Source organism: Sorex araneus, chromosome 5 (genome assembly GCF_027595985.1).
Source record: "Sorex araneus isolate mSorAra2 chromosome 5, mSorAra2.pri, whole genome shotgun sequence".
Lineage (NCBI taxonomy): Eukaryota > Metazoa > Chordata > Mammalia > Eulipotyphla > Soricidae > Sorex > Sorex araneus.
In genome coordinates this window covers 101,501,411-101,573,499 of record NC_073306.1, presented here as the reverse complement: position 1 = coordinate 101,573,499, position 72,089 = coordinate 101,501,411, and the positions used below count along the sequence as shown (strand labels likewise).

The following is a 72,089-nucleotide window of genomic DNA, read 5'->3' as shown; positions in this document are numbered from 1 at the left end:
TTTCCTAGAATTCAACTACCTTCCTCTTTCTACGGAGGAAGTGGACAATTTAGAACCCAGGCCATCCCATATGGGATCTTAATTATTAACATACTCTTGCCCTTGAGTATAAATAACAAATTACCTTCTGTTTTGCTTTTGGTATGTCATATTTCTGTCTGGACCTTTTACTCAGGTCATGTTTCTGAACTTTATTTATACAACTTGGCTTTCCTTGGCCTCACAGAGTTTTCAAACTAATTTTGAGGGCTAGAGAGATAGTACAACAGGTAAGGCGTTTGCCTAGCATTCAGCTAACCCGGATTTGATCCCTGTCACCCCTTGTCATCCCCCAAGTCTGCCAGGAATTATACTGAGTATAAAGTCAGGAGTAATCCTTAAGCACCACTGGGTGTGGCCCCCCCAATTTTTTTTAAATCAAAAAATTTATCTTCAGGAGACAAGATGGTATATTGGTTAAAGGTATGTCTATGGTTGGTATGCTACATTTGACTCTGTTGAAACAGGTACTTTGACCCATAGTTGGTGGGGACATGAGAGGGACAAGTCCCTTGAAAAGCAACTTGACATCATCTTTTTACTAAAAATGCACAGATCCTTTCACTCAGTAATTTTTTTGGTCTGGAAATTTATCGCCGAGATGGACCCACGCACAAAGAAAATGAGCATGATTTGATATTAGTGGTGCAATATTTACATTATTGCACTGTTTACTATAATTATATTTGATATTTGATATACTTTATAATACAGAAAAAATTTTGGAAATGACCAAAATAATTCATCAGTAGAAGATTGGTTAAATCACCTACACAATGAAATGATCCACAGGCATTTAAAAGTGAAAAAAAAAAACATCCCACTATGTACTCATAACAGTATTTAAAACAGTATTTAATAGTACACATAAAAGATGAATAATTACATAAACAGAATATATTTGTATAGTATATTATTTATAATATATCATCATGATCATCATCTTAATGTGTAAAATGACAAATGTAGCTTAGAAGTTTAAGCCCAAACTCTGGAGCCAGATAAATAAAGCTGACTCCACTTCCTCTTAGCCGTGTGATCTTGGACAGTTACTTAACCTCTCTAAATCTTAACATAAGCACCTATAAAATGGAGATAATAATGGTATTTACTTCATAGGATTAAGAGTTAGCTACTTTTATAGTTCATGAAAAGAGAAGAATTTGGCAGCACAGAACATGCTGTCTTTGTATAAAAGATGGAAGGAAAGACCATATTTGTATTTGCTTTTTTTTTTTTTTGCATAGAGTAGCATTGGGAAGGATATGACCGTCTAACAAGAGTGATTACTTACAGGAAGTAGAGGCATGGTGCTAGATGCAGATAAGAGCAATTTTTTTAAAATTGCAAATTAATATCCTGACTTTTGGAGCCATATGGATTTAATATCTCACCCCCCCAGGTTTAAAAATATTTTAAAAAATGAGCATGAACCACAGATCTATGAGACTCTGAACTATGAGGAAAAAACATATGCGTCCCCGGATATTAGGCCCTAGGTTAGCTTCCCCAGCACCCAAAACAAATGCTGAGAGCAAAGTTTTAAGTTATTATCAAGGAATTACCAGCAGAAATTTTGGGGGATAGGTTTTCAGTTGAGAAGGACACTATTGGAAGTTGGGAAACAGTGAGTGAGCTAGATCACCAGAACAGGAACCTCACTGGATTCCAGATGTTGTCCAGCACAAAGCAGATAATTGAGGGCTGGTTTTCATCTCTTACACTTCAGGGGACCTTAAGCAAATAAAAAAAATTATTAGAACCATTGTTTGCAAAGTGGGGAAAAAAAGAAGCAACCATTGTTTGCAAAGTACTACCTAAGTGAGATGATTAGGAAGGGAAATGGTGAGGCTGGTAGTCGGGTTAGGATTTCCATACACTCTTTATATACTTAAGATGTTCTAGGAGCTGGAGCCATAGTGCAGCAGGTAGGGCATTTACCTTACATGCAGCCGACCCAGGTTCGATTCCCAGCATCCCATATGGTCCCACGAGCACTTCCAGGAGTGATTCCTGAGTGGAAAGCCAGGAGTAACCCCTGTGCATCACCAGGTGTGACCCAAAGAAGAAAAAAATTGTCTACTGTTTGTTTTAAAGACTGAGGACTTCGGCCAAAAGGCACATGAAAAAGTGCTCTACATCACTAATCATCAGAGAGATGCAGATCAAAACAACCATGAGATACCACCTCACACCACAGACGCTAGCACACATCCAAAAAAACAAAAGCAACCGCTGTTGGAGAGGATGTGGGGAGAAAGGGACCCTTCTACACTGCTGGTGGGAATGTCGGCTAGTTCAGCCCTTTTGGAAAACAATATGGACGATTCTCAAAAAACTAGAGGTTGAGCTCCCATTTGACCCAGCAATACCACTGCTGGGAATATATCCCAGAAAATCCAAAAAGTATAGTCGAAATGACATCTGCACTTATATGTTCATCGCAGCACTGTTTACAATAGCCAGAATCTGGAAAAAACCCGAGTACCCTAGAACAGATGACTGGTTGAAGAAACTCTGGTACATCTATACAATGGAATACTATGCAACTGTTAGAAAGAATGAGGTCATGACGTTTGCATATAAGTGGACTAGCATGGAAAGTATTATGCTAAGTGAAATGAGTCAGAAAGAGAGAGACAGACATAGAAAGATTGCACTCATCTGTGGAATATAGAATAATAGACTATAAGACGAACACCCAAGAATAGTAGAAATAAGTACCAGGAGGTTGTCTCCATGGCTTGGAGGCTGGTCTCTCATTCTGGGCAACTCAGAGAAGGGAACACCAAGTAAAATGTGGTTGGAGGTCATGTGGGGGAAAGATGATGCGGGCCGAATATAGACTAGAGACTGAACACAATGGCCCTCAACACCTTTATTGCAAACCACAACACCTAATCAGAGAGAGAGAACAAAAGGGAATACCCTGCCATAGTGGCAGTGTGGGGTGGGGGGAGACGGGACTGGGGAGGGGCGGAGGGATGTTGGGTTTACTGGTGGTGGAGAATGGGCACTGGTGAAGGGATGGGTTATCAAACTTTGTAAGGGAGAAACATGAGCACAAAAATGTATAAATCTGTAACTGTACCCTCACGTTGACTCACTAATTAAAAATAAATTATTAATTAAAAAAAATAAAAAATAAATAAATAAACAAAAAAAAAGACTGAGGACTTCAGACATATTTTTTAAGTCTGAGGAAGCATAAGATCAAGTAATATGTCTATTTACCAGTTTAAACTCCCCCATTCGTGTGGACCTGTTCTCCCAATTGACACGCTAGTAATTGGCCTATTAGCAGTAATATCAAGTAATAATCAAAATAGTGTTTTTCGAGTTCCTGGCACTCTGAATTTGCAATACTCAATTGGACATTAACCATAATTCTGATGTGATGTCATTGCAGAGTATACTACAATATGATTTTTATGTCTTTGCAGACTTTATTTTTTACTTTCTCTCTTGCTGTATAGCAGTTTTACTTATTATGAATTCAGATTTTTACTATCTTAGATGAGAAAGGTCACAGTTTTGGCAAGATGTGGATAGCAAAGTCCCATGTGTGTCTATAAAACTAAATAGTGATTCCAAAGTATCTTTTACTATGAGCGCAGGATGTTTCCCAGATTTTAAAATATATCATTTTAAATTCATGGATCTTTGAGAAATGCAGGGAAGTAAAATAAATCTTCCCTTTTATACACAAGCGACTGCAGGAAAAAAAGAATTTTATGTAAATAACTGCAGGTGGTGATGTTACAATATTACAACAAGCCTCTGTAAATTTTGGTGTTCACCAAGTGGACTCTGGGCAAAGGCTCTGTTTCTTTGCAAACTCTGTCCCATCTCCTTGGAGTAGATTTTTTTCTCCCTCCCAACTTGCACCCAATTCAATCGATAAAATTTTCTCATTTTCTTTTAATATCAACTGAGACACCCTTCACTGAGAGGCTTTCTGTGACCTCCCCAAGTCTAAGTCAGTTGCCCATCCTTTACACACTCATATATAACACCAGGCTTTATCAAGTGATTTAAATACTCCTTATTTTTGTTTTGTTTTGTTTTGTTTTTTCAATTTTTATTTTATTGAATCACCATGAAAAAAGTTACAAAGATTTCAGATTTTTTTTTTTTTTTTGCTTTTTGGGTCACACCCAGATATGCTCAGGGGTTACTCCTGGCTTTGCACTCAGGAATTACTCCTGGCGGTGCTTGGGGGACCATATAGGATGCCGGGGATCGAACCCGGGTCGGCCACATGCAAGGCAAACGCCCTACCCGCTGTGCTGTCACTCCGGCCCAGATTTCAGATTTTAAATCTCAGTCATACAATGATCAAACTCTCATCCCTTCACCAGTGCACATGTTCCACCACCAAGAATCCCAATATACTCCCCTTCCTCACGCCCCCCTCCACCAGAGTGGCTAGTGATCTTCACTTTATTCTCTCTATACTTTGAATACATTCAATATTTCAACAGAGAACTCACTATTATTATTTGGAATTTTCCCCCAACAATCAAACCTGCTGAAAAGGCATCATTTGATAATTTGTTTTCCATTGCTGAGAATGAAGATTATATGAGCTCGTGCGGCCACAACAGCGGCCACGCGGTTTTGAATTTCTGATATTTTAGCTCAGTTTACAGTCTAGGTGCATTTCTGTAAGAAGCCACTGGGTGCCAAAATGGGTTAGTAGACCTCCCGGATCATAGTCTTTAAGGAGCAGAGCTTAAATACTCCTTTAAATACAATAAGTAATCCAATAAGTCACAGTATTAAATAAAGTACTCTGGGCCCTTTTGGATATCCTATGAGTGAATTGGCTAAATTGTGATGCATTATCATAAGTGGTTCTCTGCTTGGCTCTGTTTTGCAATCAGTATTTTATTTGTGTATTTATTCATAAAAACACTTCCTAACAGAAATATAATAGATATCACACATGTGACTATAAATTTTTTTAGTAGTATCAAATACAGATGAAAATAATTTTAATAGGGGCCAAAGAAGAGTAAATGCGCTTGCCTTGCATGAGGCTGACACTGTTTCAATGCCTGGCACCACATAAATCCCCTGAAAAGCATCAGGAGCAACCCCCAAGCACAGAACCAGAAATAGCCCCTGAGTGCTGCTGAGTATGATCCAAACTCTCCCCAAAAGAAAATAACATGAACATCTTAACCGAATATATCCAAAAGATTATCACTCAACATATGGCCAGAATAAAAAGTATTAAGCTATTTACATACATTCTCTCATGTGAAAACTTCTAAATCTACTATGTATTTTTACATTTAGACAAATATTTATTAGATATAGTCACATTTTTAAACAATATATATTCATATGTGACCAGTGGTTGACATTTAAGACTGAACAAATGTATAGTAGAATCAGCCTCCATGAACTGAAAACAAGAGCTAAAATAAAATATTAGCCATAAATCATGCCTACATATAGATATTTCCCTCATTCCACCCCTTGTCATCGGTCTTCCTGCTTCACTAAACGTTAAGTTCCTAAAGGACAGAACATGTATATTTATGTACACAGATCTGCACATAAATGTTTATATCTTACTGTCATCTCAAAGTGCAAGACTCAGATCACGGCGGTGAGATAGATATTTTTAGATCAGATGTATTTTTATGATTATTAAGATGTTATTTGCCTATATCATTCTTTTTATGCATGCACAAATTGTAAAAGTAATGATATATAAAACTGTCGGCATCTTCACACAGATCAATACGGTAGAACACTGTGTTAGACATCATTGTAATCTTCAATATGCTGCGTTTAAAACTTTGAGGATCGTTCAGTGACTTACAGTGCCTATCTTCAAGCATAAGGGCTTGAGTTCCATCCTCAATATTGCCTCATGTGCCTAGTACACCCTTGCCTGCTCTGTAGTTTGAGCTTAGCAGCTCTACTGTCTGTGATCTCTGGCACCACAAGTTACACACAGCCATTTGAGTGTAAGCTCTACAAAACAGGTGTAAGTACCTGTTTAGGAAGTGTGTTTTTTTAATAGTCACACTTCCAACAGCCAGGAAGTGTGACCCCTGGTAAAGAGAGCCTGCGAGTACTGTGATAACCCTAATAGATACTATACTCAGAATGTACTCAAGTACCGTAACTCAAGTGTGACACTCGGTGAGTATATGTGCAAACCCTTCCATTAAAGAAGTGCAATTCTCGGGCTGGAGTGATAGCACAGTGGGTAGGGCGCATGCCTTGAATGTGGCCTACCCGGGTTTGATTCCCAGCATCCCACATGGCATCTCCCCTGAGCACCACCAGGTGTTATTCCTGAGTGCAGAGCCAGGAGTTAACCCCTGTGCATTGCCAGGTGTGACCCAAAAAAAAGGGGGAAAAAATGTGCAATTCTCAGTGAGCACTGTAATCTGGTGTGTGAACACCGAGACATGATATGTAACTCTTCACAACACTGCCACAAAACGTGCAAGCAACTGTGTCTGGTGTGGGTGTGTAATCCCCACCACTACAACAGGAACAGAAACAAAGGGAAGGAGGAAACTTGTTTAACTGTCAATTTCTAAGTTCTTGATTAAGTGATATAACTTATATGTTTTCTTAAACTCTGGCTCTTGAAGGCTCATTGTTTTAATACTGGTTGAGTAAACAAGCCAAGCTCTTCCCAAATCAAGGTGCCGTGGTTGTCTAGGGAAAGCACAGGTGCAAATGCTTGAGTTGTGAGATGAATTAGTGGTTGTGTCTTCACAGCTGTTCCTTCATGTCCTTACCTGAAAGACAAACTGACAAACTATGGCAATTCAAAGCAAGGGATTGCATAGATATTTTCTCGGAGTAAATGAAGTAAGCCTGTAATTTCAAAGAAAATGACAATATAGAGTGGCCAAAAATAAAAACACAAAAATTTTTTTAATTTTATTGAATCACCATGTGGAGGGTTACATAGTTCTCAGGATTATGTCAGTTATACAATACCAGTGCCCTTATTCCATCACCAACCACCCCAGTATACCTCCCGCCCCTCCTCTGTCCCCGCCATTGTAAGTGATAAGTTTCACTTCGTTTGCGCTTTATCTTGGTTACATTCTATGTTTCAACACATAACTCACTATTGTTGCTGGGGTTTCCCCCAAAAAATAAAAAGACAGTCCTACTGTCAAGGAAGCATTTGGTAGTTCTCCATTGCTGAGAATGTAGAGATATTAAGTCCCGTTGTTTGTTACATAACTTTTCTATTTTTTTCCCCCTCGTCCCGCACCACCGAGTTCACGCCTGTTTAGTAATCACCACGCTGCCTGACAAAGGGAAAAAAAAAACGAAAAAGATGGTTATTTTCCGTCATCAGCTGGCGTGGAGCTCTGGCTTAGTTGATGGTCTGGTAGAATGTCTGCAAGCAGTTTCTGGAACCAAAAGTAGTGCGCTGGTATTGGCCCCGGCTCGAGATTCCACCAGCGTCCCGCTGTTCCATGTACATAATCATTTATTCCCTTGTATCCCATTCCCACGCCACCAGGTCCATGTCAACTTAATGGACATCATATTATGGTTAACGCCACGCCGCGTTTCTTCCCGAGAAAGAAGGATATTTCTTCTCAGCCGGCGTGGGGATATGGCTTAGTTCAGTCTAGAGAGATGGCTACCACTTTGATTGCCTTCAATATTTCAACAAAAGACTTACTATTCTTGTTAGGATTTCCCACCAAAGTCCGACCCATTAAAAAGGAACCATTTCGGGGCTGGAGAGATAGCACAGCGGGTAGGGCGTTTGCCTTGCACACGGCCGACCCGGGTTCAAATCCCAGCATCCCATATGGTCCCCTGAGCACGGCCAGGGGTGATTCCTGAGTGCAGAGCCAGGAGTAACCCCTGTGCATCGCCAGGTGTGACCCAAAAAGCAAAAAAAAAAAAAAAAAAAAAAAGGAACCATTTCATATTTGCTGATGATTAGATGATATTAGGTCGCGTGGCCACAGCAGCGGCCACGCGGTTTTTGGTTTCTGTATAAAGCCCAGGGAAAGTACAGCCAGAAATTACACGTCACTACAAACTTTTACCCTTTTTTGGTCCCCCCAAAGTCCAACCTGTTACTAAGGAACCATTTCATATTGCTGATGATTAGATGACATTAGGCCGCTGCCGCGGCCGCACGGTTTTGGGTTTCTGTATAAAGTCCAGGGAAAATTCCGCCTGAAATTCTATCGCTACAATCTTTTACCCTTCTATGGTGCTCATAAGATGGGAAAACTAGAGAAATACCGGGCCCCCACAGGGGCAGCCTGGCGGAAACGCTCAGTTAACATACTGCAAGTTTTTCAGTGGGCTGCTGGTGTCCAAAGTAGCTCTTTTGGCCTCCTCGGTCATACTGGAGCGGCGGCAGCGGCGAGTGGGAAGCCCACGTGGCCCCACTGTCCTTAAGTGTCGGCGGTAGGCGGAGACCGGTACTTCTCCGCCCCGCGATCTCCCGCAAGCCGCACCGCGCATTTGGGTCCGAAAAACACATATTTTTGTTTCAGTAAAAATTCAAATTTTGGAAAACTTGTGTCTACCGCTTTAAATTCTACAGCTTTTGAAGAAGTTGAAGGTGATATGAACAAATGTGATGATAAAGTTATTACATAAAGAAGCAGAATCATTTGGAAGATATGTCATATACTCAGGGAACCAACAGCTTTCAAATGAAATATGCAATATGCAACATCTGTATACAACCAATATACAAAAAACATCTCCATATAAGGTTTTCCATATAAGGTTCAACCAGTTTGTGATTAATCATTGTATTTGTATTTTAGTGTACAGAGATGAAAATGTTCAATGATGTTTTATATTTTACGTTGCCATTAAACTTTAAGACAATATCACTTATTTTAAATTAAAACTGTAGGAACCAAAGAGATAGTACAGCAGATAGGGCACTTGCTTTGCACATGGATTATCCTGTGTTCAGTCCCCAGAATTCATGTGGTTCCTTGAGCCAGCCAGAGGTGATCCAGAGTGCAGAATGAAGGGTAAACCCTCAACACTGCCAGATGTGGTGAAAAAGCAACCACCAAACAAAAAACAATAAATTACATGTAAAGTGGGGACCAGAAAGGTAGCAGAGAGACTAAGGCATTTGATTCACATGCAGTCACCATGCTTCACCAAGCACCAATGGTGTGGCCCCAAAATAAAAGAAGTAAATAAATTTTAATAATGACAATGGCATCAAATATTATCCATAGTCATCTGAAAAAAATACCATTACCCCTTCTTTTCCAATTGCATATGTTTTCAACCAAATAATATCATATTTCAACAGACTGAATCAGGAGTAGACATGAGAAACTAAATAGTCTCTAAGTGGAAAATAAAAAGGTTTACAAAAAAAGTACAGCTGTGGCATTTATTCATTATTTGGGGGAGAATATTCTATTTCATAAAATAATAAAGATTTCATCTTGCTATGTCATATTTTAATTACTGCGACTTTAAAATAAAGTGATGAATCAATAGTCTTAATTTCTTATATAACAATTGTTAATGTGACTAAAAGCTCTTTGATATATTTAATAATTGGTTTCTTAAAAGATTTTAAGAGTATAAAATATTTTTGGACCAAAAGTTCAAGAACCTGACACTTTTTTTTTTTAATTTTTAGGTTTGGGGACCACACCCAGTGATGTTCAGGGGCTACTCCTGGTTCCGTGCTCAGGGACGGCTCCTGGTGGTGCTCAGAGAACCATAAGGGATGCCACAGATCAAAATCGGGTTGGCCAAAAGGAGAGAGTAAAAGGGAATATGCCTGCCAGGGAGGCAGGTGTGTGTGGGGCAGGGGGAGTAGGGTGGGAGGGATACTGGGAACATAGGTGGTGGAGAATGGGCACTGGTGGAGGAATGGGTACTCAATTATTTTATGACCGAAATGAAAGCATGAAAGTTTATAATTCTGTAACTATACCTCACGGTGACTCACTAAAAAAAATTTTTAAATATTAAAAAAAAGAAAGAGAAGAAAAGAAATGGTCCCTGAACAGAGAAGCAGGAAGAAGCCCTGAGCACCCCAAGTGTGGCCCTCAAGCCAAAAAAAAATTTTTTTTTCATTAAAATGAAGTGACACAGTAGAAAAAAAAAATCGGGTTTGCTGTGTTCAAGGCAAATGCCTACTCACTGTACTATCACTCCGGCCCCTAGCCTAGCACATTCCCTAAAGTAAAAAACTTTCATAAGATGTTTATTACAACCTTAACAAATGAAAAGAGTTGATAGCACCATTGAGAGAACAAACCCACACCAGGATCTTCCAATATGATGTGCTAAGAGAGATACATTATTTGTGATATTCTTTCTTCAGGGCATGACAGATCCAACCCACAGCCTCACATTCCCAGTCCCTCTGTGGTATTTTTACCCCCAAAAGTACATCCTAAATCTAATTGTGAAGGAATAGATGACAACTCAAATTAACAAACAATCCACCACACGTCATGCTTTTAGTTTTCCAAAATATCAAGAAAAGTAAAACCAAGCAAGTTTCCAATTAAAGCCTGACAGAACATAACTGAACACCACAGGTTACTCAGAAGTCTCATTTACTTTTGAAAATAGTGATGGAAACTGTAAAAAGCTAAATTCAATCCAGAGATTAAAAAACAATACTATCTTTTTTTTTGGGGGGGGGGGTCACAACCAGGGATGCACAGGGATTACTCCTGGCTTTGTACTCAGGAATTTACTCCTGGTGGTGCTCAGGGGACAATATGGGATGCTGGGAACCGAACCCAGGTAGGCCACGTGCAAGGCAAACCCCCTACTCGCTGTGTTATCACTCCAGCCCCAACAATTCTGTCTTAAAGTTAATTTTGTATTTAGATCATTGTATGGCCTTGGAGTATAAGAAAGTGGTTTAACTTTTAGGAACTAATGAAGAGGGGTAAATTTAGTGTTAGTTTTGCATTTGATCCTCCAAATGTTTCAGGGAACAATAAGGAAGGACAGAGCAAACATAAGGTTAATATTTATAATCTGGGAAAAATTCTTTGCACTACTTGTGCAACTTTTCTGCTACAAAGTATGTCAAAATAAGAAAAAGAAAAAAATAGTTACCAAGTGAATACAAGAGTGAATCTTTTTCCAGCCACTTCCGTTTTCTTCAATTTCTGGATTTAGACCTTAGGTCTTAGAAGAGTAAAAGGGAGCAAAAAATTTAAAGTCTCAATGGTTAGTATATTCCTATACCTAACATTAGCAATATATATATAAGCAAAGTGCCTCCAAAATTTCTTCCTCCTCTTGTTATGCTTCTTAAAAAAGCCTTTCCAGCCCTGAAAGAGGTTTTCATAGACTCCTTTTTTATTTGTTTTGTTTTGTTCCTACTTTGATGTGTGTGACTGTGGGGAGGGTGAGAAGGGGGGGAGGAAGGGAGATGCAGAAAGAATTGTTTACCAGTATTTAACCCTTAACATAAAACACACCACCCAAAGACCAAAGCCACAATAAGTAGGACATTACTACTCTTGGAAAGGTTTAAAAGAGGGCCTTATGTCCTGTAACTCTGAGGAACTGAAACCGTTGGTAAGGAAACCTTGGCTGTTCTCCTAAACGGTCGCAGTTCGTGGGCGTCTTGCTGACAGGACGGGACCTGGTATCAGTGATTCTTCGTTCCACTTCTCTGGTCTGAAAGTGCACCGCTTGTGGCTTGACGCCTTTGAAGTGAAATGGGAGCTGGGCCTTCTAGGACTGACTGAAATGTGTGTGGTTTAGAGACCAGCCCTGTTGTTTAATTCGAAGCAGACCATGGGTGTGAAGGACGGAAGGATGGTTTCCTTTTTCTTTTCTTTTTTTTTTTTCCGTGTGTTTGCTTTAAAAGAGAATTAAGAAAAAAAAAAATGCCCCGTGCGTGAACGGTTCACCTCTGCAAACGTAGCCCGTCCTGTCTTTAGTAGGATCAGCCTGTGTTTCTGAGTCAAGCTCCCTAGTTCTGTAAAAGCTTGCGAGCACTGATTTGATTTAAGACCCAAGGACCTTATAAATTAGCCACTTTAAACTGGGTTAAGGACATTACATTGAAAGATTAAAGAACTCCCCAGGGACACAGCAAATGAAGGGCAAAAGCAGGATGGAAATATCAGCCCTGTGACCCCGGTTCAGAGGGTTCCTAGACGAATTCCCCCAATGGCTTCCCAAAGATGCTGAAAATTCCCAAAGCCATACTTAGAAGAATATATAAGGCCCTTCTCTTGCAGAGGTACCAACCTGCAGGGCCTGAAGGTTCTGTTCAGTCTGTTTCCGTCACTCACAGGCCCCAGTTCAGGCTCCATTGTCTTCCCCCACCCTGTTTTATTTTTAGTATAGTCTGCATCTTTATCCCACACTACACTACAATGTATGTCATCTATATTCTTCATATTAAAATATTAGCTTCAGGAAGCCTTCATAGTCATTGTTTTTTAATAGCTGGCATATTGGAATTGACTGGACTGATTCCCTGGGCTGTTTTTAACAAATTACCATGAATTTGGTCACTTAAAATGATAGAAATATTTTCTTATACAGCTCTGGAGGTCAGAGTCTGAAGTCAGTTTCCATGGGCCAAAATCAAGATGTTGTTGGCAGGGCTATCACCTCCTTAACAGAGCGCTAGAGAAGAATTTGTTCTTGCCTTTTGCAGTTTCTGGTGGCTGCCAGCATTCCTTAGCTTGTAGCTGTATCATTCCAATCAAGGTCAGCGTCATCTAGCGTCTGCTTCAGTCTTCATGTTATCTTCTCATGTGTCAGGAGGTTAAAAACATTCTCTGCCCCTGTCTTACAAGGATAGCTTTAGGACCCATGCAGACAATCCTGGTTAAGTTTCTTGCAAATAAGGAAACTGAGGCATCTGAAAATTAAACAGCTGCGGGGCTGGAGCAATAGCACAGCGGGTAGGGCATTTGCCTTACACGCGGCTGACCCAGATTTGGTTCCCAGCATTCCATATGGTCCCCTGAGCACCACTAGGAGTAATTCCTGAGTTCATGAGTGCATGAGCCAGGAGTAAACCCTGAGTGCATGAGCCAGGAGTAAACCCTGTGCATTGCCAGGTGTGACCCAAAAAGCAAAAAAATAAATAAAATTAAATGACTGCTCCTAATCTACCCAGTTGACATTGTCAGGGAACGGCTAAACCCAGGCAATCTGATTTAAGGGCCCTTACACCTCTCTTCATAAGCATCTTGCTGAATATTTGTGCTCTCATGGTTCTTGTTTATACCTGAAGAATGATTCCTATTTATGGATTACCCCAGTTGACTAGTCTTCACGAAATCCTGTAACAGATATTGCAGGGATACAAGAGATTGGGAATTAACCTCTTGTCTGCATGGTTCCATTTATTTGGAAAGAAAAGGTGCTATGTGGAATAACTGAGCCTTATGCTGGAAAGTGAAAGAGCCTGAAGGTACCTCTGAAAGCTATAATTTCCTGATCTCATGCTAGTTATATGCATGTGGGGTAGGTGGTAAAAAACCATTGCTATACAATAATGTATTGTGTACTTTTCCTTGTGTGTGTTAAATCTGGGGAATTCATGAGAAGGAGACATAAAGTTACAACTGTGAGAAATGTAGAGATTGAAAGAGAGGCCACGAAGCAGTCCGTCCAAAGCACCAGTTATGTGAGCCATTCCCTAGCCTTTTGATTAATTGCCTGACTAATGAAGGGCTAAGGGTGAGGAATTTAGATTTTTCCTGGGCCTTTCATATTAACATTCCCAAAATAAACCCACCTCAAACTCAACATAGCTATAATTCTGAGTTAAACAAATATTTAAAGTATGATTCCAAATGTTGCAAATAAGCACTATCCCTCCCAAAAGAAATTTATGTTATCACATAAATTTGGAAAATCCCAGGCAAAATAAATTTAGATCCATTCTTTACTGCAGAACATGTTAGAGTGTTAAATACATTAACGTGAACTCTAAAGTTCCAGGAATGTGCTATATTTTGCATTTTCCCTAAAATGTTTTACTATGGAAAACTTAAGATTTTTTTTGCCACCTTTAGGATTAATGTTCTGAGTAATACATTAGAAAAGTGCTTTTGTAGACCCTAATTTACAGATACAGTTCCACAAAAGATTGTGCAGATTAGAAATCATCTTTCAAAGCATTTCTTGAGGTCTTTCTAGGTTACTCTCACTATCCTCCAACAAGTTGGAGAATTGGTTCAAAAGATAAAATAAAATATCCCATAACTTATGTTTATAAATTGGGATCACAGAGAATATTTGAACAGGGGAGGGTTGGGGTACAAAGAGAAAAAAATATCACTTGAACTCCAGATTATTCTGAATAGTTTGAAGACTTTTTGTTGCAGTGAATTGCTACTATCAGAGAGGTTTGTTGAACAAAATTATTATATACTGTGATTACAGGGGTTTGTTTTGTTTTGTTTTGGGTTTTGGGTCACACCCAGTGATGCACAAGGGTTACTCCTAGCTCTGCACTCAGGAATTACCCTGGGCAGTGCTCAGGGGACCATATGGGATGCTGGGAATTGAACCCGGTCAGCTGCGTGCAAGGCAAACACCCTACCTGCTCTGCTTTTGCTCCAACCCCTTGTTTTGTTTTTGGACTTGTTGTTGTGCTTGTTTTGTGTCCACAAATGGTAGTGCTCATATGTTACTCCTGCCTTTGTGCTCAGGGCTCATTCCTGGCAATGCTTAGGGATTATAGTGGTACCATATGCCTTAACCCTAAAGGGTTTTCTTCTGGAACCAAATAGTGAGTGATTCTGGGCCTCAAGGGTAAATTTGAACTGGACACCCAAGTACCACCGATGCTCCTTCTCTCAGTGCTCTCTTTAGTACTCCTTCCCCTTCCATTTTTTTGCTGCTGTTTTGATGACCTGAGGTCACACACACTTGCACACATGCTTACCAGGGGTCACACTGGTTTGACTGTGTTGCTCTTCCGTATTCTGGCTAGAGTACTCACCAGGGTTCACTGTGATGCTCTCAGAGATGTTCACTGGGGCCTGTATTCCTAACCACAGTCCTCACACATCCTTATTAGCTGGGGTGTTCATCAGGTCCACTCTGCACCAGAGACATGTTCAGTGCATGGAGGCAGCCTCAGGGAACAAACTCATGGCCTCTTGCTTGCAAGGCAGACAGTTTTAACTGCAGAGAGATCCCTCTGGGCCTAACCCCTTCATTCTTATCTCTTCCTGCAAACCAATGATTTTACTTACAAAAATATGGTGATTAATAGTCCCAGTGTTTTTATGTCCCTGTTCATCTTGAAATTCTAACTGAAGCCAAATGCCCAAGGAAAGGATTTTAGTCTGTCTCCCAGAAACTTTTGAGAACCTGGGTGGGTCACATCACATGTAGACACACTAGGATCATCTGAGTAGAGAGATGCATGATGGACCCTGAAACAAGGGCCAAGGGAATTTTGTAGGACTCAGATTTAAAACCAGCAAACTCCTCTGGGCTTGGAATGTTGAGAATATAAAGAATATTGCTCTTATCTTATCCTTCTTCCAAAAGCCAACCTGAGGAAGATAGCATGTGGGCTAAACCATTCTGAGAATTGTCTCAGGGGACCAGTAGAGAAGAGACTTGACTAAGCTCTCTAGCGCCCACAGGTCTGCAGCCTGCCTTTCTCAAAGCACGTCTCCCAGTTCTTTTCCTAAGTACTCTGCTGTTTAGGAGGACCCAAGGGAGATGGCTCTCTATCTAAGATGTGAGTTCAACATCCTCCAACCAGATACCAAAGTTCTTTTTTTTGTCTCACTGTCTCTCAGTGGACTGACTCCCTCCAGTGGCAGTAGGACCTGAGTTTCAGTTCCACCCACACCCACATTTAGAGGACAGTGAGAACCTGCAGAGAGGGCTCTTCAAACCTAAGAATGTGTTGTACATGTGGGTGCTTGTTTAAAGCACTGGTTCGCCTACCATGCAAAGAGATTTTTGTTTGTTTGTTTGCTTGCTTGCTGGTTTGTTAGTTTGTTTGTTAATGAGCTAGGGTTTTTAGTTCTTCAGAACTATGATGCAGAATACCCTCTGGTCTATTGCTAACCTGTAGCTGTTTGTTAGTTGTATCATGGAGGGAGCCCTGAAATATTTGAAAACTTGATATCTGAAATACTAGATTCCAACAAATCAAGAGGAACAAGCACTTAAAATTAAAAGAAAAAAATTTGTTTCTTTCCTCTAGAATTTCATTCTGGGAAGGAAAATTTAGTTAGTTAACAATATCTGTTTGGGGAAATGTTATTTGAAGCTTCACTGGGCAGGATTTCAGTTGTTTTCAGCTATTACCTCCCCCATATTTAATGTCATCGTTTTGAAAATGAATTGACTTCAGAAATATATTTCTCTTGCTATGGAGATTTTGCACATTGGCCCAAATGGGTTTTTATTTTCCATTTTAATTTATACAGTATAAATACAATGTTGGACTTCTTTTGGAGTTAACAGTTTCACTGTGCAGATGTTTCTTGAAAGCTTTTTCAATTCATAGTGTTCGTTTAAAAAAATGTTTTTATTAGCCTGGCTGCTTGCCAGGAAAAAAAATACTATTTTATTTCATTTTGTATAAAACTGTAAATTTTTCTTTCCCTTTTCTTTCCCCACCCCCAGTCAAGTACATGATTTTTATGTTTAAAATGCCATAGTGACATCTTGTGGTCACCCACCAGAGATACAGCAAAATGTGATGAGATGTCAGATATGATCCTTCATCCCCAAGGATTTCTTGGTTTACTTTATTTGCTTTTTACTTACCATTTGTCGCAAATCGCTCTAGATTTCTTCTATCTTGCTTTTCTCTAGATTTCCTTTTACTTTATTTGCTTTAAAAAAATATTCAGCTTTGAGTCTCAGACAGGATAAGCATGCTATGTTCTAGAGAGGACGGGCATAATTCTCATGTTTGACTTTTTGACATCCCTCATAGAAGTATTTCATAAGTTAGTAACAACTCTGAGAAATACTGAAATATTTTCTCTTAAATAGGAGACAGGAGGGCCGTAGCGATAGTACAGCGGGGAGGGTGTTTGCCTTGCCTCGGCCGACCCAGGTTCTATCCCCGGCATCCCATATGGTGCCCCGAGCACTGCCAGGAATAATTTCTGAGTGCAGAGTCAGGAGTAGCCCCTGAGCATTGCCAGGTGTGACCCAAAAAGAAAAAAAAAGAGGAGACAGGAAACAGTTATTCTATATGAGCTTTCATTCTCAGAATTCTGAAATTAATTGGTTTGTCTACTTGCTTAGCATTTGAATGAAAATATACAAATAATAATTACCTCCAGTTTTTACTTCCTGCCTTTAATTAATGTCTATGGAGATAAAGTTTACTTGATTCATTCTTGAATGCTTTAAGGGGGTGCAAAATATTCTTCCGCAACAACAAAAATAATGTTTACCAGAAATTCTACATAATGTACACGAGATATGATATATTATTAACAGAGCTAGATTCTGAGTTATATGTAAGGAGTGATCCTAAATACATATGAATGTGAGTATCTCTGTGGGGTAGATGTCTGCATAAATATAGCTATAAATGTCAATTTTAAGGTTTATGTGGAGGAGGGTATAAACACAGAAATAAACCCAGGAAAAAATGTACTAACTATTTTCTGTTCCATGACATTATAACTCATTTTTATTTTCTGCTTTTCTCTACGTTTTTTCTTAAATGGAGAAGAATACTCAGCATTTTAAAAATGTGATTAAGATTCCATTTATTTTTATGTAAAATATTTATATTTCAGGATGAAATGGAAATGTGGAAATAAAATTCCTGCAAAAGCAAAATAAAAATTCCCGAAATCAAGAAACCCTGAAATTAACCACTGAGCAAAGTAGCTCAGGAAAAATCAAAATGCCTGGGATTCCAGAGACAAAGCTCTGTGCTCTCTTCCCTGCGAAACTAATGGACCTGTGTCACTTTGTCTAGATTTGTCAAGGCCTTCAGGAAAGTAGTAAGGCAGTTCAAATGTGTCTTGGTAGAAGACGTGCATGTAATCACTTATTCAGTAACCAATATAGCTCAGGTGCTGTGACTGAACCTTGGTAATGTTAATTTAAATACTAACAATTATATAAGGTATTGAGAGAGAGAGAGAGAGACAGAGACAGAGACAGAGAGAGAGGGGGGGGAATCAATAGCATAGCGGGTAGGGCGTTTGCCTTGCACACAGTCAACCCAGGTTTGATTCCTCTGTCCCTCTTGGAGAACCCGGCAAGCTACCGAGAGTATCCCACCCACTCAGCAGAGCCTGGCAAACTACCCGTGGCGTATTTACTATGCCAAAAACAGTAACAACAAGTCTCACAATGGAGATGTTACTGGTGCCCACTTGAGTAAACCGATGAAAAACGGAAGACAGTGCTACAGTGTTACTTATAAAAAAGAACAAAACTGAGTTCAGCGTCAGAACTCTCATATCCTTTTTCTAAGACCAATTTCCTTTAAGAGTTATTATTATATTGAAATATGCCCTAAGGAGGGATACCTCAGATTCCTTCCTGTGGGGAGCCCTTTTATCTACTGTGATTTGTAGTCCCATGGAAGGGAGAAATTTTCTTTTCCCTTTTCCCAAGAAAATGTGATAAATAACTCTGGTTGTCTCTGTGCACCTCATGCCCCCACTCAGTTCAGTAAGCAGAATGGGTTGATTGGTGCTGTTTTTGAAGAGGTTAATGGGCTCACACTAATGGAAGGAAAGGACTATTTACTGTGAAGAAACAACATAGACCCTCTCTTTTCTCTATGTCAATCAATATGAACTATATAAGGCCAGTATAATATCGACTTTTTACTGATGTTGATCTAAAGTTCAAGTGGAAAAAAATAAGCCAGCAAAATTGGCTAAAAAATTTCTGGAAATAGATGATTACCAGGCTTTCCCATACCAACAATGAAAGCATATTATAAAGCCATAACAATTAAAATATGTAGTGCTGAAACATCAACAGAGACCAATACAGATAACAGAAAGTCCAGAAATAGACCTGAAATTTAAGTTGTGATAAAGGTTTTATATAGTTTAGCATCTTAAGCCAGTGGAGAAGACCTTGATTATTCAATTGAAGGACATTTAGGATATCTGAATAGCCCCTAAAGATAAATAACGTAAGATCCCATCATATCTTACAACTTATATCAGGAAAAAATTTAAAGGATATAGAAATTTAAGTGAAAAAAATAGTATAATATAAATCACATAAGAAATGGGGGGGATATACATAATAACCTTTCAGTGCCTGTATTGCAAAACATAATGGCTTGAATAAGAGTGGGGGAGAGGGAGGGAGAGGGAGAGAGGGAGAGAGGGAGGAGAGAGAAGGAAAGCACCTGACATAGAGGCAGGCTGGGGGTGGGATGTAGAATGAGGAAAACTGGGGACATTGGTGGTGGGAAATGTACACTGGTGAAGGGACGTATGTTGGAACATTGTATGACTGAAACCCAATCATGAGCAATTTTCTGTGTATCTCACAGTGATTCAATTAAAAAGGGGGGAATAAGAAAAAGAAATAGACTGTGGGTGGCATATAAAGAGAAGTATGGGTGTGACTCATCTTAGAGCACATGCCCCTCACTTGTTCAATACTTGAGCACAAAAGAAAGAAAGGAAGGAAAGGTGGAAGGAAAAGAGGAAAGGAAGGGGGAAGGAAGGAGGGAAGGAAATGAGGGGAGAAGCTAATGAGGGAAGGATGGAAGAAAAAGAAAGAGTCAGAGACAAATGACAAGACAATAAAGGAAATACAACTCATTGATTGAAAGCGTGCATTGCATGTGTGACCCTGCATTCAATCCATGGCACTGCAAAAACAAAGAGTTGTAATGGATGCCACTCCAAACTTCTGAAAACATCGATAATTTCTAAAAATCAACAAGAAACACAATACTAACCTCAGAGAGGAAAATCCAATGACTGTGTTGGTGAGAATGTAGGGAAACATACACTCTCCTATTTTGCTGGTGGAAATTGGAATAAAACCACTCTAAGCAAGGCAATGTACCTGGTGTCCTACTTGCAAGATTTATAGAAAAAAAAGGTGGCCGCCCATGCAACAGAGCATTTGCTAAATAAATTATAACATATCTGCATAAAAGAATGCTGCATAGCAACAAAAACTTTGTAAGATCATTCATATATCTCTAGAGATTGATATAGATCATCTGTAAAATAGCTGGTCAAGATAAAAATCAAGGATTAAAACATGTAAAATGTGCTACCATTGAGTGCTACAAATCCCCAAAAGGAACATACAAACATATATTGACTTTTATACGCTCTGGCCTATCACTGGAAAAGGTGCTGACAGTAGTGATTGTATTTCACCACATAATCATTGCAGATTTTATGCTAGATTTTTTTTAAAAGGGTACAGACATTATGTAATAATTTTATCTAATTTCTGGGGATGTGGGAGGAGAAACGACATACAACAATCATGTCATGGCAATAAATCTATAGTGAAGTGCAGTGCTTAAATGTCTGGGAAGAATGACCTCTGAAAGTCCCAACTCTGAGTGATGAGATCTTTATGCCAATTAAGGCTTGGAGACCCTGTTATCAGAGATGTGTACACACTACCATTGGATAGCCCGAGGACCCCCCTAACAAGTCTTAAAAAAGGGTCATGTTATGGGGCTGGGGCGATAGTACAAAGGGTAGGGCTTTTGCCTTGCATGCAGCCGGCCCAGGTTCAATTCTCAGCATCCCATATGGTCCCCCAAGCACCGCCAGGAGTGATTCCTGAGTGTAGAGCCAGGAGTGAGCCCTGTACATCTCCAGGTGTGACCCAAAAAGAAAAAAAAAGAAAAAAATAAATTTGCTTATAAGTGGATGGTCATGGAGAGTGTCGTGCTATATGAAATGAGTCAGAAAGAGAGGAACAGACATAGAATGACTGCGCTAGTTTGTGGAATATAAAATAACATAATATGAGACTGACACCCAAGGACAGTAGACACAACGGCCAGGAATATTGCCCCATAGTTGAAAGCCTGTCTCAGGAGCCAGGGGAGAAGGCAGCTGGAACAAAGAAGAGATCACTTAGACAATAATGGTTGGAGGAATTGTCTGGGATGGGAGTTGTGTGCTGAAAGTAGATAAAGGACCAAACATGATAGCCTCTCATTATCTATGTTACAAATCAAAATGCCCAAAAGTAGAGAGAGAGTAGAGGGGAAATTGTCTGCCATTGAGGCAGGGGGAGGGTTAAATGGGGGAGGTATACTGGGGACATTGGTGGTAGAGAATGTGCACTGGTGGAGGGATGGATGTTCAATAATTGTATGACTGATACTCACACATGAAAGCTTTGTAACTGTATCTTACGGTGATTCAATAAAAAATAAATTAATTAATCTAAGAAAAGTTAAAACGTGCACTTTTCATTTTTATTTAGTAATACAAATTTAGCATTCCAGTCCACATATTTGTGTTAGTTTTAAGATAGATTTAATTATTTCTTTTTTCCCAAGGAAAATGCACCAGATGAAGAAAACAGATGCTCTAGGTAGTTAAGTGACTTATCTAACTTCACAGGAGCTGAAAAATGGAAAGGCTTAAATTCTACCAGAAATTAATTGGAAACCAAATCATTTCTCCTCTTCTTCTTTCCTTCAAGGACTTCAGCACCCTCACAGGGACCCCCTTTTTCTGCAGTTTTCTTCTAATCCAGCTGGCTAGCATGTCAAACCTTCACATCTCTGATTTCAGTGTCTGCAAAGTATTTAGATTCCAATTTGGCTTGACCAGTGGACTCTCAGGGGGAATTTTCAAACATCACTGTGGCCAGAACGCACTTCAGATGATTTGATTGATCTGAAGAATCTAGGAATCAGTATTTTCACTCCCTTGACTTGACATGGAGTGTGTTGATTTAGTATCTCATCTACCCGCTGCCTACTAGATACTGGCTAAATAGCTGTTAAGTAAATCAACAAATGAACGAGTAAATGCATGCATGAATGAATTAAACTGTCAGGTGAGATAGAAACCAAAGTCATCCAAATTCTAAAACAAAAGCAATTTGATATACCTAGGCTAGGAGGAAAAATGGGATAAATGCAGTCGTTTTGTTCTTCTGGAAAGAGAGAAGCTGCATCCTGTGACCCAGTCCAGAACCCTGCACAATGGCGAACTATTAATAGCAGCCCTGAATCACATGAGTGTTATGTAATATAAGGTTCACAGAATGAGGCTGTCTTTATCACTCAGGCTAAAGTTGCATTGAAATGGAAACCCCACTGATTTCCTATGCATTATTTTCTCCAAAAGATTAAAGCCTCCAGGCTTTTGCCCACACCATCCACTGGCCCATGTTTGAGGCAGATCGCCAAACCTTTCTCCTAAGGAATCTCTGCTATTTTTTCAGATAACAATTAGTTAAGTTCAACAGAAGAATTATTTAATTTGCTGAGATAAGAGTAGTGTTTCCCCCAGATCAAGTCAAAAAGCTGTGCATATTGGCTTTTAGTTATTTGGGAAAACTGTATCACTAACTCCTGCAAGGATTAGCTACACACAGCTGTAGGTGTGCAATTCCAAAAACCCAACCCTCCTTGTCCCTCAAATAGAGATTTGCTGATGATCTGAAACCTTTTTCAAAATACCCAAATCCACTCCTTGCAATGTAACTCATACAGAGGTGTGGTGTCTTCTATAAAATGATAAGAGTACCCACCCTGCCACAAAGGAATCTCAGCATTCTCTTAGAGTAGAATATTAATTTTTACTAATTGATAAAGGGGGACTTTGAAATAAACATATCCATTAGCCAAAGTGTAAGCGTGCTATAACAGGGATCTGATATTCTTCTTTACTTGCCCAAGTAGCCCTCATTTCCTAGCCTTGCTTGCAGTCAAGCATGGACATGTAACTGTCTTTTAACCAATCAACTGTGGACAGAAGTAAGGTGTGTCTTGCCTAGACACAACCTTGCTCAGTTCTCCAGGTTTCTCTCTGCCTTCTAATCAGTAGAGATCCCTCCTGCCTCCTCTACATCCAGTTCTGGAAGGAGTGGGTTGAAATGAGTGACTCAACCCATGGGCAACTGAATGGTTATCTGCAGGGGAGTCAGCCTTCTGTCCTTTTCATTACCTTGAGTTGTCATCAGAGCAATAAATAATTCTCTGTTGTATCTGAGCCAGTAAAAATTCCCAAGTCTGGTTCTTACCTCAATTAGCCTTCCCTTTCATCTATCTATCTATCTATCTATCTATCTATCTATCTATCTATCTATCTATCTACCTATCTATCTATCTATCTTTCACATGTCATTCAAAGGGAAGGAATCCTTCATTTGCTTTGGAAGAAAAGCCCCGCCCACTGCACATTTAATATCTTTTCTCATTTTTTTCCCCAGACTGCCTTTGTTCTCAGAAAGCCCTGAGAGTTGGTTTACTCAAAATTCTGTTCTGAAGCCAAGAGTCAATGTTTGCAAGGATAATCTGGCTTATTTTTTATGTAGATGAGCAGTTTCCTGAAATTCCTTCTCAAAATAGACACCCAAGCAAGGATTTGAGTAAAGACTTGAATTAGATGAAAAGGAAACTTCAAGTAAAATTCACACTATGTTGCACATTAAGCTCCCTGATGGGTTTCCGAGCAGCTGAACATAATTGAAATTTTTGTCAACATTAGGAAGTTGAATAAATTATCTTTGAGACCATTTTTGCATTTCAAATAATCATAAACTATTGTTTCCTACCTACACTCTTTCTGAATTATTACATACTAGCAATCTTTAAAAAAACTATATTTTATAAAAGCTATCAATTACATCAGTGATATTCCTAAAGAGTGAACTGTAGCACAGGGGGGATAAAAACAGGACATGTGGACAAAATTGAAAATTTGTCTGCAGTTCAAAAATCTACTATGCACAAAAGAGAATCCTGGGCAAAAAAGCAGGTGGAGTATTTAATGCACAGGCACTGGATTAGTGAGAAGAGTGTATACTGTCAGCAATACTGGTAGAATGTTCTGGAATTGACAAGTGGAGGACTCTACTGAACATCTACTGCTAAATGTAAATATCTGGAAGTAGGAGAGATAGAAAGGCAAGGCACTAATGAATACCCACCTCTAAACCCAGCCAGAGGAAGAGCAAGGAATCAGAAAGAATTGATAAAGCATGGGAAGACAGCAGAAAACTAACTAGAGTAGAAGATCCAACAATAGAGCCATACGTGCCTTGTATGTGGGAGACCCTGGTTCAATCCCTGGCACCATATCGTCTCCTGAGAACCTCCACAAGGAGCTTTCCTAAACAGAGTCAGGAGTAGTTCCTGAACACCACCAACAAATAAACATAAAATAGACTCTCAAGGTTGAATGGAGGACAAAAACTAAACTCTTACAACTTAAAGTTCTAACAGAAAGGAAAGGTTTATATGATATCAACATTACATAAAATATTATTCCAAATAAAAGAAATGTTATGAGCAGATATCTAAATATTTTCTCTAGCACCCCATCAGGCCTGGCTTCTTTTTTTTTATTTTTATTTTTTTTTGCTTTTTGGGTCACACCCAGCGATGCTCAGGGGTTACTCCTGGCTCTGCACTCAGGAATTACTCCTGGCGGTGCTTGGGGGACCATATGGGATGCCGGGGATCGAACCCGGATCGGCCACATGCAAGGCAAACGCCCTACCCGCTGTGCTATCGCTCCGGCCCCAGCAGGCCTGTCTTCTAAACCCCACAATAGACACCACTGGCTTCAGTCCTGATCTAGAACAGAGAGACCTTATCTTCACAGTAGTTATTGTGGCACAAAAAAAAAAAAACAATAAAAAACTCTTGACCTGTGCTTTAGTAAGTGATACCTCTCCAAAGGAGCCCCCTAATTCTGAGGGAAAATGTCTGTAGTCTGCCATGTAATAGTGCTGGATCGCTGAAATTACCAGAAGAATGATGTGGATTGACTCCTTTGGGGTAAGTCAAATATTTTCTCCTAAGCTAGAGTTAGCCAGGTACCTACAGGATCTGTGTGGACCCTTGAGTCTTCCTGAGTCTTCGTGTTATGCTACCTGCTCCCTATTGAACTTAAGCATGAATGAGCAGTGAATCAATAGTGGAATCAACAAATTCTTTTTTAGGGGGTAAAGCTGGTTGTGAGTCACACCTAGCAATGCTCGAGGTTCCTCTTGGCAATTCTCAGGTCCACATCCAGTGCTTGGAGAGACCATGCAAGCCAGAGATTGAACCTGAGCCTCCTGCATGCACAATAAGTGTTCTAGCCCTTTAAGCTATACCTATCTTCAAGGTTTTTAAAATATATTAAATAACACAATTGATTGAAGTATAACATATTTCTGATTTCATTCTGCAATATTATAAGAGGAAAAGGTCAGCCTACTTATTTCTCTTATGTCTGCCTTGGATTGGTGACTGATCATAGATTTTTGTAAGAAAAAATTTAATTGGGGCTGGAGCTATAGCACAGCGGGTAGGGCGTTTGCCTTGCACGAGGCCAACCCGAGTTCAATTCCCAGCATCCCATATAATCCCCTGAGCACTGCCAGGAGTGGTTCCTGAATGCAGAGCCAGGAGTAACCCCTGTGCATTGCCAGGTGTGACCCAAAAAGAAAAAAAAAAATTAATTGTGTGAGGACATAACAAGAGTAAATTATATCAAAATATCACAGGCAACAGTGGGTAGGGCGTTTGCCTTGCATGTGGCTGACCTGGGTTCGATTCCTCCACCCCTCTCAGAGAGCCTGGCAAGCTACTGAGAGTATCCCACCCACACGGCAGAGCCTGGCAAGCTACCCATGGCATATTTGATATGCCAAAAATAGCAACAAGAAGTCTCATAATGGATACATTACTGGTGCCCGCTGGAGTAAATCGATGAGCAATGGGATGACAGTGATACAGTGATCTAAACTAAAACCTTATTCAAAGAGAAAAGAGATATGGTACAGGGGTTCAAACACCTGTCTTGCAGAGCTGAAGAGACAGTACAGGGGAGAACGGGATTGCCTTGTGTTCGATTGACTGTGTTCAGTTCCTGGCACTCCATATGATTCTCCAAAGCATCGCCAGGAGTGATCTCTGAGCACAGAGCAGGAGCAAGCCCTGAGCACTGCCGGGTGTGGTCCAAAAAAAACAACCAACAAATTTTCATTAATTAAAATGTCTATGTAATATGCCATTCTTGTGTGAAACAAGGAGGTCTAACAAATTAGATAAATCATATTTGTATTTACTTCGATTTGTTAAAAAGAAAGAAACAAACAACAACAAATGTTCTAGCGGGGAAGTCAGGGAGGAGAGGAACAGGGACTCAGATGAGGAAGAAAAGAATAAAAGTCAGACTCACCTCTGTTTTGATCATTTTCATTTTTATTGATTTTTCTTTTGATTTGGGGCCACACCCGGCTATTCTCGGAGCTCTATACTCAGGGATCACTCCTGGTGGACTTAGGGGACCCCAGAAGACACAGAGGACTGAACCCAGGTCAGCCACGTGCAAGGCAAGCGCCCCATCAGCTGTCCATCTCTCCAGTTCCTCGTTTGAATTCTACAAGCCCGTTTGCAAGTACCAACTTCCCAAACATACATGCTCCTAACCGTGCCCCCGCAGGGGTTTGTGCTAGAGGCTGTCAGGTGCCAGGGGACAGAGGAATGAGGGCGCAGGTGGTGCTAGGGAAGCGCCAGCCCTCTTCTGGGCGTCTTCTGAGCCTGCTGAGGGGTCGTGCTTTGCTGCATCCGATTCCGCGTGGCAGCGCTAGGCTCCCCTCACACTTTGCAAACGTGTGCTCTGTTCTAACCTAGCAGGGCTTTGGGTTGCCAGCTGGCCGCGGTGAACTGAACTAATTCCCTTTCAAAGGCGACTTGCCCTCGGAGAGCAAGTTCCAAGTTGGGCTCATGTACACCGAGTGGAGAAGGAAGATAAGAGAAAGGGAGAGACGGATCCCGCATCTGGCCTGAGTTCAGCTGGGTCTGCAGTCAGTCTAGAGAATGCTAGAGGTACCCCAGGGAAACCCGCCGTTCCCCTGTGCTCCTGACCAAGACAAGCTGCAGATAAAGCCTGACTCTTGAACCCAGTCAGTCACAGTCTTGGGGGACGCTGGAGAGGCGCTTGGAGAGGCGACTGTAAGTCAATGCTCTGGACAGATTTTGTCCCAACAGGAAGTCTGCGCAAGCAGCTGAGTTGATGACTGCTGAACTTGTCTCTCTAGCAAGGCTGCACATGGAAACTACTATAAAGATAGAAACTTCTGGCCGTCTCAAGTCCATCTTCTCTCCTGAGCACGCATTTCTTTCTCTCCGCTGCTTCTTTTTCTCTCTGCATTTTTTCCACTCAAGAAGTCCCTGTTCTCCGGGTTGGATAGTACAGCAGGTAGGGCGTTTGTCTTGCACTTGGCCCATCCAGGTTCGATTCCCAGCATCCCATATGGTCCCCTGAGACTGCCAGGGGTAATTTCTGAGTGCAGAGTCAGGAGTAACCCCTGAGCATCGCCGGGTGTGACCCAAAAAGAAAAAAGAAGTCCCTGTTCTCCGGGCTGGAGCAATAGCACAGCGGGTAGGGCGTTTGCCTTGTACGCGGCCGACACGGTTAGGTTCCCAGCATCCCATATAGTTCCCCGAGCACCACCAGGAGTAATTCCTGAGTGCATAAGCCAGGAGTAAACCCTGTGCAATGCCGAGTGAGACCCAAAAACAAAAAACAAAAAAAAAAAAGAAGTCCCTATCTCTTGAACACATATTCCTCTTTTTCTCCCCTCACTTTTAAGTAAATTTCTTTCAATAAATATGACTTTTCTTCATTCACACACACACACACACACACGAAAACTCTGTTCATAAGTAGACAGCATTGAGACATAAGAAAGACAAAGAATGAGAGACGTGGGCCACACATGTAAATTAATGAAGTATTTATGTACTTATATAGGATACAATCACTCCTATAAATCTGTAAGACACCCCCCCCAAAAAAATTAAAAACAGAAAAATAGGGCTGCACCAATCACTCAACAAGCTGAAAACATGTTTTACAAGTATGAGGTCCAGGTTCAATACCAAGAACTAAGCACTGGTGGGATTGACCCCACCCCCACCCCTCCCCAAAAACACATAGCCAAACACCACCATGTGATCCCAAAACCAAAATATTACAAAATACAAAATAAACAAATAAATAAAACAGAAAATTAAATAATTTACCCAAAGGAAAACCTGAATAGTCAATTATGTAGAGATAGAACTTCATTCCCATTTACAAAATTAAACCTATGCTTGTCCCAGAATTCTTTTTGAATAACTTTATATGAAAATCATATTCCAGACTTTATAGAAGAATATACTTGAAGAACTTGCATAATTCAATACTGATTTCTCCACAGAAATAACTGCAGAGTGAAGAGAAACTTCAAGATCTCCAATTATTGTGATTTTTACTTTGAAGTTACTTTTAATTTTCTCAAGATTATGACTAGCATCTTATGGAGTACTTCTTACTCTAAAATAATTCCATGAGAGCAAATTATTTGACTTCATGACATGAATGTACATCTAAAGTTTATGGCAAAAATCCTGTTGTTCAGTCTATTTTTCAGCCCTGGTATTGTCATCTCCAATTAATGAGTGCTCAGCTTAGATTGCTTCATCCGGTAAAAATATTTGAAAATGTGAGACAATCTATGTTAAAAATAAGCACAAAGTCATCAGCACAGGCACCTGCAGGAATTCTAATTTGAGTAAACCACAGCATGCCACACACAACTCTGAGAAAAGGGCTGCTTGTATTTCTGTTTTACCAGCCAGTGCCATGTGGCAATGGCACAAACCAGTTTTATAGTTCACTCAGCCTGCCAACTTTAGAAGAGTTTTCAGAAATTGGGAGTTTTTGCATTGTTTCAAACTTTGCATGTGACAGGACTCATAAACTTTAAATTATTTGGCATTTGCATCACATAACTCAAATGCAAACATGCTGTATGTCACAAGGTGATGTTTCACTGTGTCCATACTCACTGCTTTCAAATGAATAAATGGGTAGTTAGTAAACAAAAAGCAATTGCTCTGTTTAGCGCCAAATGACCTAAAGTGGTCTGGGCAGCAAAATCAAACACAAGGAATATTTCTCTAAATCCATTTGGTCCACATGGGAAATGATGGAGGAAATGAAATATCTGGCTAATACCTCATATTTAAACCCTAGACGAGACGGTTGGGTGCAAATAAGGAAGTGCTTTATTTATTCTGATCCAAGTCAAAGGTAGCTGGATAATTAGTTTTCTTTAAACAACATTCAGCTTTGCTGACATCTTGTTTTCCAAAAGCAGCTGTTAGCCAAATATAGTATTGTTTATTCACTCACTGCAAAGCTGTTTTTAAAAAATGCTTCTTCTAGTAAAAATGTTGCATCACCTAATTTGAGATAACAGGAAAAGTAGGAGTTGCTGTTTGTATTTAAAATAACATCTGCTCAAAAGTCCAGTTTTCTGTTTGGGAATTATTTTCTTTTCTGCCACTAGGCACAGTGAATTATTGTTGCTTATTACTTGCCTTAAGATCATGTGAAAAAATAGTCCAAATGAGAAGTTTCTCTTGAGAAAGGGTAAAAGATGCAGGTAAACTCTCCTGCCTTCATTACACATTTATTCCAGTGTATAAAGCTATTAGATATAGCTATTGCAGTGCCAGGGACTTTGTATGTAATATTAACTATCAGAACATGCTTATTACCTGACACAGACTTTTGATTGTGGTTGGATAGTTTGCTTTTCATGGGCTATTTTTAAAAATAGGCTATTTTTAAGGATATTTCAAAATACTTGTAGTGTCAGAGTTAAATCTCAGATTATCCTCTACAGAGAAGTAGAGAATGAAAACCGCTATTACTCTTGCAAGAACACACATAATACACAGCTATTATTGTGAATCTGGCTTGCATGTGCTAATATATTGTTGGTTATTTTAATTTCTAGGAACTGTAAATCCACCCAGCTTAATCCAACCTAGTTTTTCTCCTCACTGATCACTCAGGATTTCCCCTACCTAAATATTTTATCCATAAAAAGCATTCTTTCTATTTCTTTCATAATAGAAATCTCTTCAAACTGATGTCAGGAAACCAAGGCAGTTTCCACTCTCCTGCTAAAATCTGCAGGTTCGTCCTTGGGGACTGAGTGAGTTGAATGATGTCCAAGAGATCAATTATAACATTTTTAGGAATTCACCAACTAGGAAGAGGGATTTATTGGCCACAGGGGATGAGTCACACAGTGAGTGACAAAATTTGGGATAAAGGAGATAAAAATGCTCTTCAGGCTGCTATAGCTTCTGTTGAGAGAATCATAAGTTCCTGACACAAAAATAACAGTGAACTTGTTATATGGTTTATGGGCTTTAGATTCATGATGATTGGTCAGAAATTTGTTGGGTTTACCTGTGAAAAGGCGATCTTCGTATGCTCTGAACTATTTTCCAGTGGTGCCTGAGAATTATTCACAAGACAAAAAACACTTGTGAAACTATGTTCACATTTCTAGCAAGATTTAAGATAAGCAAAAGCTCTGCTTCCTACTTAGATCCCAGGAGCAGTAAATACTTCAGGAAGAATACATTTAGATTTTCTTGCACATAAATACTGATTGTCAAGATAGCAGAATCACTGATATAGTTTGTGTGTAGCTGGGAAATGAGTCTTTTCTCTGTGTCCCAACAAATGTGTGATGGTATCATTGTTCTTATAGCTTTAAGTTCAGGATACTTTTATAGATAGATTTCTGCCCATGAAATAGCATATGACACTTAATCACTATAAAGCTCTTTATAAATCGAAAGTACTAATACTCATTAGAAATATATTCTCCAAATTCTGGTTTTGTTATTGCACTATTTTCTTAATAGAGCCATATAGCATAATTTTGACATTCTATCTCAAGTGAAGGAAGTGTAGGAAAATGCATTTTAATAGGTTTCTACCTATCTGTAAAGTGGGTTCTTATATATATTCCTCGAATATTTTGTAAATGTGAAAACTCAATAGGCATATATTTTTAATTCTATATAATACTAGAAGGTGCCATAAAAATAATTATGACCTGGGGCTGGAGAGATAGCACAGCGGGTAGGGCGTTTGCCTTGCACGCGGTCAACCCGGGTTCAAATCCCAGCATCCCATATGGTCCCCTGAGCACAGCCAGGGGTAATTCCTGAGTGCAGAGCCAGGAGTAACCCCTGTGCATTGCCAGGTGTGACCCAAAAAGCCAAAATAATAATAATAATAATAATAATAATTATGACCAGAAGTAGTTTTAGGAGCTAAGTATCTCTAAAAGTGTGCTTAAATTGAGGGTTCCTAAGGACTGAGAAGGAAAGAAATGGAGGGGGGAGTAACAGCAGACAGAGGCCAAGGACCTTGGTACATTGGTGTTGTAGAGGAGTAAGTGGTATGGGTAGCTATATATCCAAACCATAACCTCAATAACAATGAAAGCAGGAGGTCTAACCCACAACAAACTTAAAAGTGTGCCAAAGAGGCAGGCTGGGGTTGTCAGAGTGCAGGAAGGAACCTGGGAACACTGGTAGATGGAAGTTGATACTGGTAGTGTGACCGGGGCTGGAACATAGTGTGCCTATATTCAACCACGAGTAACTTTGCAAATCATGGAGCCTTAATTAAAAAAAAAAAAAGTTTTGAAAAATAAAATTGTCCGATCTCAGTATTAACAATTATATATAAGGACGTGTTCAAAACTGAGTGAAAAAAAACCCTACTCAAACTTTAGAGCAAAGCGAAATAAAGACCACAATTCCTATCTTAAGAGGAACAGATTTCAAGGCTATTCTGCAGGCTCCAAGGTCTCAGGAACCGAACCAGAAACCTTGTGCTACCTGGAATCTATCTACTCAGTTTCCTAGCTGTCTCCACAATGAGGGGATACTTGAAACTTCATCACATGGTCTCATTTAGACAAGAGAACTTGTCTCAAATCCCTAACAAAAAAAAGGACATCGATGTGCCTTATGTAGGTCATTTGTCCACTCCATGGACCAATCTTGCTGGGTTATGGGATATCATGATTGGTCAAATCAGATGATCTTATGAGAAAGTGAAGAGATAAAATGAAGAACTGTATTAGAACCATATCCCACGTGGAGTTCTCCCAAACAAAAGGCAGTGAATGTTGTTTCTTAATATGGGATATAAAAATGAAAAGTAAAAGCCCTGGGCCCCTTAGTCTGGCATTAACTATCCTTGTGACTTTCATCAAGTTGCTTATTCTATGAATCTTGGTCTCCACATTAGTTAAGCCAAGACCACTCATAAAGTTATAAAAAAAAAAAAAAGAGACAAACGTGCAGCATATTGGCTATGCATAGTAGCTGTTCAATTATTGAAATGATAATTATTCAAGTGACTACCTTTTGGCAAATCAAAAGATTAGGGGAAAAAAAGACTGAAAACAAACCTAATGGTCAAGGTATTAGATTCTTGCCTGAGAATGAAAGAACAGTTCTTGTCCTCACTGGACTTAGAAGTGCTTCCCTTGAATGAATTTAAGTACCAATTACTGTGGTTGATACACAGCTCTAATTTTTGCATATTAAAGAGATTTAGGACTTCCTGGCAAAGGTACGGCATGTTGAACATGCCAGGGAAACCTAGCAATCCTATCTGCATTCCTCCTAACACTGCAAAGTTGGTATTATCTCCATTGTATGATTAACAAAATTAGTCCTCCGATACTCTGATTCAAGACAAAAATGCCAGGACTGAGAACCAAGCCATAACTCAGGCCCAGAATCTTTTAACCACTCATTTTTCTCAGTGACAATGTTAGATTTAGGTTCCAATTCCACCAACTTTTTAAAGCTTTTTTGGTGTCAGAAATTTGTTATTTACTATGGCATGGGACTGAAAATGTCTCCTCTTGCTTCCAAATGCTTTAAATTTCACTCTTTTCTCCGAAAGGAATAGTAAGAAATCCTTGTCAATACCATTATTTCAGCTCTGCCTCAAAGCCATTGAAATTGGAAATACCTCTTCCTCTTCAGTCTTTCACTTTATCCCTCCATCCTTCGCTTTCTTTTAATCATGCAATACCGTCTTGTCCAGATTAAATGTCACCTATGAATCTTCATTCCACAAATGACACTAATAATCTTTGCTCTGTCCACAGCAAATGAATCTATCAAATTATGGAGTCTCATTTACTTATTTGAATGACAACTCTTTAAACAACAGGAATAAAATTTGAACTGCAGGTTTGCTATGTTCTTCTAGTCAAGAGCTGAGTTTCAGGATTTTTAAAAATCATTACAAATAAAAAATTATTTTAGCTTCCTCTCCCAAGTCCCCAATAGCTTTTAGTGGGTCATTTCATTAATTCAACCCTAAAATATCCTTGAGCAGGGCACATGGCTTTCTGATATGATTAAGGCCCTTGATTTGCTGCCGTCTGGGAGCAAATAAAAAAATGAAATCTTATTTCATTTTTATAAAATAAAAAACCTCCAATATTTCATTTACATATGCCATGGCCACATATACCTATTATATACTAATTTGTCTGCACCGTTCCTCTTGTCTTAAAAAAATTGTCTTTTTGTTATTATTAAAAAGATAACCGTACTCTAGAGACTAGGAACATTAAGATAGGATAATTGTCACTGCACTGTGGTAGCATATGTTATTTGGATTTGGGAGGCTCTAGCAGGCAGTGCACAGGAGTTCCTTTCAGCTTGTTGCTCAGAGAAACACAGAATAGGCTATTGAGCCTGGATCTCTCATATACAAAGCATATGCCCCAGCCTTTTGAGTTATCTTGGTTCCTAGCTAAAACCCATCTAAGATTGAAATTGATGGGGCTGGAGTGATAGTATTGTGGGCAGTGTTTGCCTTGCACACAACTGACCAGGTTTCAATCCCTGCCATCCCATATGGTCCCCTGAGCACCACCAGGAGTAACTCCTGACTGCAGAACCAGGAGTAGTAACCCCTGAGCACTGCCGGCTGTGGCCCCAGAACAAAAAAAAAACAAAACAAAAATATTTGAAATTGGTGATAAGAATATACAGACCCCTATTCTCACTACAGTAGGAATTTAAACAAAAATAGAACAAAAGATAATATACAATGCCATGAAGTTTTAATACAACTGAAACTAAGTTAAACTCTCAGTGGATAACAGGCTGATACAATCAGCTTGGGGAAACTTGACAATATAGTTTCCTGGGATACAGCTGACGATTTTCAACTACTGAATTTTTCAGGATAGGACCTAAGTTAGGTATTCCTTAGCACGCAAAACAGGCCCAAGGAGAAATTCATTTTAAGGTAATCAAAGCACAATTTGATTTGGCACAAGCCACTTAAATAAGCATGACTACCCAATTCCATAGCTTTCCACCAGGCAACTGAAGCTAACACATACACTCTAGGAGTATGCAAATGTATGAAGCAGGATGAATTATACTTGTTGCACCGATTGCTAACTATTCTGGCATCTCACTCTCTTCCACCACGTAGGTTCTAAGTTGTGAACTGACTTTATTTAAGCATTAATTCTGTAGAGCAATAACAGTGATGTTACAAGCAGCTTCTACCAAATCCACCAAGTCCCAAACATTTATAACATCTACACAGGTATATATATCTGAAACAAGTATCAAGAAATGATTATACAAGATACACTGATAGCTTCTATTCTATCTGTGTTTGTGAGAGCAGTGTGGGTGACATCTGCATTTTGCAGCGGGTTAAGAAAAACACCCAAACCTATAGTTATGTCAATTAATTCCTTTATATAACCTTCCAATTACTAAATTTTCAAAATGAAGTCCTATCTACAATATGGCTCCAAACAATTTCTATCTCCATGCTCTACATTGTCTTTCTGCTTTCACCAAGGCTTGACCTAGAACAAGGTCACCAAAACTCTCATCTTTAAAAGTCCCTTTTCAGAGAAAGTGACCCAAGACAATACATTGATTAATATATCCTTATCAGTTGGATAGGATAGGAAGTAGAGATCAAAAAGATCAGAATGCCAATCTAGCCACTGCTAACCAGGAGGTAAAAACATGGGATATATAGTTTATATGGGATATATAGATGAACACTACAAATAATGAAATTATTTTTATAGGGATTTCTTCTTATTTATACATAATTTAAATCAGGCTGCTTATAGATAGAATCACAAGAAGCATTATTAATTACATAATTCCTAAAGCTAGTAATTTTAGTTAAATACTTGTACATTATAACCTTTCTACAAAGACCACTAATAAACAATGCCAAAATTTTCAGTTTTTCACTCAGCCTGAAAGCCAAAACAAGCAACTCCTTTGCTATAGTTATTATCTCTGATGAAGGCAAAAGAATTTACTTAGACAAATAGCTTTCACAATTTTACCTAAAAATAGAACCGTTCATAAATTTTCTAAACTGTTCTCCCCTGCTGTGGACAATCCTTGATCTCTGATTGTAAAACTTTGCAAACTTTGGCATGTTTAATACTATTTTAAAGTCACCGAAAACCTCTATAAATTTAGCATTTTCTCTGAAATCTGAAGTCTTCTCATTATGAATGCTTAAACATTTAGATCGCAAGTTGAAATATCAGAAAAATTTTCATCCTTACAAAGGTTGTATAGTTTCCACATGGCAAGAAATCGAGAAGAAAATTTAAACATTTGGAGTATAAAAATACTTCAAAGCACTATGAACTTTGGACTTAGCACACTTTGGTAAATTTGAGTAGTTTCAACTACAGGAAAAGCAGTGCTGTGGTAAAAAATTTAAGATGATTTAAGCTATTTCAAATCTTCCCCTTTCCTGACATCAACAGATTTATAGTTTTATTACAGTAACAGAGTTGTTGCAGTGAGATCTACACACATATACAGAATTATTATATTTAAATTCATATAGAACAATATTTACATATTTAAGTTACATTTCTGAAGTTAGAAGATGAAGTACAGCTTTAAGTTTACAACAAAGAGAAGTACACAGACAAAAATAGTTAACAGTAAAAATGAACTGTCTGTTCTTAAGACAACATGTGGAAGCACTTTGTCAGAGAGCTACATCTTCTTAATGTGATTGTCCAAATCATTAAAATATGGATGATTCAATGCCATCTTGCCAGAAATTCGCTTGGCTGGATCATAGACCAACATTTTCTGGGGAGAAATGAAAAAGATTTAAAGCAAAAAGGCTTTTAAAAAATGAACTAATATTTTTTAAATCCTAGAAAGCTTTAAATTTTCAAGTCATAGGCTAACATATTTTAATTCATCTTAATGAAAATGTAGCTAAGTGACCATCACTACACAATTAGCTAGCCATCCACACTTCACAATCTTAGCTCTAAAATAACCTATACTTGCTATAATGGTTTAAAACAAAAGCATGAAGAAATTGTCTTTTTAAACCAAGACAGATTTAAGAAAGATATCCAGTAAATTATATTCATTTCAAATTAAATTGGACAGCTGAGTTACTTTACAACATTCTTGAAATGGTGGCATTTGATTTTTGCATTTTCTGACATACTTTCCAGAAAATTTGAAGTAAAATAAAAAAAACTAGAGTAGAGTGTGTAAAGATAGTTAAAATGAGTCACCACATAAACTATAAGACAATTTAGTAGTGAGGTCAATTTACATATTACTAGAAAAATTTGAATGAAGTTTAATCAATCCTAAATTTTACCTTAAAGAATATTTTTAACCAAATACAAAATAAACGTGTATTAAATATATAACCAGACAGAATAAAGAAAATCTATCTTATACCTAGCTAATAAGCTGACGAATAATTTTACAGTCTATAATAATAAGTATTCTTATTATTTATGCAATAATATTGTATTTAGCATGCATCAAAATGTATAATCCTCACAAGAAAAAGTATTAGTTCCATTTTAAAATAACGCCACTGAGGTTGTGAGGGGTTTAGTAACTTGCCCAACATCATAGAACAAAACCATAAAGCAGAATTTGAAACACAGATTTACAGCTGTGGTTCTCAACTGGGTGAGACTCTGACTCTCAGGGGCTACTTGACAAAGTCGGGAAGATATTTTTGTTTGTCACAAGCATGTGAAATGTGCTACTGGCATAAGGCAGAGTATTGGGATGCTGTTAACTATCCTCTGGCAACAATAAAAAATGTCTATAATGGCTATACAAAAGGAACCCTAATTTATAGTCTTTTGTTTCATTCCCTGAAGTGAACTTCTGTGTTCAAAAATTACACTACTTTGACAGATGTGGATCCAGAATATGGAAGCCTTTTAACTCTAATGAACAATATTTATATGCCAAAAATCGGAATGGCAACTGGAAAATATGAGGTGAATTTGATGGCAGTGGCATAATGATTTATAAACTGTTAAAGGGTTCCAAAGAAACGCAATTAGAGGCTATATATCATGACAATAGCAATAGATTTTTCTTTTTTTTCTTTGATTATTTACATGTCAAAGCTTAAGTGTTTTTCCTGGAAACATTACCTGAGATTCATAAAAATAAGGTCCTTTAGAAAGCTCAATGTTTAAACACTTTTAAAACAATCATCTTGAAGCAGTGTGTGGGGGGGGGGAAGAGAGAGACATCTTATTTTTATTTTTAAAAATTGGGAAGAGCTAATTGGGAAGAAGAAATATAATACAAGGGAAAGATATTTAATTAACTTCTACACTGGCTCATTCCCCTCCTAACTTTTATGATATAAAAATGAGACAAAACGAAGGCCATGTGGGGGAAGGGAGTTGCGGGCTGAATGAGGGCTAGAGACTGAGCACAGCGGCCACTCAACACCTTTATTGCAAACCACAACAGCTAATTAGAGAGAGAAAACAGAAGGGAATGCCTTGCCACAGTGGCAGGGTGGGGTGGGGAGGAGATGGGATTGGGGAGGGTGGGAGGGACACTGGGTTTACGGGTGGTGGAGAATGGGCACTGGTGAAGGGATGGGTTCCCAAACTTTGTATGAGGGAAGTATAAGCACAAAAGTGTATAAATCTGTAACTGTACCCTCACGGTGATTCTCTAATTAAAAATAAATAAATTTTTTTAAAAAAAAAAATAAAATAAAATAAAATAAAAAAAAAAATGAGACAAAAATTGAGAAATGTGAATCATGGAGCAAAACACTTTAATTACTAAAAATATCAAGCAATATGGGCTGGAGCGACAGCACAGCGGGTAGGGCATTTGCCTTGCATGTGGCTGACCTGGGTTAGATTCCCAGCATCCCATATGGTCCCCTGAGCACTGCCAGGGGCAATTCCTGAGTGCAGAGCCAAGAGTAACCCATGTGCATTGCCGGGTGTGACCCAAAAAGCAAAAAAAAAAAAAGGCAATAAAGAAAAATTGTATGCCCTAAAATGTAGCAAATCACGAAAATACCTGTATCTAGGAAAAACTAAACAGCTGTTAAATAATGAAATTTTAAAAAGGTCATAGGCCAGCATCTTACAACCACAAATATGTACTATATCTCCTCTCTCCAAGTATACCTTCATCTAAAAAAACAAAACAAATGATAACTTTTTCAAAACGACCTAATATTTCTTGGTATCTCAGATGGGGTGAGAGACATGTAATAAACGTAAGATATAATAGCCTCGTAAGTATCAATTTTCTTCCTGTTCCCCAGTAAAAAGATAGGACTGAGGGTAGTCAGCACCATCAATAATGCTAAAATCCATATAAAAAAGGAAACTTACTGAGAGCAGATCCAAGCCATCTTCATCCAAGTTCTTCACATGGGATGCCAGGCTCCCTGGTTTCCATTTAGGAAATGTATTCTTGTAGTCCTGTAAAGATTCCACTTCAGGCCATACTTCATTATTGGGAGTGCCCAAAGCTCTACAAGTCATACCAAAATAAAATATTATTAAAGCATAAATATAATCTTATAATAGCAAAGTATAAAACAAAATTAAAAAAAACTAAAAATTCTCAGGCCAGAGAGACAGTACAAAGGTGCTTGCCTAGCATGTATGTAACTACAGCAGTGAGCCTGGTTCAAATCTTGGCACTGCATACTATACCCCATCAAGACCCTCCAAAATCACCAGGCATAATCCCATAAGCACTGCAGGATAAGATTCCAAAACAAAACAAACTTGAAAAAAAAAAAAATTACCTGAAAATTCTGAAGAGCTGATCAATTTCTGAATCTCCATGGAAAAGTGGCTTCTTGGTCGCTAATTCCGCAAATATAGTTCCTATGCTCCAAATATCAACAGGAGTTGAGTATCGAGCTGACCCCAACAGTACTTCTGGAGATCTGTACCAGAGTGTTACTACCTATGATAAAGCAAATTTTACACTGAATAAATCTACTACACCAAACTACATAAATATTTATAATTAATTAGAACTGCATTTAGTGTGAATATTCTTTTATTTTTTTTTCTTTTTGGGTCACACCTGGCGATGCACAGGGGTTACTCCTGGCTCTGCACTCAGGAATTACTCCTGGCGGTGCTCAGGGGACCATATGGGATGCTGGGATTTGAACCCGGGTCGGCCGCGTGCAAGGCAAACGCCCTACCCGCTGTGCTATCTCTCCAGCCCCTAGTGTGAATATTCTTGATAGTATCATTTAAATATTAAGTAACACTCTGCTAGAGGGCCTGGTATAGCAGCAGTGCAAATATAAAACAATAGTAATACTATTGTTAGAATTATTAACAAGAAAAATTTAAGTATTACTTAAAAGCAAAATGAAATCAAGTAAGTATACACAAAGCACTAAATGCAGAATATTTGACTACTAAGCTGCATTCATCATTGATGGGAAGGTTTAGAAAACAGATTCTAACAACCTCAAGTCTTGTTTTTCTTTTTTTTTTTTCAGTCTTGCTTTTCAAGTGAGAGGATCAAATCAAGTCAAGATAGCCCTAAGTTTCAAAGAAAAATACTCAATGAAAGTGGATCAGATTGAAGACAATGCACTGCTTACAAGCTAAAATGAATAGTCAAAAAATTACAGCATGATCTCTTTTTACTTTATTAAATTTATTACAATGGTAAAAATTATCAGCGCTAAGTTAAAGTTAATAACATTAGTGTAAGCCAATGGGAATGAATAATCTAAATGTATACAGTCCTGTGTAAGTTATTAAAAGCTAAGACTTCTAAACAGATAAAGACTGTTACCATGTTTTGATCTAGGAGGCAGTCTTTGGGCTTAACAAAAAACTTTCCAATAATCTTTCTTTAAACAATTCAGTAACACTTCTCTTTTCTTTCAGAAATACCAAAGAAATGTCAAGTCACCAATATAATTTGAACAAAAAATTATTACATCTAGTAGCTCCTAAATAGATCTTTAACAGGACCTCTTATAAGCAAAAACTCCATCTTTAACCAATTTGATTATGAATCAAAGGAAGTAATCAAGAGACAGAAACCACACAGCAATCTGAAGGAACAAAGGTGAATATAATGAATTATTAACTCCAACGGGATCTGAATAATAAGATTGACTAGTAAGAAAACACGAACAGCAAGAAGAACCTTTTTCTCAAACAATGCCCTGTAACACCCTCTGACAAAGCCCTAGCACAGGTAAAGAAAGCAAAGGTCTCAGTGTCGTTCTTATATAGTACACAGCAAAAGAAGACTTCAAAACCCAGAGCGAAAAATCTTTTAAATTAAATCTCTTTCTAGTCGTAAAGTACAAGCATAGGAGACTAGCCATCACCCATATTCAAAAGCACCAAAACCCATTATTTTTACGTACCTCATGTGTGTATACTCTAATAGGTATTCCAAAAGCTCTGGCAAGACCAAAATCAGCCAGTTTAATGGTTCCTTTGTCATCAATCAATAGATTTTGAGGTTTTAAGTCTCTGTGTAGAACTCTTCTAGAGTGACAAAACACAATCCCTTGTAGGATTTGGTACAAATAACTCTAGAAGAAGGAAATACAGTAGAAACTCAGTACAAAATAGCATGTTTTGCTTAAAAGATGTGTGAAAGTATGATACAAGGAATAATCTAACTACCAAAACACCTTTCAAGACATGACATTACTAGGCTACATTTGAAGAAACATGTATATGCATGTGTGGATACCTGAAACAAAGATATTGATCTTATAAACATATTTATACCACATGAACTCATTTACCATTTAGTTTTATTTTTAACTATTGATCCCTGATTACAGCCCCAGTTTGTTTCTGCATACAAACTTTTTTCAACTTTCATTCTGCATACTTATAGCAACTGTCTTGAATTTCTGTCTTGAACAATTTTTTTTCCTCCCCAGTCCTATTCTTCATCTTTACATATTCATTTCTTCTTTGGTAACATCAGTAACAGATTCCAAAAGAATGACAAAAGAAGATTATATATTTAAATTGATACAATTATAAAAAAAGTTCTTTCAGAGATTGTTTTGACAAGACAGTCAAGAAAAAAACAAAGATATTACAAAACTAAAAGTATGCCAGTAACACTGATTTATAAAGTTTAAAATTATAAAACACATAAATAAACCTGTTAGAACTGCCAAGCCATTTGAAAAATTAAGAATTCCAGTATTTACCCCAAAATTAACCTTTGATTCATCTAGAATCCAGAAGATAAAAAGGGGAAAAGCTAGTCTACGAAAACACTAGAAAAATGGTCATTATTATCCTAAACATATCATCTTCAGTAAGAAAGAAACAAGATATAAAACCTAGGAGCCAGAGAGCGAGTAGAGGAGGTCTAGTGTCTTTCTCACACCAGCACACAGCAGCCCAATCAGAAACACCACGTGTTCCCCCAAACACTACCAGGGGTCACTTCTGAGCTCGCATCCGGAATAGCCCCTGAAGACCACTGAGTGTGGCCCAAGCAAAACAAAACAAAAACCCTAAACCCCAAAGTCATAAACAAGACACTAAGTATACTGGAAAAGTATATATTAATGGCATATATCATTGCCAAGTTAAAACGTCCCTCCCTCAAGAGGAATGAGACTATTACATTACCACAAGTTATGAATAAGAGAACTTTAGATACTGGTGGGAAAGGATCTTAGTAAGGAAACATCGTAAAAAATGTACCCAGATTACATAAATGGCTAACTATAAAAAGACAAAACGGTAATGATATTAATATGCCTCCTCACAAAACAGACTGATCATATATATTGCTGGAGTTTTACACAGGACAACTATAGGAGGTCAAGCTGGCTATTATAACCATAGTTACAAGCATTATTCTTGCATTTGAAGATGAATAAGGACATTTAATGCAACACTACTTACAAGACAATGAATCACCAAGCAACAATTTAAATATTCATCAATATGAAATTGGTTTAAATAATTGCTCAAAAGTTTACGTAGCCCAACATCACTTTCCACCGAAAAGGGGGAGCTGGGACTGGAATACTCTCAGAGAAATGGCAGGGTAGGTGGTGTGTGTGTAAGTTCATACACATATAAAGTGACATGCAATCATCTGTACAATTGAATTCACATTTGTAATTTAAATAAAATATAGAGGATGCCAACAATAAATTATCCAAGATACAAAATTACTTCATTTTACCCCACAGCCAAATAGAGCAAAATATTCCAGTTTCCAACAATGATTATGGAGGACAGGGGTAATCACACTGAAATCATACTGTTTGTTTTTTTTCCAGTGAAGTAAATAATTTTGTATAGGAAATAAAAAGAAACAAAGAAGTGAGATTTACACACAAACAAAAGAGAAACTGCCCCCAGTCAGCCTGCGGACAACTCTATTAACTAATTTTATGTAGCTTCACAAATTGCTTTCACTTTATAACTAAAAGTGCTATCTAGGATTGATCTAGCAGCTGGTAACAATCTAATCTACGTAGTAACTGTATGAAGAAAATGTAGTATTATTTCCTTCATATGTAGTATTTCCTTCTTATGTAGTATTATTTCCTAGCTTATTTACACACACATAAGAGAGAAGTCAATAAAGCGACCCTTTGTATTTACATATATTAAAAACTAACACAAATAAATAAGCTTTTTACCTTAACAAGAGAGGAATCCATGAACTGACCAGGAGGGATAGAATCCAAGTACTTCTTGAGATCCATGGAAAGGAATTCAAAGATGAGATATAACCTGGAATCCTGCATAAGCACATCTTGAAGACTGAAGAAAACAATTATATATTTAAAATACATAACATTTTTCACCTGACAAAATAACTACTTCCTTAAATTGCTGACTTAATCAGCAATTTAATTTAATTTAATTTAATCCCCTGACCCTGAAAGAGCCTCCAATCATTGGGAAAGACAAGTAAGGAGAGGCTGCTAAAATCTCAGGGCTGAGTTTAATAAAAACGTTACTGGTGCCCGCTCGAGTAAATCGAGGAAAAATGGATGACAGTGATACTTAAATTGCAGTGGCTATCACATAAAAAGTAGGGCATAAGAAATTTTACATAATAAATGAAAATATTGAATGGGGAAAGAAGAGACGGTAGCTTCCCTAGTAGTGAAAACCAGTGCCGGAGCAATAGCACAGTGGGTAGGACATTTGCCTTGCATGCAGACAACCTGGGTTTCAATCCCTGGCATCCCATGTGGTTCCCCGAGCACCACCAGGAACAGGAGTATTTCCTGAGTGCAGAGCAGGAGTGACCACTGAGCATCACTGGGCATGATCCAAAACAGAAAAAAGAAAAAAAACCAAAAAGTGAAAACATACTATATATCCTAAACTAGAATTGGTAAAATGATCTCAGAGTAACAACTGAGAAACAAGATACATCAATAGGAGTTGCTGCCAGATGATTTACACTCTTACACTCCAAAAGAAACTTCTAAAGCCAGGCCAAGGCAATGCAGTCAATCCAAATTAGTTCACTGACATCACACACGGTCCCCTGAGCATAGCTAGAAATGATTCCTTAGCACAGGTGGCTCTTTTGAGTTTGGGCATTTTTAAGCAAATGCAAAGATTTCCACACTGAAAAGTCACATTTTTTCCCCATGTTCATATTATTTTATTTTAAAGTTGCTCACAATAGTTTGTTACATTCAACATTCCAACACCAATCCCACCACCAATACACGTTTCCACCGCAATTATTTCCAATTTTCCCACCACCACCCAAGCCTGCCCCAAAGGCAGATACTACATAATTTATTTTGTATTCTTTGTTACCAATAATCCACTGAAAATGATCCAAGTTTCCTTAGAGGAAAGTGTGTGAAGATTCACATTTGAGGAAAAAAACTCAAATTCCATTGTTACCCCATACCTGACTATGTTTGGATGACGAAGTTCTTTTAATAGAGAAATTTCCCGAATTGCAGTACTAGGAACCCCTTCCTCTTCACTTTCTAGCCTGATTTTCTTCATAGCTACCACTTGACCTGTAGTTTTGTGTCTGCCCTTATAAACAACTCCATAGGTACCTGAAATAGAAAAAGAAATGCTGCGTGACACCTCCACAAAATTCATTTTGAAAAAGATTTCAAAATATGACTGACTCCCCTACATCCCTACATGGTATCACATGCTAAGGAAGTCTATGGTAGCCAGACAGAAAGTATCTTACCCAAAACTTCCAAAAGTAATACAGAGCTTCCTAGACAGGCTATAGACTAGGGAATTCAAGGCCTTGAAACCAGCCTTACAAGTATTAAAAGTTTCCTTAAAGGACAGGACAGACTGTTCATACCTGTGGCATTGAGTATGGCACTAATGGTGCACGAGGTTGCCTGCTAGTAAATGATGAAAGGTACGGTTACTTAAGCTTGCTACAGGATTTTATACATTTTTCAATAACAGGGGGCTGGAGTGATAGCACAGTGGGTAGGGTGTTTGCCTTGCACACAGCCCACCTGGGTTTGATTCCCAGCATCCCATATGGTACCCCAGCACCACCAGGAGTAATTCCTGAGTGCAGAACCAGGAGTAACCCCTGTGCATTGCCAGGTGTGACCCAAAAAGCAAACAAACAAACAAACAAAAAGACCCAAACATTTTTCAATAACAAAAATCTCACTTATATTGATTGTTCTATATCCTACCAGTTTTTGTTATACTCGGAAATTTTTATTTCAACCTTTTACACATTAATGCAGAAACTTAAGCAAGATCTATAATATATTTTTTGATATAAAACAAATATTCCCTTTCTTAAAACACTGGCTGTCCATAGGCCTATTCATCTTTTCCCATTTAAACTTTCTTAATTCTCTTCACTCTTACTGAATTCTACATTTGTATGTTTGTCTATTTTATGGAAACTCTAAAATATTTTTAAAATGCACAGCAGGTAGGGCATTTGCCTTGCATATGGCAGACCCGGGTTCGATTCCTCCGTCCCTCTCTGAGAGCCCGGCAAATTACCGAGAGTATCTCAACTGCATGGCAGAGCCTGGCAAACTACCCATGGTGCATTTGATATGCCAAGAACAGTAACAAGTCTCACAATGGAGACATTACTGGTGCCTGCTCGAGCAAATCAATGAACAACAGGATGCCAGTGCTAAAGTGCTATTTATGACAAGATATAATTAGGCTACATACAAAATAAAATTTAAAGCAATATATTTGAGATGCCAGAGTTGAACTTAGTCATGTAAATGGGATTGGGCAGTATATTATATTATATTAGATTAGATGATCTGAACTTAATTTACGTAGAGAATATATAGCAATCAATCATCACAAATTGAAAATTTATTTTCTGACAGTTTCATTTTCCATTCCTTTAAGTTTTGTTGGAGCAAATAATACATAATAAATTTGTTACATACCTGCTGGCTGGCAGGGTGGGAAGGAAACTGAAGACATTGGTGGAGGGAAAAGGACACTGGTGGTGGGACTAGAATATAATATGTCTAAAACAAGTCTATTATGACAACTTCGTAACCATGGTATCATTAAAAAAAAAAAACCTTTCCACAGGTAGCTGAGATTAACTACAACCTGCTGTGTCTATACTTTAGAAATAAAATCATGTAGTCATCATCAGTTTCCCATACATTTACACAGCCAGTAATTTTCCAGACCTTTTAAAGAAAACAGATTCTAACATCACATGAGACTGACACCCAAGGACAGTAGATACAAGAGCCAGAGGGATTGCCCCATAGCTGGAAGCCTGCTTCATGAGCGGACAGGAGAAGGCAGATGGAATAGAGAAGGGATCACTAAGAAAATGAAAGCTAGAGGAATCCGTTGGGATGGGAGATTTGTGCCGAAAGTAGATAATGGACCAAACATGATGACCTCCCAGTGTCTGTGTTGCAAGCCATAATGCCCCAAAGTAGAGAGAGACAGTAGGGAATATTGTCTGCCATGGAGGCAAGAGGAGGATGGGAAAGGGGGGGTATACCGGGGATATTGGTGGGGGGGAGAATGTGCACTGGTGGAGGGATGGGTGTTTGATCATTGTGTGACGGTAACCCAACATGAAAGCTTTTAACTATCTAACAGTGATTCAATAAAATTAAAAAAAAAAAAACCACAAAAACAGACTCTGAGCAAACTGGAATAAACCTCCTGTAAAGTATCCTATTCTACAGTTACCCTACAGTACACTAGGTACAAATTATAGGAAAAAGATTTGGAATCAAAAAGTATTAATTTTCTATTTCACTGTGACATATTTATAAAAATAGTTCCTATAGAATGCCAAATACAACCAACAATTCTTGCCCAGAGAAATGGGCTAAAATATGTAATTAAACAATTAGGAAATCTGATAAAGTTGGCTATTCAGAAGTAGATAAGAACATCCTAGGAAGGTTATTTCACAGCTTTTATCTGTTTCATCAGAGGTAGCAATATCTCAGATTTAAGAGCCAACAAAACTACCTACTGTCTTAATTAGATATTAAAGACAGATTGGTTAATTCCTAAAGACTGGTGCTATTTATAAATCATAAATTGACATAAAACCCATTTTATATTGCCTGTTAAATTTCTGATTAACTGTGTTTACCTAAGTCTTTATTTTTCAGATGTAAATCATACTTGCATATATCACCAAAAAAGGTGAGCCAGTAGCACAGGGGTCTGGCACAACATAAAAGCAGACTCAAGATGAGAATGTATTTTGCATAAAACTCTCAAATGTTCTCAATGCATCATCAAATAGTGTAATCACAATCTTTTGTGCTAAGAACAACATTCCCATTTGCAGAGAGAAAAACAGATCTAAGGAAGTTAAAAGCTTTATGACTGGCTGTGCCCTTGGTGTTTGAGGACTCAAAACAATGTGTGCAAAGAACTACATTTAAAATTATATTTTTTGGCCAGGAAGACAGTACTGGGAGCTTAGTTAAGGCACTTGCCATGGGGCTGGAGCGATAGCATAACGGGTAGGGCGTTTGCCTTGCATGTAGCCGACCCGGGTTCGATTCCCAGCAGCCCATATGGTCCCCTGAGCACTGCCAGGGGTCATTCCTGAGTGCAGAGCCAGGAATGACCCCTGTGCCTCGCCGGGTGTGACCCAAAAAGAGGGGAAAAAAAAGGCACTTGCCTTGCACAAAGCCAATCCCAATTCAATCCCCAGCACTACATATGGTACCCTGTCACAGCCAAGAGCAAGTATTGAGCACCACTGGTTGTGACCCCTCTCCAAAAACAAAATAATTTTTTTTTTTTTGCTTTTTGGGTCACACCTGGCGACGCACAGGGGTTACTCCTGGCTCTGCACTCAGGAATTACTCCTGGCGGTGCTCAGGGGACAATATGGGATGCTGGGAATCGAACCTGGTTTGGCCTTGTGCAAGGCAAATGCACTACCTGCTGTGCTATCGCTCCAGCCCCCAAAATAAATTTTTAAAATAATAAATTATATTTTTAATCGATTCCATTTCTAATAGGAATCAGAATACCTTTCTCAAGAGTAAGTTGGGAGGAGCTGGAGCAATAGCACAGCAGGTAGGGCGTTTTCCTTGCACGTAGCCGAACCAGGTTCGATTCCCAGCATCCCATATGGTCCCCCAAAAACCCCAGGAGTAATTCCTGAGTGCATGAGCCAGGAGTAACCCCTGTGCATCGCCAGGCGTGACCCAAAAAAGAAAAAAAAAAAAAAAAAGAGTAAGTTGATACTCTTCTATGTTTGGAGTTACTCAAATAACTGGCAAAAACAAAGCTTCTAAATTCAGAATTTCTTTGAGGGTGAATGACACTGGAATTTTAGTATCACTGTATCACTGTCATCCCATTGCTCATTGATTTGCTCAAGTGGGCACCAGTAATGTCTCCATTTTGAGACTTGTTACTGTTTTTGGCATATCAAATACACCATGGGTAGCTTGCTAGGCTCTGCTGTGTAGGCAAGATACTCTCAGTAGTTTGCTGGGCTCTCCAAGAGGGACGGAGTAATCAAACCCGGATAGGCTGCGTGCAAAGAGAATGCTTTACCGCTGTACTATCGCTCCAGCCAGAATTTTATACTAAACTATATATAAGTCATATATATATGTGCATATATATATATATATACATACATACATACATACATACATACATGTGTGTAAAGGTATAAAGCTCTACTCCTGAAATTCTATAGTATTGTAATCCTGATTAAAAAGGAAAGTCATTCTGTTCCAAAGTAAAAACAATACTCATTCAATTCAGTTCTCAGAGCAATTAGGTAAAAAAGAAAATTAAATATAAAGTAATTCAAATCAAAAATCAAACTACCTTTATTTACAAATGACATCATATATAGAATAACCATAAAGATGCTATCAAAAGGGGCCGGAGCGATAGCACAGCAGGTAGGGCGTTTGCCTTGCACACGGCCGACCCGGGTTCGATTTTCGGCATCCCATATAGTCCCCCAAGCACTGCCAGGAGTAATTCCTGAGTGCAAAGCCAGGAGTAACCCCTGAGCATTGCTGGGTGTGACCCAAAAAGAAAAAAAAAAAAAAGATGCTATCAAAAGAATCCTGGAAACAATAAACCCATACAAATAAAGCATCATGCTACAAAATCAACACAAAGAAATGCAACATTTATATATGCAAACAATGATGTATAAAAGAAAAAATAAATCCCATTACAAATTTGTCTGTCCACACCACAAAATCAAGTACCAGGGAGTTAATTAAGAAAATATTATTACAGATTTAGTACAATCTCCATCAAAGTTCCCCCAAAACTCACCCCCAAAAGTCAATGCAATTCTGAGGGGACAAAAAGACAGGAGGCAGTGTGTGCCCTCGCCTTAAACTATATTATAAAACCAAAGTAATCAAAACTGTATGGCAGTGGCTGGAATAAAGGCACATACTCAAGAGAAATGGATCAGGATGGAGAGCCCAGAAGCAAACAAACCCTCAGATGAATGAATAGTTCACTTGTTACAAAAGAGCTAAATGTATTAAGTACAGCCTCTTTGACAAATGGTATTCAGAAAACTGGTTAACCAAATGCAGTAAAATGAAAAAGGACCTCATCTTACACCATACGCAGCTTAAGATGGACTAAAGACCATATTAGAGTCAATTTCATAAAACAAATTATCCGTATTATTGACTTCAGAAGTGGCTTCAGACCCGATTGGCAAAGAAAGAAATGTCACTGTCACTGTCATCCCTTTGCTCATCGATTTGCTCAAGCAGGCACCTGTAATGTCTCCATTGTGAGACTTGTTGTTACTGTCTTTGGCATATAATATGCCACAGGTAGCTTGCCAGACTCTCCGAGAGGGACGGAGGAATCAAACCCGGGTCCGCCGCGGCGGCAAACGCCCTACCTGCTGTGCTATCACTCCAGCCCAAAGAAAGAAATAGCAAAAATAAATATTTTGTACATCATAAAATAAAATTGGAAAAATAAATAAATCAAAATAAATAGCTAAAAAAAAGATTCTTATAGAACAGGAAAACATGTTTTCATACCATACATCTGACAAAGGGTTAATATCCTCTATGTATAAAGCACTCACAAAACTGAAAAGCATAGGGGCTGGAGAGATAGCACAGCGGGTAGGGCGTTTGCCTTGCACGCGGCCGACCGGGGTTCGATCCCCGGCATCCCATATGGTCCCCCAAGCACTGCCAGGAGTAATTCCTGAGTGCAAAGCCAGGAGTAACCCCTGAGCATCGCTGGGTGTGACCCAAAAAGCAAAAAAAAAAAAAAAACTGAAAAGCATAAAAACTGGACTGAAGAGATAGGATATTTCCTCAAAGACTTACAAATGGCCAACAAGCATACATTATTGACATACTGTACAAATCACAAGATAGTATACTAATAAGAACGACTTATACCTGGTTTGATTAAAAAAAAAAAAAGAAAATCTGTTAACAGATGCTGAGGGATGCAGTGGAAAATGAACCCAAATTCACTGTTGATAGAACTGTGATCTGGTTAAGTCTCCGTGGAAAACAGTATAGGGAGTTCTCAAAACACTAAAAACAACTTCTAATCATTCCTTGGCATTTATACCAAGAACACAACATTAATATATGTTATATATGCACATATATGGATACCTCTATCACTGCAGTGCAACTTTTAATAGCCAAATTAACTTTCTTAGAAAATTCTAGCATTCCTTTCCTAGCTTTCCAATAATCCATATACAGTAGACTTCTGAAATACTATACAGAAAGAAATATAACTCATACAGAACTTACAAATTGGATTCAGCAAATTATTTGTACACTTTAGTAAGAGTTTAGAATATCAAGACTGCCATATAGAAAATGTACTGTTGGGGGAAAAAAAAAGGCAAATTTTTACCCTCATGTATGCCTTGCCTGGCAGTTGCTCAAATAATTCAATGTCCTTTCTCAAAAGGAAAAAAAAAATTCTGCCAATGATGAAAAAACAGGACTTATTAGAGAATCTATACGTTATTTTTATTGTTTCATTTAAAGTCAAAATTTCTAAAGATCTCAAGAACTAAATACAGGGCCACAGCAATAGCATAGTGGGTAGGTGCTTGTTTGCACTCAGGCAACGCCAGTTCCATCTGTGGCACCACATATGGTCCCCTGAACCCACCAGGAGTGATCCATGAGCACAGAGGTAGGAGGAAGCCCTGAGTGCAGCTGGACAGGACCCAAAAATCCAAAAGGAACTAACTAAATATAAATATTCTTAAAACACCTTCATGTAACAAATTGTAGGAAAGGAAACTAGAGCTTGTGTACAAGTTACTTTGAGTAAACAAACCTATACACTTGGCAGGTGAACTGAACCACAGGTAACTGAATGGAAAATTTATTTAAATTAGCTTAATAATTCTATAATAGCACAACTATTTTACCTATTTAATAAAGCTAAATTGTCAGGGGCTGGGTAGTACAGCAGCTAGGAAGTTTGCCTTGTACATGGCCAACCAAGTTCAGCCCCTCAGACCCCATAAGGTCCCCAGAACCCCACCAGGAATGAGCCCTTAGTGCAGAACCAGAACTAAGACTTGAGCACAGCTGGGTGTGGCCCAAAAACAAACAAAAATTGTTTAAGTTTAAAGGTATATTATAAAATAAACATAATTCTATTACTATAACTTCTCCCCTCAATTTATCAAGAGCACTTACAAAGCACAAGATTTGTTTTAAATGTTTAGTGAGAAGAATGTAAAAAGTTACTGTAGGGACTGGGGGAAGGCTGGGTAGAGGAGGATTTGTCAGGAGTCACATTAGAATAAAATTCTGGGCCCAGGGGGCTGGAGCCATAGCACAGCGGGCAGGGCGTTTGCCTTGCACGGCCAACCCGGGTTCGAGTCCCAGCATCCCATATGGTCTCCTAAGCAGTGCCAGGAGTAATTCCTGAGTGCAAAGCCAGGAGTAACCCCTGTGCATTGCCGGGTGTGACCCAAAAAGAAAAAAAAATTCTGAGCCCAGAGCAATAGTGTGTGGCCAAAGGAGGTAGTATGGTTTCAATCCCTTGCATTATACAAGGTCATTGAGTCCTACCCTACCCCCACCACTAATAACTCCTGAGCACAGAGTCAAGAGTAAGCCCTAAGCACTCCTGGATGTTGTCCAAAAACAAAACCAAACCAAAACAGAAATGAAATCTCAATATATGAAAATGTATGTTTAGTATGTGAAGAATGCATATAATTAATATAGATAAGTACAAGTCTCACAATGGAGACGTTACTGGTGCCCGCTCGAGCAAATCGATGAACAGGACGACAGTGTTACAGAATACTATGACTTAATTAATAAACATTAAAACATCAAAACATTAATAAACATTTGTCTTCATGATACAGATATGAGTATTGTTAAATCATTCTGAAATAATTTATTAAATCATTCACCTTCTCCAATTTTCTCTATCTTGGTATAGTCCTCCATTATTATTCAATCACTGGATATGAGATCCTAAAAAGAGAGGAAAAATATTTGATTACATGAAGAAAATCAAAGTATGGTCTTAAACATTAATGATACTATATGCAAAACATATCCCAGAGTTCAGGATTAATTTCATGTCCAAATAAATGAAACAAGAATTACTGCAGTATGTCTCCTCTGGTCTGATCGCCTAAAGTAATGGAGATTTTTCTATGTTCTGAAGCAGAACACTGAGCTTCTTCCAATCAGATAATTCTCAAATTCAGACGTCAACTTATCTATACTAACCTAACAAAACTAGAAAATTTTCTTTCTGTAACAATTCTAAGAACTACCCATTTGAATCAGAGTTGTTCCCAACTACGTCGGCAAATAAGACATTTGACTGAATTTGTACTGCTTTTTATTTTTCTAAAGATAATTCAAAAGCAATTTTAAAACCACGAGTGAGAGGTAGGATGTGTTGGCATTATTCACCTATTTACCAAATAGGAGTGAATAAAGCAGCAAAATCATTTAAGTGATAGAATCGTTTCACTGACAGTTTTAATGTGCTCCTAATTTGGCAGTGACATATATAAATAAGATCCAACCTTCCAAGGCAGTTTTCGCTAGACATATAAATATCACCAAACACCGTAAAAGTGCATCTGTACAGCTCACTCTGAGTAACTGATCCTTAGTTCTATCCCTCCTGTTCATCTTTCCAGTTACAGATTAATCTTTTCAAATAAATATAGTTACCCTAAACTAGCAATGAGTGACAATCCTAAAAACATATCTTTTTATGAGAGGGTAACTAATAAAGGGATAGTTATCCTTTAGTTATCGCTTTAGGGACACGAAACCGGTATAATAGCCCTAAAGCACAAAAAAGGGCTCACTATGAACAATCGAAAACTAAATTTCCAAATTTCCAAAGTCGGGGTCAATTATCCTCCTTCAATGTTCCAGATAAGAGCTTTGATCAACAAGGGAGGCAAGCTGGGAGGCCTCGGGAGCGCCCGAGCGGCCGGGCGTGCAAGGTCAATGGCACAAAGGCTCCCAGGCCCTGCGTGCAAGCGCAGCGCGGACACTGGGCCCGGCGAGTGTGTCTCCCAACGCGGTTTCGCTCGCACGCGTGTCTGAGCTTTCCACTCGCTTTGCCAGGCCCCTCGCAAAGCTCCAGAGGAAAGGCCTCGCGTCCCTCTGGCCGGGCGCCTTGGCTAACTGCCGGCCGGCTTTTGGGGGGATGGGGGGCCGGAGACACACTCCGGGCCGCAGCACATGCAAGGCAAAAGCTTTCTGCTCAGTGCTCTCCAAAGCTCCGGGTGGGGGTGGAGGGGGGTGTAAGGCCCCCAGTAGTGGCCTCGGGATGGGCTCCCAGATGGTTTAGGTTGAGGGGGCTGAGCGGAGGGACCCGGTCGGCTTGGCAGAGGGCAGCGGACCCCCACGCTGCACCTCCAGGCCAGAGCCAGGCCGTGCCCCCGACGGGCATCCCCACTAAGTCCGAGTCCCCCCGGGTCCGCTCAAAGCCCATGCCCCGGCCTCTTAAGTGAAGGCCCGGCCCGGGCCGGCCCCACGCATCAGCCGGTTCCTCTGACCGACCCCTCCCCACCCCCGACAACCCCGAGCAGACCCCGGCCCGGCTCGACCACCCGTAGGCATGACCTTCACCCCGGCTGGCGGTACCTGGCTTGGACCGCAGCGAAGGCGGCGGCAAGCTAGCGCGTCCGTGTGGCTCTTTGCTTAACTTCCAAGAACGAGGTTTGAATCCAAGTGCGAGCAGTTTCAAACTCGCCGCGCTAAAGGGTCCCCGGGCCGCCAATCACGGGGCTCGTAGACTTTCAAAGAAGCCAATCAGCGTCCAGCTACGCTCAGGCTGGGCTTCCCGGGTAGCTAGAGCGCGAAAGAGGGAGGAAACGGCGGCTGGAGAAAAAGCAGGAGGGCGGGCGCCGACTGAGCTGTGGCGCAGGCGCAGTGTTTCCTCCCGAGTCGTCCTATTGTTTCTCGTCCTGGGAAATCTACTGTTCTTTGTCGGTGCGGTTCACTCGCATCCTTGGAACAATTTTATTAGACTCAAATACCTCACAAAAGTGACACTTATACTTGCACCCATATGCTATTACTTTCACTTTCTAACACTTAAGTCTAATGTATTTCCAAGTGGGTAATTTCCGTATTGCATGGCAGGATCTCATTTTTCTTATTTTTAAAGAGACCATAGAAAACTCAGTCTCCAACAACATAGATTTTAAATTTTCAACAATATAACAAATGTTTTTTAGCATATAATAGTATCGTCTTAATTTATTTTTAAATTTCAGTTATGTCTTTTTTTCAGTTTAATCATCGTGAGATGCACAGTTACAAAGTTGTTTGTGATTGGGTTTCAGTCGTAGGATGCTGTAATAAGCATCCCTTCACCAGTATACATTTCCCACCACCAATGTCCCCAGTTTCCCTCCGTTCATCATTTAAAGGTGCTCTTTAACAAAATTTTATAAAATGCGGACTGAAATGTGACAAGTGTTAGAGCATGTGCCTTATTTGTAGGATTCGTCACCCACCCCTACCTCCTGGCACAGCCATCCACTCCCAGCAACATTAGGTGCGGCCCTAGTCCTTCTCTACCCTTTTTATTACCTCAAAGCACCTCCTCTTTCTACTCCAGCATCTCAACACATGGACCCACAATAAGAGAGCATTTCACAATGTTAAGAAGAAAAAAGATCTAAGTTATTCAAACACTAAATTATTCAAGTAATCTGCTATCAAAAATGTTTAATTGCATGTCATCATTTCCTTAAGAGGGATTTCTAGGAAAAAAAGAGATTTCTGGGGCCGGAGTGATAGCACAGCGGGTAGGGCGTTTGCCTTGCACGCGGCCGACCTGGGTTCAATCCCCGGCATCCCATATGGTCCCCCAAGCACGCCAGGAGTAATTCCTGAGTGCAAAGCCAGGAGTAACCCCTGAGCATCGCTGGGTGTGACCCAAAAAAGCAAAAAAAAAAAAAAAAAAAAAAGAGATTTCTGCATTTGAATGTCTTTTTTTAAAAAACTAGAATCGCTTGATATCATTGCATTTTCTATGTTATATAGTTAACACATACGATGCATGTGACTTTGATGTCCTGCTTTAACTTTTATTTTTTAATTTTTTTATTTATTTATTTTTGCTTTTTGGGCGATGCTCAGGGATTATTCCTGGCTCTGCACTCAGGAATTACTCCTGGCGTTGCTCATATGAACAATATGGAATCGAACCTGGGTCGGCCGCATGCAAGGCAAATGCCCTACCCACTGTGCTATCGCTCCAGCCCCTGTCCTGCTTTTACTTTATGTGGTATTGTTGAGAATATCTCATTGCTAGTTTTTTGGGTTTTTGTTGGTTTTTTTTTTGTTTTTTTTTTTTTGCTTTTTGCTTTTTGGGTCACACCTGGCGATGCACAGGGGTTACTCCTGGCTCTGCACTCAGGAATTACCCCTGGCCGTGCTCAGGGAACCATATGGGATGCTGGAATTTGAACCCGGGTCGGCCTCGTGCAAGGCAAACGCCCTACCCGCTGTGCTATCTCTCCAACCCCCTCATTGCTAGTTTTAATAGACATTTATTATTCTTTCCCACTGTAGTTTCTTTCTCTATTTTATTACTATTGAGGTAATAATTATAATAGTGTTCGTGTTTGTGCTTTTGGTGCAAGGTTCCTGCAGCTCCAGTCCCAACAAAATGCCTAAAAAAGTCCTAGTCCTTGTCCTCCTTCCTCTTCAACCCCCACCTTGGTAACCTCAGTTCTGTTGTCAGAGTCCCAGGGTGTGTTTTCATTGACAAGTGTGCATTCCTTTTCTTTGTTCCTTTATTTACCATATATGATCATCTGGCATTTGTCTTAGTTCTTTGTGTCAGCTTGCTGAAACATACAACAAATATTGATTACCACGATTATTATAAAATATGTATCAAAAGAACCAGATTAAGTTAAGAAATATAACTAATATAAAACATGCATTTCAGTACTTAAATGCTTTTTTTTAACACCATGAGTAACTTCTACCATTAGTTTGTGTAACTCTGTGTACACAAATACTCAAATTTGACAATTTTAAGCTTCCAAGTGATAAAGGCAGAACATCTGGAATCATGGCAGAAGTTGATGATTATGAAATCCAAGTCTGAACCTAATAACATTCAAAACTTAAAATTCCAAATTCTGGATCCAGGCTCAGTGGAAGGGCGACTCCCTTGTGTTCAGTTTATTTTATGTTATTTTATAATTTAGATACTTATAGTGGTATAGCAAGCTCCCAGAAGAGAGCGACGCAGAGAGTCTCTTGCCCGGGAGCCTGGCTGTTTTCCCTGGGGCCCCTCGGAGAGGCTCCAACTTCCCTCACCGCCCCTAGCAGAGCTCCCAGCAGCTCCCAGAACTAGCCACAGCCATGCTCAAGACTCCTCTCCACACATTTGACGAGCCTCATGCATACAGGTACTGACAGAGGAACCCAGGTATGTGGGACCCAGGGCTGAGACCTCCAAGCCTGCTCAGATTAGGACTGCGCCTCCTCCGCCCAGATTTCCCATTTCCCAGTAGCTAGAGGGTCACACCCAGAGACAGACCCCGGCGTGTAATTCCATCCACAACCAGCATCCAGAGACTTTAAAGCAAGCTCCTGGAAGCTTGCTGCCGCTTCTCGGCCGCACGATATCTTATACCCTACTTCTCCTTCTTGGAGAACCTGGCAAACTAACAGGAGTTTCCTGCCCACATGGGAGAGCCTCGCAAGGTCCCCATGGTGTATTTATATGCCAAAACCAGTAACAAGCTGGGTCTCATTCCCCTCACCCTGAAGAGCCTCCAATGCAGCATTGTTGGGAAGGACGAGTAGAGAAAGGCTTCTAAAATCTCAGGGCTAGGACAAATGGAGAGCTTACTGAGACTGCTTGGGAAATTCAACGATCAACAAGATGATGATGATGATAGTGGTGTTAAGCATATGGTACAGATACACAATGATACTGCACTCCACCACCAACAACCATTATCTATGTCATCTCTAGACTATTCTTGACACTTATACTTCCCATTCCACCCCTCACTGCTTGACTAATGGTTTCATAATCTGCTACCTCGCACTTAGGGAACCTTCAGTTGGACTTTTCCACACCACCCTTGATACTTGATCCACAACCACAACAGTGTTCAATCTCTAATTGACATAAAAGTACCATTAACCAATAGGTGGGTAGCCCCGCAAGTACCCCACCAAGAACTCAAGCACAAGTGTGGGGCTCCAGTTATGGTAACAGTAATAAAGGGAAGGGAAGGGGGTGAAATAAGATATCTTAAAAATAAAATAAAACCCCAAATTAAATGTAGTAATTATACAGCTTGGTTAGGACACATACCTCACAATAGACTGGTGATTAGCTCCTTTCTGGTGATTATGATATGGAAACATTTTGTTCCTATATACTGTATAGGAATATATATACAGTGCTATATATATGCTATATATATATATATATATATAGCATATATATAGCACTGTTGTCCAGTTGTTCATCGATCCACTCGAGCGGGCACCAGTCAGTAACGTCTCCATTGTGAGACTTGTTACTGGTTTTGGTATATCAAATATGCCACAGGTAGCTTGCCAGGCTCTGCTGTGTGGGTGGGATACTCTCGGTAGCTTGCTGGGCTCTCGGAGAGCGATGGAAGAATCGAACCCAGGTCGGCCTCATGCAAGGCAAACATCCTAACTGCTGTGCTATTGTTCCAGCCCATGGGGGTGTTAATACCACTTAGAAGTAGAGGGTGGGAAAAGGGGGTTATACCGGGGATATTGGTGATGGGGAATGTGCACTGGTGGAGGTATGGATATTTGATCATTGTGTGATTTTAACCCAAACATGAAAGCTTGTAACTAACTCACAGTGACTCAATTAAAAAAAATAGCTATAAATTCACTTTAAATTAAGAAAATAAAATTCCTAGACCCCTACTATGCTAATGTTAAAGCTAAGCTAGAAGACACTGAGAGGGCTAGAGCAAAAAAAAATACAGCAAATGAGGAGCTTGCCTTGCATGGGGCCAATCCCAGGTGCAATCCTGAGACCAAATATTGCCCCTTCACCCTACCCCAAGGCTGCCAGGAATCATCCCTGAACCCCCTCCCCCACCCCCCAAAAAAAGACACTGAGACGTCAGAGAGATTGCACAACAAGCAGGGCACTTGCCTTGCACGTGGCCAACCCAGGTTTGATTCCCAGCATCACACATGGTCCCTGAGCCCCACCAGGAGTGATCCCTGAGTTCAGAGCTATGAGCAGTGCTAAGTGTGCACCCTCCCACCCCACAAAAAAAATTTTGCTAGGAAAGTTTCAGGGATACTTTCCTTTAAAACTCTGTAAGTAAGGAGCTAGGGACATAGTTCTAAAGGCTTTGCATGTGATAACCCTGGATTCAACACCAAGCCTGACTTTCCCTCACCCCTGCTCTCCAGCATCACCTAGGAGAAGCCCCTTTACACTTCTGGGTACGGCCCAAAACTAAAACAAACTCTGGAAGGAAGTAGGACTGGGGAAGTAGCCCAAACCATACAGCATGGTTTGCACTGCTTACATGTGTGAGGCACTGCATGGGATCCCCAGAACTACAAAACAAAAAACCCTCTAGAACTAATAAAAAAAAAAGTTTAGAATAATGATTTTATTCATTTATGTATTTATTTTTAATTTTATTTCATTTTATTTTTTATTTATTTATCTATTTTTGCTTTTTGGGTCACACCCGATGATGCACAGGGGTCACTCCTGGCTCTGCACTCAGGAATTACCCTGGCGGTGCTCAAGGGACCATATGGGATGCTGGGAATCGAACCCGGGTTGGCCGAGTGCAAGGCAAATGCCCTTCCCGCTGTGCTATCGCTCCAGCCCCTAGAGTAATGATTTTAATGAATGAGTATATATTTTTCTCTCTGGGAGAGCTAAGGGAGGAATTCAATTTACATCATCTAAAATAGCTAATTGCTCATTATGTTGTTTTACCTTCAATGTAAAGAAAATCACAAACTTCCACAACTGTAATGCCAGAGTTTTTCAATTTAACTCAATTAACTTTTCTCTTTAAGTTTTGGAAATTATCTGGGTTATTATAAATTCTAGCATCATCTAACATATAGTTGTTGAATGTTGGACTAGTACTCTGTAATGTTGTCAAGTACAGTGGTTGTGTTTCAGAAGACACAAAAATTAATCATATGTAATTCCTGTTCTAAGTGTGAGGAGTGAAAGAAGACAATTATTACTTAGACAATTGGACACTTACCCTGTGAAAAAAACAAAGGGGAAGAAGTTGCTAATGAAAACATAATAAGTGCCCTTTGAACAAATACTGGTGAGGGCAGGCAATGTCGGGTGGTCCTTCCAAGCCAAAGGAATTGCATGAGCAAAATACACTGACAATCTGCCAATGTAATTCAGGGTATCTTCACTGTACAGTATGTGGGTGAAGGTGGAGTTTCCATAGAAAGTAAGAAAAGAAGAAAATTATCTTGGAGATTCTATGCTAAGAAGAATCCTAGCCTAAGGAATTGCACAGGAAAAATACAGCTTTAGACCATATTTTAGAACTATTAAAGTGGTGATAGGGTTGGAGCAATAACACAGCAGGTAGGGAATTTGCCTTACACACGGCCGACCCAGGTTCAATTCCTCCACCCCTCTCGGAGAGCCTGGCAAGCTACAGAGAGTATCTTGTCTGCAAGGCAGAGCCTGGCAAGCTACCAGTGGTGTATTCAATATGCCAAAAACAATAACAAGTCTCACAATGGAGACGTTACTGGTGCCCGCTCGAGCAAATCAATGAACAATGGGATGGCAGTGACAGCAACAGTGACAAAGTGGTGATACAAAACAAACAAAAATGCAAAGAAGATGAAAGTTTTCATAGTTTATAGTCTCCTCTATTACACACTACCTATTGACTCCACTTGAAATAACATCTTTAAGACTTCTACTTTTATTTTCATATGCTGAGATAATCAGGAGAATGGGAAAAGTAGTGCTCCTGGGTGTTAATAGAATTGTATTCTTATATGCTATGTTCAACTTCCTCTGAGCTGAATCACAACAATATTCCTGATCTTCCAGTACCACTGACAGGTGGAGAAAATATTTTTGATACAGAACCGAAATGTAGGGAAACAACATCCTTAATGATTTATAGTGAAAATACTAAATTTTATACATTTTATAAAAACATGACCATGTGAACTTCCCCTGTCACAGCTCTGGAGGAATACATACTGTAAAGGCCTTATTAGAATCATAGTGAACCCAATGCTGAAACTCAAGACAATGTTATATGAACTTGGACCAGGAGCAGTAATCAGAGCAGTTATTTTCATGACATATTTGAGATATATTTTTTATAATTTTTAATGATCCCTATGTACCTTAAACTTAATCACATTACTACTTATGCCTAAAATAAGACTTTCTGCCAGAACTAACAATTTATAATGAGAAGTAATTCTGTAAGTTTTCATCTTCATAAAGTCAGACCAACTAACCAAGACATTGGATTATGACAATATCCCTAATCAGTAAAGGATAAATAGAAAAGATAGTTTTGTGATGGTGCTAAACAAACTTAACTAAATTCTTGTTGGATAACATTGGTTTGCCCTTGCTCCTCCCACAAGGAGCTTGGGTTTATTGAATTATTCACACAATAGTACTAATTCCATCAGGCACTAATAATTCTATATTACTTTTCTCTTTCCTCTATATCCTTTGCGTGGTTTAGCAATGTCGTGTGTATGTGTGTGTGTGTGTGTGTGTGTGTGTGTGTGTGTGTGTCTCACCTGGCAATGCACAGGGGTTACTCCTGGCTCATGCACTCAGGAATTACTCCTGGTGGTGCTTGAGAGACCGTATGGGATGCTGGGAATCGAACCCGGGTCAGTCGCATGCAAGGCAAATGCCCTCCCTACCCACTGTGCTATCCCTCCAGCCCCAGCAATGTCTTATTTATGTAGGCACAGGAAGAACAGTTGATGCTGTGCTTTTGTAATATGGGAGTTAATTGACTCAGTAATACTTACTGAGCATTATTATTGGGCATCCATCATATTTATGTGACCTAAACCTCAGTTGCATTCACTTCCTAACACCCCCAAAAGGAAGGTCCCAGCAAGGGACAAAGATGAACCCAGGGCAAGCTGTAAGCTACCCTGGCATCGAAAAGGAACAAGCTGAGTGCCATAAGAAGTATAATTATTTAAGAGCATGGTCATGGACAAGCTCTGTAATGACCCAAAAAGAAGTAACTGAATAAGGACCCTGCTGGGGTTAAGAAAGACCAACCTGGCCTGAGGACTGTGGTCTGGGATATATAGGGAGAGGTCCCCAGGAGGAGCTATTCTTTAAGCTTAATATATCTCTTACTGTGTTCATACAAAATAATAAGAAATATTAGTAAGAAATAAATCTACAATGATTTATTTATGCTAGTAAATGCATTACTAGCTGAGGACAAAAGAAAGCAATACGCCCTAGATGGGATCCCACCCTTGAGCAGATCTAATAATCTAGAGTGCTGAAGCCCCAGATGAGATTTTGTCCTTGAGTGAAGAACTAGAAGAACTTCTCCTGAGGAAGATGGAGAAGGAATAAATAACTATACTGTAGGAGAATGAAGCTGCAAGAGAGAAGGATAAGAGAGAGAAATAAATGTCCCTGACCAACAACCAGCCTGTCTCGCCATTCCTTCACTCATCTGTCACCATCAACAGGCCTAGGGAGGCAGTTCTCAGCCACTGAATACACGTGTCTCGCACCCGTGCTTTTTGAACTCAAGAATTCTAACTCACCTTAATAAACTGTTATCTGGAAAGATAAAGGCCTGGGATTTCACATCATGAATATTCTGCTTTATTTTCAGTGTTTACTAGGAGTAACAAATACCAAAGAACAAAACTATAGCAACATATTCTTGCTGCAAAAGTGGTATACAGCATAAATCACCATTTCCTGAAAATAGATTCAGAGCCTTATAAAGTCCAAGGATCTCCTTGTGAGCATTGATTATTTGCTCTTGGCTGTGCATCATTTAGTACCTGTGGTATAATATAGAAGTACTGTCAAAATTAAATTCACCGAATATTTGAGTGTCTCCCTGTTCTCCCTAGTGTTCTGGCAGATCAACGGCCGTGGTGTGAATGGTCTGTGTATATATGTTTTTGTGTGTGCATGTGTGTGTGCTTGTGTGTGTGTGTTGGGAGGGGTTACTATTAAAGAAAATTTGTTCTTGTCTTATACTAATTAGTCAAGTTAGCTGATGTGTTAGACCAAGCACTATGAGCTTGATGTCACATTCAGAGAAGAACGAAAAAGAGCCATCCGGGATTATGACTCCATAGTAGAAAAAATGTCTTGCATGTGTGAGGGTCTAGGCACTACCAACTATGATCTTCAGCTTGGATGCTGCTACCACCTCCACCATCATCATCATCACACACAGACAAAAATGGTAAGAGTTTATCTGCTGTTTCAACATCTGATGACATTATGAATTGTGTCTCAAATACTCACTTAAATAACGGGCAAACAAACAAACTAGAGAGACAGAAATCAAATTAACCACCAATCCTTGCACCCAGAGAAGTCACAGTAACAGAAATTAGAAATGTTGGCGATTAAGAATACAAATTGCTAGGTTGCACACTATTATCTAGAACTTGTCATGGTGGTCTAGAACATCCACCAGTATCTGATCATTTGAACCATCTTTGAAACACTCACTTTACTTGTCCAAAAAAATCCCTATGGTCCTTTAGCCCTGGATTTTATTCTGTTCTCAGCTATGGATGAATGTATAATGTATACAAAAAGTCATTGCTTCTTTGGTCTTAGTGGAAGGGAAAAAAAGAAGTATGCATAGAATACAAGCCTTCCCTCCAAAGCTTTAGAGACAGATGAGAAAAACATGTAAAAAGGGGTAAAGATCAGATGATATTAGACTCTTTTAGATTAGAAAGACAAAATGCAGCATCTTAACCACCCAAATCAGATTCTAGTTTTCCAACAACCACTCACAAACTACAGACTCAAAATGAGATATCAGGGGGCAGCCATTCAAACGGCACCATGCTGAAATGACCGTTCCATTATGGTACATAAAAAGCTCAGAACCCAGAGATAACCTTTTCAGTCTGGCTCCTGACTAATTTATCTGTAGTTTTAAGCAAGATATTTCATTTCTCTGTGCTTCATTTACTCAAATGATAATATCAATAGTAACCATCTATTTTTTTCAAATATAAAATGAGGAAAACCACATAATATTTTTTAAGATTAATACCAAGCCTGAAGAAGCACTTCACATAGATGATTAATTTTTTTAATTGCATTGATCATTATCTATCTCTCACAAAAATCGTTTTGATGATGAGAACTGGGATAGAGATTAAAATTCATTTTGATGGGATCATAGGAGAGAGGTGAAAATCTCTGCAAGAAGCAAATTAGTTCATTAGTAATGTGATTCTTGTGTTGATTTGGAAAAGGAAGATTATTATTATTGTCACATTAAAAGAGAATTGGAACAGAGACTGAGCAGAACATCCATGCAAAGTGTATGTCACATATCAAAGCAATTCAGTATCAGAGACGTACCTAGCTTGCACCTAATTGATGAAGAGAGCTTGGTAAAGTGGTACTGAGTGCTTCTGAAGCAATTCTTAAAACATGAATCAATTTTGGTAAATATTAATGGAAGAAGGCAGTTGGTTAAGGTAAAGATGAGAAATGGATGGTATTAGGGGGAAAAAAGAGGAAAATCCTCAGTCACTTTTAGAAGACATCAATAGAAGGATTTAGCTGGACTGTAGTGTGACTATAGAGTAAAGAAATAAAGTAGAAAGAAGAGTTGGATTGATATGATTCATATTGTGAAGAGTTTAAAAGTCACAATGGGGAAATCTACCAGCCACATTTGAAATGTTCAATGGAAACAACTGACATTTTTCCCCTTTGATTGAGCAAAGGAGTGATAGTATTACGTTTTCCCTTTAAACAGATAAATCTTGAAGTACTTCTCTGAATGAATTAGTACAGAGGAAAAAAATATATAAAGGTAATTTCCTTTAGGGGCACATCTTATCAAAGATTCAGATCAACTCCAAAGATTTATATTTATCTGTGTGCCTGTGTATGTGTGTACACGTGTGTATGTGTGTATTATTTTTCATCTGAAGTCTATGCTGTAAGATATTATGACAATGATTCCACTAGAGGGTAGTAGAGACAAACTGGTAAAATAAGTAAAGTTCCTATTATACCTCTAAGCAATAAACCCACTATTTTTATTCTTTTTTAAAAAAAAATTTTCAGTAGTGAATCACCGTGAGGTAAAGTTACAAACTTATGAACTTTTGTGTTTGCATTTCAGTCACACAGTGATCATTTACCCATCCCTCCACCAGTGCCCATTCACCCCCACCAATGGTCTCAGTATCCCTCCCACCACCCCCACCCCATCCCCCACCACCCCACCCTGCCTCTGTGGTAGGGCATTCCCTTTTGTTCTCTCTCCTTTTGGGTGTTGAGGTATCATGTTCAGTCTATGGTCTACTTTCGGCACGCATCTTTCAACCCGAATGGGTCTTCCCAACATCCTCTACTTGGTGTTCCCTTCTCTATCTCAGCTGCCTTTTCCCTCAGCACGTGGGGCAGACCTCGACTTTATTTTGTAATGGAGGCAAACTTAATTCAGTTAGTACACTGTTCCACTATATAAAAAAAAAAACTATGACAAGTACATTTAGTTGGTTATACATCTAGATAAGTTAGTAAAATCAAGATACCCATTTTGGAAAGCAAGAAAGCTGTCTCGGAACACAGTATCAAACTCTGATTAATTATCAAAAAGAGGAGCAAGAGATGGAGGAAAATGAAAGGAATGAAGGAAGAAAGGAAGGAAGAAAGAAAAGATGGCAGGCAACGGTTAATTATGGAATATATCCTGATTAGATAACTTACATTAGTTTTAATTTATTTTAAATTATAATTTTAAATATTTAAATTATAATTTATAATTTATTATGAATTAAAATTATAATTTTAATTTAACAAAATTAATTTTGTTAATTTTAATATTATTTTGAGTATATATTTTATTATATATTATTGTTATATTTTAGTATAGGAAAAAACAATGACAGTGATAGGAAAAAAACAGTTTAAAGTTAATTTTCTTTTTTTTTAATTTTTCTTTTTGGGTCACACCCACCCGGCGATGCGCAGGAATTACTCCTGGCTTTGCACTCAGGAATTACTCCTGGTGGTGCTCAGGGGACCATATGGGATGCTGGGAATTGAACCCAGGTCGGCCATGTGCCAGGCAAATGCCCTACCCTCTGTACTATTGCTACAGCCACTAAAGGTAGTTTTCTTTAGGGGCACATCTCTTCAAATGAACACCACTGGGGCCCAAACTCGGTGGTGTTCAAGGCTCTGTGCTCAGGAATTACTCCTGGCAGACTCAGGGGATCATATGGGTTACCAGGACTAGAACCCAGTTCTGCGTGCACAAGGCAAACACCCTACCTGCTGTGCTATCTCTCCAGCCACAATAATTTAAGTTTAAAAAGGCATAGCTGGGACCTTGAGAGAGCATGGAACACTTATTTATAAAAAAAAGTCCTAAATATATACTGCTATATTTTATGCATGTGCTTTCTTCTGAAATGCAACGCAAAATCAAGAACTACAATGCTCATACTTTTAAAACTTAACATACCGTCTAATATAATTTTTATCAAAAGAAAATAGTCTCAGGGACCAGATAGTCCAACAAGCTGAGTGTATGCTTTGCATGCAGGAACCCATGTTCAATCTTCAGTACCACATGATTCCCTGAGCACAGAGCCAGGAGTAACCTTTGAGCACTGCTTGGTGTGACCACAAAACATCAAAATTAAAAGGAAAGAAAAGAATCTTTTATGAGGAAGCCATATGCTTAAAAAAATTATTATAATTTTTATATAATAGAAATGCAGTCAATCTAGAAGGCTAGTAGAGAAATGGCTATGTAAATTAGCATATTTTCCTTAACCATACACAGTGATTGCTAACTTACAAAAGCATGAGCTTATACTAACATAAATAGAAATGTAACTGCGCCCTTGGTGTGATAAGATAAACGGTTATTTAAAATCCACTACCATCCACTTCCGGTTTGGGTGGGGAATTCCCCAAGCAGTGCTTAGGAGGCCCAATGACCCCACAGAAGATTATCAACCGTTAATCACCTACTGATAATGGGAGGCAGTTGAGCGCAATGCCCTGAGGATGCTGCTTACGCTTAGTGGTTCTGGAGAAACCTGTGCCACCTCAGTGGTGCTGGGGAACTTCAGAGCTGCCCCTGGCTAACTCCGAATCTGCTCCAGGTCCAGTGAATGCGGGCCTCCACGCCTAACTGCCATACTATCTCCTGGCCCCATTCAACTAGTTTTTAAAAATGTGGTCCCATCAAAAGGGAATATGCTTTCAGCATTATTTTAATTATAATTTTAAGATATTGCTAGTAAATTAACAGGTTTTGGGTTTTTTTTTTTCTTTTTGGGTCACACCTGGTGATGCACAGGGGGTTACTCCTGGCTCTGCACTCAGGAATTACTCCTGGCAGTGCTCAGGGGACCATAAGTGATGCTGGGAATCAAACCCGGGTCAGCCGAGTGCAAGGCAAACGCCCTACTCGCTGTGCTACCGCTCCAGCCCCTAAACTTAACAGTTTTAAAGACTTACAGTACAAAAATAGTTACGCCTTTCATTAGAATTACTGCAAGATCTTGCCTTTTCATAAAGTAATAATTACATAGGGTAGAGGAAGGGAATAAACCATGATTACCAGAATGCATCTGCTATTATATCTACCTACAAGCAAAGATTTTAGGGAATAAATATGGTACTTTAAAGTATTTATAAACACCTTCCTCAGTAGCCTAAGAAAGAGAGAGCAAAAGACGAGTAGGAAAAACAATCTGATATGGACTATGTCGAGGCTGGAGCAATAGCACAGCGGTACCTCTGGGTGTGACCCAAAAGGAAAAAGAAAAAGAAATATGTCTATATTCCTGCAAACTTTAGTCATTAAATGTCAAGCTACATATGAAATAGGCATATATTAGGGAAGGAGAGGGGAGCTTTGTAAACTTGTTCAGTTGTGAAAATAACTATTTAAGTTGAATAGCCTTCATCTTTATAAACACAACAAAACTCCAAAATCTAAAAATAAGCCCATCTTCATTTTGATTACTTCTAATATCTGCAATGTAATAATCATAAAATAATAAATATTGGAACTAATGAAGCCCTTCGAGATCATGTAACAAGAAATGAAGAATATTAAGGAAATTAACAGTTTACATTTTTCCCATCTTACAGTACCTCGAAAGTATGTTTTTTATTAAGCTCCTCATAGTAAATAGTGTAACTTTGTCAAAATTTATAAAATATACGTATATATAAATACAACTTTGTAAACATTTATAATATATATGTAACATGTCACTGTCGTCCCGTTGCTCATCGATTTGTTCGAGCAAGCACCAGTAACGTCTCTCATTGTGAGACTTATTGTTACTGTCTTTGGCATATCCAATATGCCACAGGTAGCTTGCCAGGCTCTGCCATGCGGGCGCGATACTCTCGGCAAGCCGGGCTCTCCGAGAGGGACAGAGGAATGGAACATGGGGCAGAGGAATCCAACACGGGTCGGCAGTGTGAAAGGCGAACGCCCTACCACTGTGCTATCGCTCCAGCCATGTAACATGTAATCTAATATATTATGCACATAGATATTTGTACATGTGGATAAAGAGATAAGACAGGCAGGTAAAAATATGAGACTGAAAGTATGATATGAAAATAAAAGCTACCTTTGTGTAGCATTCAGACCTTTGCTATGACCTGTGCTAACTTGTCACTGTGAAGAGCTAGATTCAAATAAAGAAACAGACTCAGGAAAGTTAAGTAATTTCTCCAGTGTCAGACAACTATTATGAAGTAGAGAATTGAACACAGAATTTTCTGTACCTAAATGCCAGCTTCTCTCTCACCAAGCAGATTCCAGTGATATGCAATAAAATATATATGACATTCTAAAATGATAACTTATTGGAAATATCATCAACACTAATTTTGATAAATAGAAATTATATATTTTGTCCTCTTAAATTGCATCTTACTGATAATTTTATTCTCAGTAGTGTCTCCTTAGAAAACAGTAGAAGTATATCATTTTCTTTAAATAAGAATGTGATTAAACAAGGTTGAATCATTGGTTAATAGCAGAGTATTTAAAATAGTTGTTCATTATTCTCAGAACACTACAATTATTACTTTCAGATGAAAGGGATAAAATAATTACAAGTTCATTCTTAAATAGCTGTAGGTTAAGCTTTTCTCCTATCTGTAGAATTTTTCAGAAGAGATGTACATCTATTTTCAATTTGTATATGATTGTAGTCTAGTGGTTCATAACACAAAAATGGATTATTATAATCCTTCATGCTACAATTTTATCATTGATGTACTTCTGTCTATGTTTTCTCACACAATCATCGTAATAGTGTAATAGATATTTATGAAACCATAAACATTAAAACTGGGACCTTGGGCCGGAGAGATAGTGCAGCAGGTAGGGCATTTGGCTTGCACATGGCAATCCGGGGTTGATTCCTAGCATCCCATTTGTTCTCTCAAGCACCACCAGAAGTAAGTCCTGACTGCAGAGCCAGGAACAGGCCCTGGGCATCACCGAGTATGACCCCTCAAAAATAAAAAAAAATAAAACTGGTACCTTGACAAAAGTTGTCTTCTCTGCATCACTTGGTTCTTCCACCAACCAAACTCCATGTAACTGCTCTCCTGCATCATCATTTTGCTTGGATTTTTATTTAGTTTTGTCTCATTTGTATACTCACAGGGAACTTGGGTGTGTATGTGTGTATGTGTGTTTACTATCAACCATTCTTTTTGAGTCCTTTTAAAAAAAAATGGGGGGAGGCACATTCAGCAGTGCTCAGAGGCTACTCCCAGCTCCTTGCTCCCGGTTACTGCTGATGGTGCTACAGCGCTGGACCTCCTGTGTGCAAAGCTTGAGCAGCAGCCCCGCCCTCAACTTCTCACTTAAAAAAAATCTAACCTATAAAATAATTTGAGAGTGGTAACAATAAATCAAATAATTTCACCTAAACTCATCTAGATTTCCCATTATTACCACTTTGCCAATTTTTCTTCCTTTTCTTTTACTTTTTTGGACCAAGTTAACTGGGGCATGAAGCTTGCTAGGTAGATTGGGGGGCAGGTGGGGGACGTTGGTATCTTGAGCTTGCTTCACATACAGGTCCATGACTGCCTTTATGGACAGTCCTTCCTTCCTGTCCCCTGCCCCTCACCTTCTTTCCTTTCTGCCTTTTTCTCTCTCTCTAGGCAGGTCACTCCAGATTCATAAGTGGAAGTTTTAAGGATTAAGAAACTAAACTTAGTCTTATAGTCTTGTCTTGGCTGGTTGCAAAATGATCAGTTTTCTGCACCCCCACTTTCACCACCCCACTCCCACTCCCTGGCAAATCTCAAATGTTTTATAAAGATCTAAGTGGGTTCAGTGACATATTCAGTCCAGATAATCTCAACAACACTTTGCTTATCTCAAAGCTGTGTGCTTGTATTTTTTTTTTAAGGGTGAGAGATACAATGGGGACAGGTAGTCCAAAGGACAAAATTACCACCCACATTAAGAGGATGGAGTGAGAAAGCTAGTCTCCTTCTTGTGTCAACAGACAGTTATGGGCTCTTGGTTGCTTTTCTCAAGAAAGAGATGCTTTGGGCCAGAGAGATAGTATAGCGGTTAAGTTGCTTGTCTTGCTCGCAGGCAGCAGACATGGGCTCAACTTCTTGCACTACATATGGTCCCCTACACATCTCTGGAGGTGAACCCTTGAACACAGAGCCAGGTGAAACATTGAGCATCATTGATGTGGTCCCCAAACAAACATGTTTGTGGAACAAACATATGTTCACATATTCTTTAACAGTCTGTTCTTCAGGAGGAAGATCGTAACTCCCTTTCCCTAGTTGCTGATCCTGGGGACACTCAGACCATAGTTGGAACCAAGTATCCTGCCAAGCAGTGAATTAGTTCTGTTAGTGAGCAATATTTGACTTTGTTAACATTATCTTCTCTATTGTATGTTTATTTTATATTTTATTAATTTATTCTATGAATTTTACTATTATTTTCTTCCTAATCATAGACTTTTTAAGCACATGATCTTTCCTAGTGTCAAGATTGAAGGTAAAAGTAAAATATTACCTATTGGTATTGCTATATCCACTAAGCTTTAATATATGCTGTTAAACTGGTGAACATAGGAAGTGTAATAAAATAAATGTCAGTATCTGCTAATTCTAATGTCTCTCAATTTTATTTTATCTTCAGTTGATTTTTCTATTTGCTATTATTCATTTGCATGCCTTCGAATCTTTTGCCATGTCAGACATTGATAATTTTGCCTTTTTGGGTGCTGGACAAGTATGCTTAGAAATAGTTTTGGGTGTCATTATGTGATGCAGATTAAATCCATGAAAACGGCTTAATCCTTTCTAGTTTTGTGATTTGTGACTTTGTGATTTGTTAGGCAGGATCTTTGCAGGGTTTAATGTAGGGCTAAATTTCCTCCATTTCTGAGGCAAGTCTTCTGAATAATTTATCTGCTATCCCAGAATTTCCAAGTTTTTCTAATCTGGTAGGAGACCCTGGGTGAGCATAGGTTCTGTTTATTCTTTTTAATCCTTTTGGGTGATCGTTTTTGTCAGTGTTGTTCAGAGGAAAAAGAACCAACAGAATGTATATAGGTATAATTATATACAAGACTAATGCAATGCAATAAGATACAATAGTAATACAACAATAATAGAACCAATGCAATAATTACATGTAACAGTAAATGAAAGTATACTTGTTACTAAATGTAAATAATCATATTATAATTATGAATATCTGTAAAAAACTAAGGCTCGCCGAGGGGCGAGTGCACTCGCAGGCTCTCCGGGCGGCTCTGTCTCACCACCCGCGTTCGGTGCTCTGGAACCGCAGTGTGTGGACTGGATCGGGACGGCCGGTGGTCAAGGACAGGCGAAGGAAGAACGAGGACCAAGCTGGTTGCTGATTAGTTACCGTTTATTCAATCTTTCATCTTTCTCATCTCCCGCACTCCCAGCTCCGGCCTCTCTCTGGATCTACTGCTCAACTGCTGCCTCTCTCTGGCTTCTCCCTCTCCTCCTACTTGTCTCTCCCACCTTGCCCTCTAGGCTACAACCAGCCAGGTAGCCAAATCAACATAAGAAAGCCCTTCCTGAGGGCAGGGCACTCCAAAGCCCTTCCTCACTCTTAAGGTTTTTTTCTTTTCCTTAGTCCAGGAACTTATTAACATCTCAATACTAGTTATTTTTGTATGGACATAGCAAGGGATACATTGAGGCTTGCAAGGCAGCTCTCCTGGCAACATCTTGCCACAGGCTCAGACCACAGCACTCAGGCCAGATTAATCATTCCTCACCCTAGCAGGGTCCAAATCTAGTATCACTGTTTGGATCATGACAGCATTTGTCCATGATCAAGCTCTTAACTTATAGTTAAGCATTAGGCACTTTGGCCAGGCCCATCTCGATGCCAGGGTAGCACACAACTCACCGCTTGCCCTGGGTCCTTCTTGTCCCACGTCGGGACCGTGCTTTGG

At 39.2% G+C, this 72,089-nt stretch overlaps 1 protein-coding gene across 1 annotated transcript; it reads right to left on the bottom strand.

Annotated features, from left to right (window-relative positions):
* Positions 1-36,048: 36,048 nt before the first annotated feature.
* On the bottom strand, positions 36,049-54,043 carry CDK1 (cyclin dependent kinase 1). The gene is made up of 8 exons (XM_055140090.1): positions 53,976-54,043; positions 52,268-52,331; positions 44,276-44,432; positions 43,035-43,158; positions 40,767-40,937; positions 39,162-39,325; positions 38,740-38,881; positions 36,049-36,187 (listed from the first exon to the last, which is right to left on the bottom strand). Exons 2-8 carry the CDS (start codon positions 52,302-52,304, stop codon positions 36,089-36,091), a joined length of 894 nt encoding a protein of 297 aa, XP_054996065.1. The 5' UTR covers positions 52,305-52,331; positions 53,976-54,043; the 3' UTR covers positions 36,049-36,088.
* Positions 54,044-72,089: the final 18,046 nt, after the last annotated feature.

Coding starts and splice junctions, on each gene's coding strand:
- CDK1 (XM_055140090.1), bottom strand. CDS start 52,304: ATGGAGGACTATACCAAGATAGAGAAAATTGGAGAAG. Junction 44,433..52,267: donor GATAGAGAAAATTGGAGAAG/GTGAATGATTTA, acceptor TTTCTATTTCAG/GTACCTATGGAGTTGTTTAT. Junction 40,938..43,034: donor TGGATTCCTCTCTTGTTAAG/GTAAAAAGCTTA, acceptor TCCTTCTTCTAG/AGTTATTTGTACCAAATCCT.